The 51649-nt window shown below is 31.8% G+C and overlaps 1 protein-coding gene across 1 annotated transcript; it reads right to left on the reverse strand.

The window, feature by feature from the left end:
• Positions 1–6930: 6930 nt before the first annotated feature.
• On the reverse strand, positions 6931–32661 carry LOC148273167 (uncharacterized; the record flags this gene model as incomplete). The annotated part of the gene is made up of 3 exons (XM_088239067.1): positions 32650–32661; positions 30549–30665; positions 6931–7170 (listed from the first exon to the last, which is right to left on the reverse strand). Coding segments are annotated over exons 1-3 (369 nt in total), but the record flags the coding sequence as incomplete, so codon positions are not given.
• Positions 32662–51649: the final 18988 nt, after the last annotated feature.

Genomic DNA, 51649 nt, shown 5'->3' on the forward strand with positions numbered 1-51649 from the left:
TTGTAAAGTGGCCACTTAAACCAGCCATTGACAGGTCATTAGCCGTGTAGATGCATTGACTTCCATATAACCTTCGCTTAAATGTTGTTTATCTCTGTTGTAATTTTTTAATAATAATAAAGAATAATAGCAATCTCTTCCCGATAGTAATTAGTAACATCAAAATGTTGCTAGTTGCGTGTTTTCGTAATCCATTTTCAATGTGTTGTCTTGGCGAAAGCCGAAGCCTTAATTTCAGTATCTGGAAACATTTCTTCATCCGCTGAAAAGGGTCTTAGCAATCAAGCGTTTTCCTAAAGATTTTTTCAATAATTTTGTTTTGCGACTGAGCGATGATTCAATATTTTTATTTACCCCGCAGAAAATTTCATTTTACCTCTTAATTACTCCCAGATTGGCAATCATTGGCGTAGGACGAAGGTAAAAGGTTATAAAGTAGCTGAATTTGTATCTCTGCCACCGTAAAAATTCACACGACGCGGTAGAATTAGGGCCGAATTATTTTTACTATATTATTCTTACTTATTTACTGGCAACTCTCCAGTAAAAATACTGTAAAAGGAAATCGAATGAAGATTAGTCGACCGCATTGTGTATAATATTAGAAAATAACAAGCAACTGCACCAAAAATATAACAAAAAATTTAATGTATCAAATAATATTTCAACCAAAAATGTTTAATTATCACGGTATTGTTAAAAATATAGCCGATTATTAACTTTTATTGAAAATTTTTGAATCAACTTAAATAATGTTTTTAAAAATACTTATGTTACTTTACCTTAGTTATATGTGATAATAATTTAAGGATCTTTTTAAAATGATGTTTAGTGAATGCAATTGAAACATTAATGATACATAGGTACACAAGTTATTTTGTCCATGAGTTATTTTGTTGGTTTGAATTAGCAAATATTAGTATCAGTTTATATTGCTATTGTCAATTTACAGTGAATCCAGAATGCTAATGATGTTGATTGCAAGATAAGGAAATTAATATTTCGGTGACTTGTATGAAGGGTCTCGGTAGAGTTAAGTAATCTTTCAAAATAATGATGGTAATAATCTAAATTGATGTTGTCAAATCTATATTATCAATGGTGATACGTATTCAAAAGGCCTATTTAATATGATTTATTCTAGTATTAGCTTTTATTTGCTGATTCCGGGCTTATTACTTTCTCCGTAATTTGACCCCGGCAAGTTTAAAGCAACTTTAATACGAGTGAAGTTGGAACGTTGTTAAAATATTCTTTAGAGACTTCTTGACCCTTTTCACTGATTAGTCATTTTACTATTTTATGTACCTACCTATCACGCAGATGTTTAATGTCCGAATCATAAAAATAATAATATTATCGCTCGGAGCTTTGCTGACAAAATTCAAAGTTACTCGGTTATCGCAATTTTTTTTAAAATATTTTATTTTAAAAGTCAAACCGATAGGATGACTTGTGGTAAAATGGTTTTTGGTTATGTGGATGGAGTGCAATAGACCTTCACAGGTCGCAGTGACGTCAAGAGGTCGTGTAGCACTAGCCCCCATCTAAGAGTGCTTTCACTGTTAATGCTATTTATAGTATATCATCACTCGTCCTTACTATCTGAGGGCGCAGCGTGCAAATTCTCCCGCTGGGAAATTGTCCCTTGCTTTTATCGTCATCGCCTCACGAAAACTTTATCCATTCCCTGCGGCCAAACTTTGTAAAAAGCTGTTTCGCTCAGTGGATAGCGAACAATAAAACTTGGCTTGTTAGAAATTTCACGGATTGTTTCGTAAAATGACGTCATGCAGATGAAGACTTGCGCACACGCGGTAACGTCAATATTATGGTAATATTATGTACTATGCCACTTCTAGTATATCTTAATCTTGAACAACTTAAACTTTCTTGTCTTAGGGCATCAAATTTCCTAATTTCTTGGGACCGAAAGTAAAGCATCGCAATAGACGCACACATATACACGCATACACATTTACACCTATACGCATGTACGCACACGCATAGTAGCATGTACATTTTTAACGGAGAATTTCCTAAAAAGACAACATTTCCTGCTTAACCAAACTTAATTTTCATGGATTATAAAGATATTCATAAAATAATATCCACTCATGGAATAAGAATTTCGTAGATTTGTATTTGCATATGACAGGTTATAAGCCCTTTAAACTCCTAAAGATATTTATATATTATGTTTATCTCTTTTTCGCCATAGATCTCCCATCCACAATCAAAGATGTTTCTACAGTATCAAATCACGCTTGAAGAAACCTCTTTTCTCTTTCGTAATCTATCCCCCTTTTCTCTTTCCTTTTTTCCCTTTTTCCCATCGAGTAATAGTATTGATTTAAAGTAATTTACATACAGATACAGTTATTTCTATTTTTGTATATGTTTAGTTTTTTATTTTATTTTCTATTAAATACGTTTTGTAACTTCTTTTTATCTTTCTTCTCCCGATACAGGATGGAAATCATCTCAGCAATTCTTACTTTGTAGGCAGCTGCTCTGAATAAGGACCGAGTGCTGCAATGGAACCAGTCACGCAAATTCATTAGCCAAGAGATGCGCTTTCCTCCCTGTGGAATGACTTCTAAAAGGTTTTTTTTATCTGTCGGAGAAAATCATCGTTTCGTACTCTGTCCACCTAAGAGATTTTTAATATCCTCCTGTAGCACCACATTTCAAAGACTTCGATCTTTTTCGAAGTGGCTCAGGTGGGCGTCCACGTTTCGGCGCCATAAAAAAGAACTGTGAAGTCGTAATGTGAAGAATGCGTATTCGGAGGTCTAAATTAAAGTCTACGCTGCAAAGAAGGTTACGCATCCTGAAAAAAGCAGTCTCGCTTCATCTCTATTCTGACTTTGATCTCTTGTGAGTGATCTTATTTATCATTGCATGTTGGTTTGATCGGTGCCCTGACAAAGAGACAGGTATGTCTCGAAACCGGTAGACATAGAACAGTCGTTAATTGGTTATATTCAAATATTTAATAACATTTGTAAAATGTTTGACGACAAAGTTAATACTTTAAATACGAATAATATTTTATCAGCGAGTATGGTCTTAAAAGCAAAACATTATAAAAAACTAACGATTATGCATAAAATCACAACACTCAATATTTATTTATATCAAACCTGTCTTTAAAATATTCTCATTTCTAAATTTATAGAATCTAAATTTGTCACATTTAAAAAGTCCTGACGAAGAGACGGGTACGTCTCGAAACCAGTAGACATAGGAAAATCGGTAAGTGGTTATACATAAATATTTAATAACGTTTAGTAAAATGTTTGACCATAAAGTTAATGCTGTAAATATTAATAGTATCCATACATACGCTCTTGGAATTATTCATTTCTAGCCCTCTATTCAAACTAGCCGTGTGTACTTTGTCCAATAAAACTGCAAGCTTTCTATACTGTCTGCTAGAACAGTATCATCCGAGAACCGGATATTGTTTATAATTTGTCCATCAGTTGGTTCACTTAGTTCATCTCTAAAAATGGCTTCTGAGTACATATTAAAAAGGAGAGGACACAGAATGCATCCTTGCCGGACCTTGCCGGACATCACCCTCTTTCTCTGCAGCCTTTTGATGCCAGCAGAGATTACCGATTATTCTTATATCTCTAGAATCCAAGTTGTTCCTTTTTAAAATTTCTATTCTTTCTTAGTGGTACTTTATCAAAGTCTATGAAACTCGCGCACACATCCATATCATGTCGCGGCATTTTCCAACAAGCAATTTAATACAGCAGAGAACTTCTCTTCTACCATGTTCATTTCTAATACCAAACTGTGTTTCGCTAATATTTTTCTCACATTTTTTATATGTTCTTCCATCTATGATTTTCAGGAAAATTTTCAGAATATAGCCCGTAGGGGTGGGTTATTGTGCTTTATTTACCACATCCTTTTGTATTTTATTTATGTGTACAAAAAGTAAAATGAATAAAAGCAGTAAACAAATAAATCCCCTTTTTATTTAACGAGTTTAAAAACCATTTGTCTATTTCCAGACTCGATATGAGTACCAGGATTAGGCCGATATATTTGGTTTCGGATTTGCTAATTTTAAATCGAGTTTAATCTATTTTTTTCATGATCATTATCATCATTACCTTTCTGCACCTAATAGTGCATAGGACACTGCATTGGTACACCAATTGCAGTGTTTCTTGATCATTTCCACGAATATAAAATGATCAGGTTTAGGCTTCAGGTGCCAGTCCAGGGACTATGAAATATTTTAGTTCAAAAACACCGTTTCGAAAAAATATTTCAAGTCAACCATGTCAGGAATCGAGCCCGAAAACTTTTATTTTATTTTTTTAAATTAAATTTTGTATGCATTTTGTGGACTTTATGTTATGTTAAAGACGATTTATGCCGTTAGTGTGAATTTAATATATTTTCTTCTCAAAAAACTTCTCCATCTCTATTGTAATTAATTATATGTCAAACATTGGTATGTTGAATATTGTATAATTCTAGAGTATTTAACTTGATAATAACATAACTTTTATCATTATAACTTTACCCGTATTTTGAAATAGAACGAGTTAATCATCCTTTCACCTTTCGCTAAGCCTTTGCAAAGCTGTTTAGAAAACTAATTAAACGAAACTGATATTTTCGATACGAAGTAAACGAGAAAACTTACGCACCATACAAAATCATACAATGGAGTTCTCAAAATGAAGTAATAAATCCGACTCGCAATCTTAAACATCACACGAACAATGAGTTCTCACTGCTCTCATATTGGATTTTCGATAAATCCTCTCGACAAAAGAATAAAGAGCACATCATCTTCAGAAAGCAGAGAGTTAGAGTTAAAGCCTATGCTGGAGCTATAGGCACAAAGGTATAACATCCCTTCAATAATAACCATAGACACCAACGACCAGTTGCAAAATTTTGAAGGGTTGGGTCTTAAAACCCGTTTTGTCCATTTTTATGAAAACTTAAGTTTGTCAGCACAGTACATGGAACACCATTTGGAGTGTTACCTTGATCACTAAAAGACATCAAAGTAATGATGAGGATGAAATATCACAGTAAAAAGAGTCGGGTTTAGTCGGGTTGTGGTCCCGTAGCTAGCGTTGTGGACTCACGGATCAGAGGTCCGAAGTTCGAGACCCACTCTACCCCAAATTAATTTCCATTTCCTAATAGTGAGTTATTTACAACTCTTTGAAAATGGCCCCCAAAATTGAAATATTTGGGCAAATTATAAGAGCCCAAATATTTCTTTATTAAAAAAAAAAAATGTAAAACATATCTGCTTACAAACAGTATACTCGTACTTATTATTTATGTTTAAAGCATTAACTTTGTGGTATTTAAAAAATTACCGCTTTTTTTATTTGAAAGATAACCAATCGTGTAACGTTCAACCTATTAGCCTCTCACCTGCCTAACCCCCACCCCCACACTTTCTGCGATATATCGCTAAATATTATTAATCTAATTTAAGTGCATAGTAAAGGTGAAAGTGTACATGGTAGTATTTGCATTTCATTTAAATCCGCATATAATTTATGTATTTTTTCATAAATACTATGTATACTGCGGTGATAGTAAAGGTGAAAGTGTATTTTAGTATTTGCATGTTGGTGTAGTGAGTGTTCTGACGAAGAGACGGGTACGTTTCTAAACCGGTAGACATAAAAAGTGGGCAAGTGGTTAAATGCTAATATTTACTAACATTAATTAGTATACTTATTATTGTAAAAAAAAATTAATTGTACTTGACATTGTAGATGTGAAGAAATATTCCAATTTTCTTAAAGGATCAGTATCATAAAAATCTCTCGCTTTTATTGTACCTATTTGAGGTCCTCCCGAAGCATGAAGATGTTCTTTATATTGATGTAATAATTTTATTTTGTCAAATTTATTCTATTTCGATTTGCTTAAATGCCAATGTTCAGTATAAAGGACGTCAAGTAAACATATACGAATTTTTAAACAATACTTGAATATATACAGTTAAAATGTTATGGTAAAGTGTTGCAGTGTGGTCTTTTAAACCGGTAATCGTGGGGTTGGTTTTTTGAAACAATAATATAAATGCAAAATAAACAGTGCAATATCACATATTAAACACAAAAAGTATATATCATATTGGAGCCCATAAAATTATATGCACGTAGCAAATACCTACAGACCGTTTGTTTTTCCTGAATGCAGGACCAATTTACCGTTGTCAATGCCTTTGAGGATTGCCAAAGAGGATGATTGGTCTGTTGAACATCCTACGAAGAGAGGTGGATCTTTTATATGCTAAGATTACCAGTTTTACTCTTTCTTTTCTAACGATGTAAAGTAATGTGTATTAGTGATATTTTTGATTTTGTTTTTTGTTGTTTTTATAGACTAAAACATATTTATACGTCTGCACCTTTAAATTTTCTATCATACACTTTTTTAAATGTTTAAAAAAAATATGTCTACTGTAATTGGCAGGTGTGCTGTAATGGTAATGTACATGTAAATTTGAAATAAATTAATAACAATAGATGTCCATGCAAAAATTAAATAAAAACGAAAAAATGTAAACGGAAGCTAGATTTTTAACCACCCATTTGCTCTGTAGCTGCAAGGCGCGTGGTGATCTAGTTCTTAAATTGACTTGAATTTCAACTGCCCATGCGCTCGATAGTTTCATGACGTGTTAAGATATTGATTGTACAGCGCTCTTGAGGTGATTTGATTAAAAATTGCACTATAAATATTATCCAGAATAATAAATACAATAACCATAAAAAAATACATCAAATTATGAATATGATTTATTTGAGATACTCGTCTTGTGCGTAGTCTATTATGCAACCTGCTTCTATCACAAAAAAAATATAATAAAGATTAGTTAACAGGGACGTCTAGATTTCTAAATTAATTCTATTGTAATACCTTGGTAAGATCCCGGTGGAGTTTCCGCAGGTGGAAGAGTGTCAGCATGACGCAGATGAGGTTGATAGCGATCCACAGCACGTTGAGCACGTAGTGGCGGTAGGGACCGTGGACGAGCGGGCACGACGGAGCGCGCGGCCCGCTGTCAGCGCTCGCAGCCAGCGCGCCGGACAGGAATGTCGGACCCAGGTTTATAGTGATGGAAGCGAACCAAATGATGAAGGTTCCAAACAGCACGCACTGGGAAGAGACAATCACACATGGAAATTAGCGTATTGGTAAATTATTATCATTATATATATAATTCTTCTGTATGTATGATGTCACTGAACTTCTAAACGGCTTAACCGATTTACTTGCGGTTTTTAGTGAAATGTAGATAATTGCGCTGTGCGTGTTCGTAGTTATTAAAACTTTAAATTGAATTTGTTAAAACAAAGTTAAAAGCATAAATATGTTTTTCATTGATCTACCAGGGTTGCATTCGACGAGAATGCAGATTAAAAGAAGGAAGGATGTTGTTTTTTTGTGTTTAAAAAAGTGTGTTTTTGCACTTTTTATGGATCCCAATCAGGTTCTTTCCTTTCATTCCTTGTAATTTCTTCTCATTTATTTCTTTTTACTGGATTTCTGATAATACTAAAAAAATATAAACTGACATACAATATTTTTTAAAAAATTGCATTTGTGAATAAAGTGCACCCATGTTGGTAAAAAAAGCTGAGCTTGACAGTTGCAAAAAAAATTCTATATTTGATAATTAATTGTTTTATGTTTTGGAATGTACCATAAACAGCCTAAGTGAGTACCGACTTAAATTCAATATTTAAATATTTATAATTTTTAATTCTGGAATTCAATCATAAATAAGTACCTAGGTACCTACATATCAATGAAAAGATATTTTTTAAATGTAGCTAATACTATGTTTAGCATCCTTGTTTAGCAGAATTAATATCTAAATTAAAAGTAAATTTAAATAAATCCCTATTTAATAAATTTGACTTACTACAATAGAGATGGAGAACATTTTAGAGAAGAAAATATAAAAGTCTAAGGATCTACAGGGCTTATGACCTGTCATTGGCTGGTTTAATTGGCCACTTTGCACCTTTACCATTCTGCCTATTTGAATATCTATATTCCTTTAGTCAACTTAAATCAAGAATGATAGGCCATAAGCCCTGTAAATGCCTAGGCTTCTAAATTTCCTTCTCTAAAATGTTCTCCATCTCTGTTGTAGTATGTTAATATTGACAGTTCCCTAGGGGGTTAAATTCAATTCATGTCTACAAAAATTTAGACGAACTTAAAACATTGTTAGTAAATTTAAGACCGTAATTTTTCAATTTGTTGATGCCGACAATATAGAACGCGATGAAAATAAACAACTTTGTTTGATAATTTTAAATTTCCTAAAATCTGATTTTAAGATATTTCATACTTAAATTATTTTATACCACTTGGGAAAAATAATTGGGTTTAGGAATGGCTAATTCTCTAAAAAAGGTTTTTAGTTAGCAACGGTTTTAAATAGGATGGATTGGCTCCAGTTGAACGGCGATGAGGGTGAACCAGATGATGAAGGTGCTAAACAACACAACCTTGAAACTGTTGACTGAATTACTGTTTCCCTAGAAATATTAAAAATAATAATTTAGAAACGCAAATGTATTGATTTACCATACCAGACCAGGCATTTTCGGTTATAATTACGATCAAATCTTACAATTAATGCGACTAGTGTATAAAAGGTTAGGTTAGGTTAGGACCTGTGAGAGGTTAGGTTAAGTACAATATAGTAAGCACAGAGTAAGTTGTTTAGAAGGATTACAATTATTTATCTGATGGATGACATTAAAAAAATCATACTTTCAACTTCTGCTAGATACTGCTTTTTTGTTTGGAGCGGTCGTGTAGCGAATCTAACACTTCGCCTGTTTTCTGACCTATCCAAAGCAACACTGTACCTATTTACAATCATTTATTATATTGGTACTGTCTCAGTTTCACTGACGCTACGGACGCTTTTCTTGATACACGACCTTTATTCTTCTTTCTGAAAATACTTAGAATATATCCATTGGGTCGTATTCAACTACGCATTTGACCCTTAATATTTCAACCCACTAAGCCAAAAATTTGTAAACAATATATTATGTGAATTTCATCTGCCATTACACACGCCATCAGATATTTCATGAACAAGGGCGTAAGGGCGAGGCTGTGGAATTATGTTGGGTGGTTTGACGCCACAGATAAATGTTTCATTACCGTATTTAAATGTATTGAAATTCTCACATTTCGTCAACCAGTGGCGGTGCACTATTTAAAAAAAAAAAAGAATATTTGCATTCTTTTGATTTATATTTATAATATTTAGATTTTGGGGGCATTTTCAACGTGTTGTAAATAACTCACATCTAGAAAATGGGAATCAAGTTGCGGTAGAGTGGGATTTAAACCTCGGACCTCTGATCCATATGTCCGCGATACTAGCTACAGGACCACAACCCGGTTTAAAGGTTTGAGACACGATCTTAAAAGCTTTAAGTATCAAATTTACATTGTTATTAAATATATACTCACGGTAAAAGGGGAAATAAAAGCAGTAGGGCTTAAAGTTAAATTAAATTAAAATTGCGACTTTCAAAATTGATATTTAAAAGTGTAACTCGATTTTGATAAGAAAAATATTTGAGTGAAACCGATGGAAATATCCTCGGCTTTTTAAACAGATGTATGTGAAGGTAGTGCTTTCATACCGGTTTATTGTCACCGTCTAGATTATTTTCTTTCAGCACAAATATGCTAATGCAACTAGATAACAGGAGCTCCCTCAGGTAGCTTTTTTTCCTGTATGCGAATACTGCTAAGGAAATTTAAGTCCTCAGATGCGGTGTGCGGTATGTGGCGAGGAAGCTGTTTATTGTCATGATGTTATCTATTAATTACTATAAAATTCTTAGCCGAAAGTCTTAAATATACTTTTGATATTAAAATTCAGTGTCTTTTTTAAAAAAAATGCATTGTTTTATAAAATTGCAAAGCGGGTTTTCTAGAACGGGCATTTATTATGCTTATGTGAGAGCCTGCTATAATTTCATATTACTGTTTCGGAATGATAATATGTAAATGAATATATAACCAATTTGAATATGAATTTGCAATTAAATTATGAATTAAAAATTCAAAATCGGTGTATCAAGGCAGTGCTCTAAGCATCGTAATGCACGGATTTGGAAATTATAACGATGATTAATGCCAAACATCAAATTTCCTAACTATAAACTTCTAATCCTACCTGAATATGAAGATTAGTGTTATAAGTTATTGGCTTATTGTAAGTAGTCGCCTTGTACTTAAGGCACGCCTCTGATGTGTACATAACCCAGCCAACGTATGTTTAATGTCTACAGTTAGATCCTCTATCTTGTAGAATGTGTATTTTACGTCGACGAAACCTACGTCATATTTATATGTTTACAAAAGCTTGGTGTATCCTATATTTTATTTCGTACCTTCTAAAAATGTAGTACACGAAACTAATATCTTTGCAGAGACTTCAAAAAGCGTCCGCTAGCCAATAGTCCAATGGTCAATAATCGAAAAAAAAACTGAATTAATAAAATGACTTAAAATGTCTAGTGTGAAAATTATCATTTCAGAAAAATAATCGTTGTTCCATTCCAGAAGCTACACTATCGGTTGAAGTAATAATATTACATTTCCGCGAAAACGGTGCAAGCCAAACCCCTAATACGTCACGATTCGGTTAAATTTTGAACTTTGTCTGTGACCGTTTAGTTATAAATAGAACGTCGTCATGAATCTTGACGTCAAGGTAAAACATGTCATGTTTAACTAAAGATATATTTGATTTATATTATAAACTCAATGAAAAGAGTCCAAAGATCAATTAGAAAAGTGATTAAAAACACCATCAACATTTCCAACACAACACCTTTTTGAAATTTTTAATGTACCATCAATTGATCTATAAAAAAATTCAATTCTATCAATTTATGATAAAAAACAAAAAAACAGCGTTGCATAAAACTTTCCAAGATACCAAAATAACATTTAAATGCCAAATTTCAACACGAATGCAGAGACAAAACTTAAGGTGAGGAAAGTACATTCTAATTTCAAATGCAAAGAATAACCCGAAGGTGAAGACAATAATATGTACTTTCCTCACCTTAAGGTTTGTCTCTGCATACGGGTATTAATATTTTGAAAATAGTTACGTATACCAAGGGATAATTTCTTTGACAACTAACCTGATAAAATAAAAAATATCAGTTTCTTTCCAAAATTCAAACTAAAGGTAAAATAGTTTGTGTACCAATTACCTTGATTAAATGTTACTTTAAGTCATATTTAAATGTTGCGTCTAAAAATCATAAAAATATATTTTTATAATATTTGATTACACATATGTACCCTCCTTTTGTTTAGCAGCTTCAAACTTTATTTTATAATTGTTAATACCGTGTTTATATATAATTTTTACTTAATGTGTGTGTGTGTGTGTGTAGGTGAGGGAGGGTAGGTGCATGTGCGTTTGATTATTTTTATATACATACACATGCGATGGCACATGTCAATTTTTTTATATATATTCATTCAGTAAAAAAAAATGTTCTTTTACTATTAATCCCACACCAAGTACAAGAAGTTTCCTATTTTTTGATGTGGTATTGGTTACGTTTTCTTCATGTGTACTTTCGCCTTACGTATTTTTGTGCAAAAAAAAAATTGTAATTTACTTAATTATATTTATTTATTTAATTGCAAAAGTACACAAAATTAAGGTGCATAAAAAAGAAATAAATCTAATGAATACAAAAACCTCACCAAGCCACTTTTTGTGGCTTATTAGTGAAGTTTCCCTATATAAATATGAATCCTACATAACAATAAGTATTTTTACACATACAATTACAGTCTAAATAAGGAACAGTAGTTAGACTGTATCCACCCAATCAAAAAAAGAAAAAAAAGAAAAGGAAAAACAAACACTCTTGCATGGTGAGCAAGTGCGCTGACCATTACACCACGAAGCGTAATCTGCTTGTCAAAAGTAGTTATATTTTAGTTACTTACGTCAAACCCTTAAATATGTTTTTTAGAGTGAAGGTACTAAAAATTGTTTTTCTGTAATGTTTATTTACTTTTTTTTATTGGCGCAATTTTAAAAGAAGAGCTATTTAAAATGCCAAAACAGTGTGATTTCTTACTTTTTATCGGCATGATAAACTATGATTTGGTATGGCATCAAATTTTAATTGATTTGACGGTTGTTTTTTATTAAGACCTATTTTTAACGTCATTAACATAAACCAATCTTTAATATTTGCTTATCAACATAGGAAGGATGGGAGAAGTTTTCTCCCAAAAACTACAATAGTGTGATTTAAATATAATAAAATTATATAACAAAGAGTTATTTAATATGAAATGAACTAATGTGGTAAAAACATTACTAGACAGACCAATCACTGATGATTGAGAAAAAAACTAAGTCCATTGGAACTTATAACAAACTAACTGCTAAAATTCATAACGCAATTTTAGCAGCGAGTTTTGTTAATTACTCAATAGTAATTCAAATCAGTGGAGATACGTTTGTAATAAATATTAATCTCTAGAAAAACTGAAGGTAATGGAGAAACTTTTCCATATTCAGCTGTACTCTCACACAAAACAAATCTAGGCGCTGTATTACAAAGGCACGTTAACATTTGACGCTGTTTGTCGATAAACGTCGACGACTATAGCAATCTCCGTGTGTAATGGCTAAAATACATACTCGACCTATGCACAAAAGGTTTCGGCTTCGATTCCCGGTGAGTACAGAAAAAATAATGCGATTTTTCTCAACCCTGAGTGTTCTGTGCTGTAATTCACCATTGTAATTGGGCCTCCTCGTGGTGGTAAAAAAAAAGCTAAATGACTAACATAAACCTTCCATTTTTTTACAAACAATATGGCACATTTTAACTCTCTTGCAAGAATGTTAAGACTCTACAACAAAATAAAAAAAAGTTAACATTGACATTTATCATGATGAGCAAATTGATTATAAAAAAAATGTGTCTTAAATTAAATGCCTAATCTTTATTTTTGTGTATGTAAATTAATTTTAGTTTATTTTATTACATCTTATATGTTCTTATTTTCTCTTTTCTTTTCTTTTAAAAAAAATAAAAGAATTAAGTAGTTTCTGATGTTTAACTCAATTTTATTTCTTTAACTCAATCTTTATTTTTATCTTTCACTAAACTTAATCTTTATTATTTCCTACTTAAATGGATTTAATTAAGCTACACACTTATTTTATATAATTTATGAAAGATGGGGAAGTTCTATAATTGAGGATATGTATAAAGAATATTAGCAACGCTTACTTAAAAATTGTATGTATCTTATATAACCTTGTTAAACTTCCAAATAAATAAAAAAAAAAAAATAAGCATTATGTCTGGAATAACCTTTGCTTATTACCTTTTAGGATTTTTTAATGCCAGTCTACCCGTTTTCCCAAATGCAAATGTTTCATTAAAGCACGCTAAAGAATGGAAGAGTTAAGGAAATATGGATGTTTAAACATGTGGCAACTTAAACCAGATAATAATAGATCATAAGCCCTGTAAATGCTTAGACTTCCATATTCCCTAATCAACAAACTGCTGCCACTGTTGCACATAATTTAGAGTTAACCTGGCCGTTCCTGTAATGTAAGCAGCGCGGCGCGGCGTTGCTAATTGCATTTAATTAATGAATATCTCGGCAACTACAATCAATTTTACCAGGATCTTTAGATTCCATGTTACAACTGAAATTATTTGGCGCACTGTTCTTTGGGAAACGCCATTATGAAGTAACCTTTCCTAACTCTTCATACACTATTCTTTTTATGTGAAGAAATGTGCTCAACGAGACCGTTCTCAATGTCAAACAGCAAAGCCTTTTTTTCTTAAATTAAAGAAAAAAAGTCAGCCGCACGTGGTTACAACATTTTTCCATTTATTTTACTAAAAAAATGTCACATATGGGACATTTTATCTTAAATTTAAATTTCATGCTCTAAATATTTTTCACGTATTTTTTTACATGGACTACTATACTTTATCATAAAATAAAAATTGTCCAAAAATGTCTAGGCTCAAACATATAAAAAATAAAACTCAACCGATGTTTTGTGTACTCATCGAAATTTTTTGTTTTCTTTTATATTCTGTTTTCTAGATAATGTTTCTATCATTGTAGGTATAATATGTATTTTTTTGTAATGTATTTGTCATGAAAAAAGAATGGTGATGAAATGTGAAGTTATAAAACTTTTCGAAATGTACAATTTGATTCAATAAGCAGAATGATTTGTGCCTAATTAATAACGATTCACCAAGTTGATTATGTAAATAATCTTCCAAAATGTTTATTAATAGTTAAAATAATAAGAATCTTAAAATAAATAATGCTTTTTGTTATTTCGACATTTTTCTTAAAAATATATTCCTTGTCGGTAGAATAACATAACTAATAACAATTAACATATTGCAACAGAGATGAAGAATATTTATGAGAAAGTAATATAGAAGTAATATCTACAGGGATTATGACCTGTCATTGGCTAGTTTAAGTGGTCGCTTTACACACTTTGTAACATTCGACATTCTGCCCATATTTGAACATCTATATTCGTTCAGTTCTTTCATCTGCTGATGTTTATGAAGTTAAAGAGCTGAAACCTTTATTTATGCGGGTAAGATTCCTCTGATTGAATTATATCACCTGCATACTAGACAACGCCTGAAATTTATATTTTTCAATTTTTATACTTCTTCATGGACCAGGTGGATTTATCAACAATATTTTGAGTTTATCCATTTTTTTAGACAAGTACTTAATTCAACTCCCTAGGACGCGGTTAATATTAATATATTGCAACAGAGGTGAAGAACAAACGTTTAAAAAAATTGGACAAACTCAGAATATTGTTAACATTTAATTATTATATAACATTAAAAAAATGTTATATTTTAAAATTTATTTATTAGAATAGATACATGTAAATAAAAGAAAAAGGTCTCTTGGTGTAAGGGTCGGCGCATTTGCCTACCATTCAAGAGGTCTCAAGTTTGATTCCCGACAGTGTTAATACAAAATATTTATTTATTAAATAGGGTTTTTTCCCTGGACTAGTACCTGAAGCGTAAGACTGATCATCTTACCTTTATGTAACAAAAATGATCAAGATACGCTGCGATTGGTATACCGACGCAGTGCCCTATGCACCATTAGGTGCGGATAGGGAACGATGATGATGATGAAATAAATAAAAATATTTTTTTCCGAAAAAGAGATGACACAAACATTATTGAAACATGGACATCAGTATTCAGGATACTTAATCCTCACTGAACCCTAGCATAACCCAATTAAAATATATTGATTATTTGGGTTTTCATTTGGTTGGTATGATTTAATGTGAAATATAAAAATGTAAAAATAAACCAAATTAACGCTACGTTTGAGTCAATATTTTACGGTTTGATATAAATAGATTAACACCTGCTGGCTGAAAAATCAAACAAGTTTAATATTAATGGTATTTTGAGTTTGTCCAAATTTTTGTAGACAAGGACTGGATTCAACTCCCTGGGGAGCTTTTCATATAAACATATTACAACAGAGATGAAGAACATTTTAGAGAAGGTAATATAGTTGTCTAGGCATCTACAGAGCTTATGATCTGTCATTCGCTGGTTTAAGTGGCCACTTTACACCTTGTGTAACATTCACCATTCTGCCCATATTTGAAGATCTATATTCCTTCAATTCTTTCATCTGTTGATGTTTGCGAAGTTAAAGAGCTGAAATCTTTTTTATGCGGGTGAGATTCATCTAATTAAATTATTTCACCCACATACTAGGCAACGCCTGAAAATGTTATTTTTTCAATATCTATACTTCTTCGTATACCAGGTGAATTTATCAACAATATTTTGATTATGTCTAAATTTTTGTAGACAAGGACTGGATTCAGCTCCCTGGGGAGCTTTTTATATTAACATATTACAACAGAGATGAAGAACATTTTAGGGAAGGTAATATAGTTGTCTAGTCATCTACAGGGCTTATGACCTGTCATTCGCTGGTTTAAGTGGCCACTTTACAACTGTGTAACATTCACCATTCTGCCAACATTTAAACATCTATATTCTTTCAATTCTTTCATCCTCTTTCATTATCCTCTTTCATCATTTCAAAGTGGCTACTTAAACCATCCATGGACAGTCTATAAGCTCTGTAGACGCCTAGACTTCTATATTACCTTCTCTTAAATGTTCTTCATCTTTGTTGTAATACGTTAAGTTTAATATTGGTGGTTTATAAATGTCTAACCAGACTTTTCATACCCACACATATATTGTCTGTAATTATTTATCGGCTATAAAAACTCCCAAGATAAGCTGAATTGCAGTCCCTTTATTTGTCAAATGTAAAGTTAATTGTACTAACATGTCCCTATTTTTATATTTAAATATACATCTACACCATAACTTTCATGATGTATTCTAGATTTAGTATACCCGCGCACAGGCCATGCCTATGTGGAATTTTTTCGATTCAATAAATAAAGTGATATTTGTAATCTAAAAATGTTCCGAAGATAAAGTAAATAAAATAAAATATAAAATAAATTTATTTATCTAGAGTTAAAGAAAGTTTATTAAACTGTACAAAAAAACAAAGTTCAATCTCAAGCTTTATGATTTTCGCGTAAAATAATTTACAGAGCACGGCATGACATACCAGAATTTTCGAATTGTTGAATTGTATTTCATTTGTAAACCCTAGTTTTTATTTTTCACTTTCACGTGTATTTTTACACTATTTTTTACATTTACGGTTTTACACGATTTCGTATTTTCTTCTTCTTTTTACTTAAAACTTTTTACATTGCTCGTATACTTTGTTACGAAATTATTTTTTGTAAGAACTTGCATATTTTATTCGAAATTAGCAGGTAACATGACAGTTTTTAAAACTATTATTTGACATATTAATTTTAAAGAAGCCGTTTACACGCTGGCTTCTTATACCTTCACATAGTTTTTGTATACCATATTTGTTCAATTTTTGTAATTAAGTGTAAGTACTATTTGACATGTTAGGGTATAAGAGCAAACTTAGAAATCTCCACCAAAAACGGAAAATTAGTGATTGTTGCCAAAATAAACTGTACATAAAAACCTACCTACCTAAATAATAGCGTTATTTAAAACTGTCTCTAAATCTGGCAAAAACAGATTTCAATTATACTTCTTGACACCGCAAACTTAGCATTCTTCATTGAGTTGGTGAAGCATAATTAGAAATCTCCCAAATCTTTTTTTAAACTTTTTCGCATATATTTCAGTAACTCCTTAAATGGAGATTTCTAAGTTTGCTTTTAATACCCCCAAGTATTTAAATAGAAATAACATCTCATGTTCTTAGACCATATCATCACACATATTTAAAAATAAATAAAACATTTGATGTTTTAAGTCAAATGCAATATTAATAAGAACAACCAGTTTCAAGTATTCAGAATTACCCTTTACCGGGTAGCCAAAATAATTACGCAGAATAGTACTTAGGTAGTGATAATGGTGTCTGAAGGGCGCAGGGCAAGGTGGGATTTTTAATTAGTTTAATTTATGCTTTATTTAGTTTGTTCATAACACCTTACATTTTATTTATAAATTTATCATGAACATACAGGAGTCACCCGGAAATCAATTCTCAGTGTCAGCTGACCTACTATCGTTTAAAAGACAGTCCAAAAACGAAATCACACATTTTCCCAGGCGCAAATCCTACAAACATATTTTTTCAAATTGATTTGAAATGTTTTGTGCTTTTCAATTTCTTTCTTTTTTCAGATAATTCATTGTACAATTTTAAAGCCTTGCACAATGAGTTTTAAGACTGTATTTTTCCTCATTAGTTAATATCATCGTATTTTGTAACGTTTCGGCATTGCTGATTAAATTTCGTTTTTTTTAAATGCGATTTTATTGTTTTTTTAATGAAAATTGTAGCATTATATTTTATTTGTTGCTTAACTGTGAAAAAACCGATTTCTTAATGCATGCTTTCTACATTTGAATATATATATATATATATTTAACGTATTATCCCCATTGCTCTACATTTTACAATGTTGATTTCCCTTTTCTTGGAAATATTGAAAACTGGGGTGAGGAATGGAAAACAATACTAATTATAAAAGTTTTTCATGAATTTATTATTTATCTTTTTCTTAATTATACACTGTCTTGGCATCATACGGAAAGAATATTGGTTAGTATCTTTATTTAAAATGAATTTTCTCCATAATATTTGTATCGTTCTTGATGCAAATAACGTTGTGAAAACAATCGATACTTTCTCTGTTATCGTCGACGTCACAGGAGAAATATGTTTTCGCTTTTGGGATGGGGTGGTGCGGGCGGTAAGAGTTACGGAGCGATAGAGCTGTTAATCAATCATTGCGGGGATATTGTAATCCGCGCCTCCTCGCACGGGCGAGGAGTAGGTACAATATTGCCACACCACGGCACTGGAGAGAGATGTAACCCGTATATTTACATGTTTATCCATCCCCGAAATATAATGTTCGTGGATTTATAAATACCCCGAATATTTCAGTGCTCCCGTTCAATTAGGCCTGTTTTGGATTGATTTGTTCTCATTAATTAAATGGCTTATCTATCGTTCGTTAAGCAAGCGTTTTTGGAGGACATCGTTTTATAAAAATTAAAAACATACCACGTTTTGACTACGCCAACGTCTAAGCTTTAGTATATTTATATTCAGGATTTTAACCCTAGAAGGATTTTTACGAGGTAGGTACATTATATTGTTTAAAATGTTTTCGAACATTTTTTACTGCATTTATGAACCTACAAAAAAATCCCTACGAATTTTTTTTTACAGAAAAGGCGTTTGGGAAAAAAAAAATAATCTCTTAGCTTATTTCAAATTCCACTAAAGCAGAAATAAATAATTTTGTAAAACAATTTTCCACATAATTTGAATTTAATATTTAACTTGTACTTGACCTTTGAAGGGTATTTTTTATTTTCTTTTATTTAAGAAACATACAGTACAGTTACATAGTTTTATATTTTACACAGTTAGACTTAACTCTAATGGACCAGTGAAGTTTCCATATTATAAGGTAATTATATGTAAGATTATATATTAAAGTACAAAAAAGAGAAGGAAAAAAACATAAATAGAAGTTGTTTAAATTTTTTAATTAAAGTAAAAAATAAAGAAAATTTTCAAAACTTAAGAATTAAAATAAAGAATGAAAAACATGCTCAGATGTAAAAATAAAATAATAACAACATTTTTTTAAAAAGGAAAAACATAAATGTACACATACATATTTGTATATTATTTCGTATATTACAAATGTACTACGTACACAGTTGTTTTAGTTTAAAAAATATTACGCAAAATAATGTTTCACAGTTGCATTAAAAATACGTGTATACACATTTACATAAATATTTTTTTTTTAATTAAAAAATATATATGGTATTATTCTCTTCATTGTGCTAATAACGAGATTAATGTCAATTTTTACTATCTGTACAGAAAGCGAGCTTCTGGGCATAGGTAATTTGACAGGTAGAAACGACTTGCGTCCCGTCGGGTTTACGGTCTGAAAAGACACATATTTCGATCCCTCGGATCAATTTAAGTCACCTCCTAACCAGAGCGAATTGGAATTGACTTACGGTAGGGAGCACTTTCGTTCGGATTTTAGGTGGGTAGGTATTAAGTAGGTAAATGACGTATGGAATGGTAGGAATCTCTGTGAAAAGGTAACTTATAGTGTATGCCACGGCTACGGTATTTTGGTTTAAATGCTTTTTTTATGTTAGTTCGAACGCTACAATAACTAAAAAAAGTTTAAACAAAATAATGTTGTATCTGAAAACATCTAAAAAATTAAAAATAAAAACTTAATTTTTGTTTTTTTGTTAGGTATACGTACACAATACACAGTATGTCTTTAAATGATTCGGTTTAAAGAGTGGTTACGTTAACTAAACGTAAACTACCTTAACTACTTAATTAAAGTTTTTTTTAACCCGAATCATTTATACCATCGTTGTTATGACATGTGTTGAAGTGATTGACGCGTGTGACTAAAGATGCTAAAAATCTCCTTCCGGTTTCTGAAATACGGAGATAGTAAAATATAATATTTATTGTAACAACCCACAAATTATAATAACAATCAAAAGTTTTTACACACGCCCATTGAAATGAAAATTTTTTAATAATATTTCTTTGTGTTTTCCGATCATCTCCATAAACGCCTAATTAGAATTCTGCGAACACCACCTGCGGCTGATTTCATGCTAAACCACAGATAAACATGGCGGCTTAGCGAAATCGCTCGAACGATGTAATCCTGCGAGAGCCGATTATACGTAACGCGGAGTGTATCTACGGTTTATACTCGTATTTCTGTGGCAAGAAGGGATCTTCTTCTGCTCATATTTTCTCTAGTCACTGCGATGTTAATTCTAAAGGAGGCGCCCTTGTCTGCCGCGGCTAGAAGAAAAAGCGGCATAACACTATAAGATTGGGGGTAAAAGGAATGCTAATTCTGTGAAGACGCCATTTTGACGATAAAATATCAAATTAATAGGTTACTTATAAACTGATATACACATTATGTTTTATGTCTGCTCAGCGAACGTTTGTTATATTCGTATATATTAATTTCGTTGAGGTATTTTACCAAAATCAGCAAAAACACATTTTTTCAAAATGTTTTTTGTTCTTTTAAATTATCTGTCAATTTCAACTTAACCCTCGAAAGGTTAAATGTGGTGTGTGATATAAATGTTATATTTGAAGCTAACTAACTTCGTGGTTATAACAACAAAACAGAAACGCAAACTCAAATAAAACGCAAACACAAACTTATAAATACATTTAAGTTTGTTAGTGAAAATTCTTGATGGAAGTTCATTGAAATGATGATGTCGCAAAAGCGACGAACCCGGTCACTAGATATTTTAAATTTGTAAATTAAAGTACCACTCGTCTTTAATTTATATAATAAATTACAAATGCATATTTATATTCTACTCACACAATAAATAAAGCAAACCCATCTTAACAGTGGGGGCGCATTCTTTTTATGAATGTCATGTTTTCTAAACAATTATCTAATTACCTACCATCAAATATTAAACCCGCATCCTACACAACTTATAATATAGGAACATTGTTAAAAAATCACAAAAATATAGTTCATAAATCTGGCATATACCAATTAAATTGTAATGATAGCGATTCAATCTACATTAAAACTAGAAGAAACTTTAATGTTAAGAGTAAAAGAGCACATAAGGTGCCTAAATAATAATATTTTTTCTGAATTCGCAAACCGTCTGATAGAAAATAATTATTATTTCAATAAAGACACCGGATTAAAAGTACTTACTTCATGTTGAAAATAAAATATTAAAATTAAGCAACTTGGAATTTAAAAAAGCTATTCATAATAACAAATAAATAATTAATTACCAATTTTTATTTTAGTCCACTCCTGTCTAGTTTCGAACGTATCCATCTCATTACCAACATTTCAAGAAAAAAAAAGATTTATTTGTTTCATCGGCAGCAAACTGATAACATAAAATAAAATATGTAAGAATTTATTAGTTGAGTAAACCTTGACAAAGAAGCTTGTTTAGCTTTGAAAAAAAATAGTGGTGAAAAACAAAGTTCTTTTATTTATTTAACTAAGTAGTATGTGATGTTTACAAATATTGGGATACCCTCAAAATATTTTTCGGTGCTGTGTAAACGGTTATCGTAAAAAAATAGGAGAATCAGGAATATATCAATTATAAGCAGGTACATTTTTATGTAATATTTATCTACAAACTTTAATATAGGGAATACTCAGGTATATTATTATATTTATATTATGGTTTTTGTTGCGTTTATCTAAGTTCCTAAGTGTACCCGCTCCAAAGTATAAAAATAATAAAAATCTAATAAAAAATAAACAAGTCAACGAGTCTCCAAAGAAATCAATGTCCGGGCAATTTTTTAAAAGTACTATTTACACAATATGCAAAATAAGGAATCACAATATTCTGTATTGGAGGAGAAATTATAGACTCTGAATAATATATTAGATTACGTAGTCGTAGGTTCAGAATCACTAAATATGGAAAATTTAAAATCCACACGGCATGGTAAAATAACGTAAGCGGGTCGATATTGAGTATTATATACATATTTTTTATTATATTAATGCCTGGCATACGCAATAACCGGTACACCATGAGGCCGACTAATCTCCACTTGGTTTCCTGTTCCGGGACTTTTACCTGAGAGTCACCGCTGAATACATTTTAAATAAATAGTAAATTAGATAATAAATGTCAGTTTACCCTCATTTTTCCGTACCTTACGAATTTGGACGGTACATGTAAAATTGGCCATTCTTTGTCAGATGACACGAGGCTTGATAGTTTATTTGGAATTCTAGTAATAATGAACTGACAGTACGGACGTATCAAGGCAAGATTCACATTTAATAATACACCGTGACGTATTCCTATTTGATAATATACCGTGACGTATAACATAATATGTCCAATCTTCACATCCTTAAAACTTTTTGAAATTTGGTCTAATTGAAAAGGAAGAGCAATTCTCGGTAAAATTATCAAAGTTATTTTCTTATGATTTTGAACTCATAAATATAATATAATATACTCGTATAAATATAATAATATATCATATTACAACAAATCTCTCAAACTTCTCGGTTTTATCAATAGAGTGACAACGGACTTTAAAAATATTAATACCATCAAAACTCTTTATTGCTCACGTTCGACCCCATCTAGAATACGCTTCTCCTATTTGGTCTCCATTCTACAGGACTCATATTTACCATTTTGAGTCTGTCCAGCACCGTTTTATAAGAAAAGTGGCATGGTTGCTCGGATTACAAAGGGGTAATTATTCCTATTTTGAAATAGAGCAATCTCTTAATCTGTCTTCATTGGAGAGACGTAGAACTGAGATGGACCTTATATGCATTTTCAAAATACTTAATGCTATAAGTGATGTCCCATCTCTGTTGCAATCAATTTCTTGTCATGTTCCTAACCATGTCACCAGAAGTCAAAATCTGCTATTTATTAAATCTTCTAAGAGCAACTTTTGTTTTTATGCCCCAATGTCCAGAATGTGTAGATTAGTCAATTCATCTCACGACTTGGAATTCTTTGGGATAGATCTTCCGGCTTTTCGTAGATCTCTTCGCGACTAAACAGTGTGGGATGAAGTTGGATTGGCATGGTTTAGTTCGAAGTCTTATGTCTTTCGTTTTAATTAATATATTGTATACCATTATTGTTTTGCCCTTGTTTGCCTTTGCTACATAGTTTTATGTTATTTTTGTTCAGTTTCTTGCATTTATGTTTCTTCATGAAACTGTTGTAATTGGCGTAGGCCGTATAATAAATAAATAAATAAATAAATAAATAAATAAATAAATAAATAAATAAATAAATAAATAAATAAATAAATAAATAAATAAATAAATAAATAAATAAATAAATAAATAAATAAATAAATAAATAAATAAATAAATAAATAAATAAATAAATAAATAAATAAATAAATAAATAAATAAATAAATAAATAAATAAATAAATAAATAAATAAATAAATAAATAAATAAATAAATAAATAAATAAATAAATAAATAAATAAATAAATAAATAAATAAATAAATAAATAAATAAATAAATAAATAAATAAATAAATAAATAAATAAATAAATAAATAAATAAATAAATAAATAAATACATAAATAAATAAATACATAAATAAATAAATAAATAAACAAATAAATAAATAAAATAATAATCATTATTCCCTTTCCGCATCTAATGGTGCATAGGACACTGCATTGGTATACCAATTGCGGGGTATCTTGATCATTTTTGTTGCATAAAGGTTAGAAGGTTTAAGGGTATACGAACTATTTATTTATGCTTTATTAAGTTAGTTCATAACATCTTTAGAACGAATATAAACTTTTAATAACATAACATTTTTTATCAAAATTTGTCAATAACATATTAATTCAAATTCATTTTAAATATTTCGATCTTTTCTTTCTCCTTTATTTCTTTAGGTAACTCGTTGTACAGCTTCAATCCCTTGTACAACTGTGAAATATTTCAGTGTAAAAACACCCTTGTAAATAAATATTTCACATCAATCATGTCGGGAATCGAACCCGAGGTATCTTGCACGGTAGGTAAACGCATTGACCATTACACCACGAGGCTGACTAAAAATAAATTTAATTACGACGAACAAAAAGAATAAACATGATAAAATATAACTGGTATTTTTGTATAGTTTCTTGTCCGCAGGTGGTCAAACCTGTCTCTAACGTTCCGTGTTCCCGTTTCCTGGCAAGTCAACTCTCTCGAGAAGGATTTATATTCTCCCCGCTTTCAACAAAGGCTCTCACCCGATTACGGATTCTCGACATGTGAGATAAAAAGGCAGACGCGGACGTAGAGAAAGAGGGTAAATTTTATCTTAAGGCTATAAAAATAGTGATTTATCTAATATGTTTACAGATAACTGCGATCTACGGCAAAAAATAACACATTCTCGTATAGTTTGCTTTTTACAAAAACAATACTAGAGCCATGTAATTTTATGTATTTAGTACACATTTATTTCTAATTAACCAATTGAATTGGATTGGATTCTGTAGGACTCATCCGGAAATCAATGCCCCCTGTTATCTGCCACACTGGACAGTGCAAAAATTGAATCAAACAATACATGATTAAAACATTCAAATTGTTGATTCGCAGTGATATCAAATTGCTGACAGCCGGGAAAATAGTATACGACCTTAATTCCACACTAGGAAATAAAGTATGGACGACAGTATATCGGCAGATACTCAGCAGGTACTCAATCAGTTAGTTAGTCAAGTAAAACGTTTACGCGGTTACGCTATTTATTCATTTATGCAATAAATACACCGTTGAAGCCCAACTTTGTTTTCTTCTGTCACCTCCAACTGGGTCGGAGCTTCCATGCTTTTTACACGCATAATTCCTACAATGACTTAATTCAATAATTACTATGGTGAACGATCATTAGCAGTCGCTATCCCCAGAATCTTATCTACCTAAGAACATAATTAACATTACTAAAATATATAAGAAAGCTGCACTGAAATACGCCACAGACATAATATGGTGTTGTATTAGCGATTTTACACCGGGCAATGCTGTAACCAACAACATAATGAATCTGAAATTTTAGGCTTGAAATGACAGTAATGGGCACTTGCAACACCAGGTGCCAGGCCTGCCAATGTAACAACGCAGGAACGCAACATGTCACCAATAACTGAAAAACAAAATTCAGACTCTCTTCGCCCGGCGCTAATTTTGGTTATTTCGACGTGCACGACTTTTAATATTTAACGTAAATTAATTTCATATACCATGGTTAGGTTCAGCCAATATTGTGGGCATCCATTTTCTAATATTTTTCCTTTATTATAGACAATTAGGTAGTAATAAATTCCACATAAATATGTTAGTGAAATCTTTAATTTAAACATGCTCATTCTCACTCAAAAAAACTTTTGGGTAAGTTAAAACTCCATTTAATCATTCTTCACACCATAACGCTTACACTACAACAGTATCTGTTATTCCGCCAAAGTGTAAACAACATATATTTTCGTAGCGTTAAACATGTTGAATTTCGTTACAATAAAAGAGTATGGGCAGGAAATTTTGCTGCATTACTTTTCAAAAAAAAATTTCAACTGAAACATACAGAATTACGGTGTCCATGCTCTGTCGGAACATAACCAAACATCATTATTATCTCTGCTCTGCACTATGATCAGCTGGGTGTAGTGTATTTTGAGCTCCTTAAACCCAATGAAACCACCTCAAGAGTTCGCTATCGACTAGAATTGATGCGTTATAACCGAGCATTGAAGTAGAACTGACCGCAATTCTGGGAGAGACACGACAGAGAAATTTTGCAGCATAACTCGGCCACGTGTTGCAAGGCCAGTCAAAACATACTCAAACGCTCAAACGGGAATCCTACTCCACCCGTCATATTCACCGGGCATTGTCCCTCTCGATTACCACTTATTCCGATCGATGACTCATGGCATGGCTGAACAGCACTTCCATTCTTATGATGATGCAAATAAATGGCGCGATTTGTGGATAACCTCAAAAGATGAGTCGTTTTTTCGAGATGGTAATTGTATGCTGCCAGACAGAAAGTAGTCGCTAGTGATGGACAACACTTTCAATGGCACGTGCTTTACTGAATTTTAAAAGCAAAGCATTAATTTTCACGAAAAAATAGCGAGAACTTATTCTATCGTGAGTTATTTATATTAACATATTGCAATCGTAAAGGCATAGTGAAATGTTTTTTTTTTTATTTAGGTATTTCTGCGCTTGGTGATTTAGTTAGTTAAGTTACTGTTTTATAACGGTAGTTACATTTTTTTACCACCTCTAGCACACATGCTTGTACGACGCGAATACAATTATTTTAAGAAACGCGCCAGGTAGCGTGTGGAAGTAACATTCTCCTAATGTACGCATGCGCAGGTTTAAAGGCGTTGCGTTCACCCTCTGAATTTTGAAAATCGGAAGTATGGAGACGTGTGACTAGTGCTATGTCGACGCGAGTTAAACAGCGGGCTGTTATCAAATTTTTAGCTGCTAAAAAAACCGACCCCTACTGAGATTCAGTGTATTTTTAAGGCGGTTAATAGTGACAATACTGTTGAAAGGTCTACTGTTAATCGATGGGAAGTAAAATTTCGTGGTTGCGAGCCCGAAAAAGCTATAATTGTTGATGAATAACGCAACGGACGTCCGATCACTGCCGCAAACTTGTCGGCAATTTGATTCAAAATGACGGGCAACAGTAAATTCTTCTCAGTACAGACAGATTCTAAAACACCGCCGATGACGAGTTTGTCGTATTAGAGGCAGCCTGGTGCCAATAATCTTGCAACATGACGGCGCTAGTCCGCACACCTCGCGCGCTACTGAAAGAAAACTGCAAAACCTGAAGTTCCGATTACCCGATCTTGCGTCTTGCGATTAGATCTCAAGAATAATCATTACACCTCGGACGGTGAGGTGAAGGCAGCTATCAACTCCTGGATTCGAGAAAAGTCGTCAGAAATTTTCAGTGACAGAATAAAAAATTGTTACACGTTGGGAGAAATGTGTTAGGCTTAACGGTGATTATGTCGAAAAATAAAAAAATGATTTTGAAGCTTAAGAATCGTACTTTAATGATCCTTTTTCCTGATCTTGCTATTGGTTTTTGTTCATGTTCTAAAAACATGTGTGCATTACTTTTTAGCCTACCCTAGTTTTATGTATGCTCTGGTAATTGTAAAGGTGGCGTTGTATTTTAGTATTTAGATGTTCATGTAGTTAGAGTCCCGACGAAGAGACGGGTACGTCATGTAACCGGTAGATATTAAGGAGCCGATAAATGATTTTGTACGTATATTTTTTTTGTTTTTGATGTGTATTATTATTATCTTATCTCTTTCTGAAATTAATTTAGCAAATATTTTTGTGTACCATATATTATATTATTATCTACTTATATTATTATATATTATGTTATTATATTTTTATTATATTTTTATTATATTTTTTAATATTTATTATATTTTATTATTATATACTTACTGTTAACTGATTTTTACTATTTGTTTTTAACATTCATTTGTTAAAACCATTTTTTTGCTTAAATTCTTTACAAGTTATTTACAATTTGCTTTTTAATTCTAAAATTTTTCTTATATCCATATTTTTCTTTTTTTTTTTTACTATGCAAAGTTTCACCTTTTATTTTGCATTGCAGCATCCTTTCTTAATTCTACATGTATACAAAAAAAACGTGTTGTTTATTTTTAAAATTATTACTTACTGTGTTTGTACTTATCTGCATAAGTTTTGTAAATGCCTCTTGGGCGTATTGTAAAATTAAACAAATAAAAATAATAAAAATAAATATAAAAAAATATTAGTAGAAATGTTTTACAATAAAGTTAATGCTTTAAAAACAAATATGATCTACATTTTCAACACAGAAAAATCTCGAAAAACTTTTTTCCGGTTCACGGATAATCCTGATTTGCTTTTCGATGTTTCAAGGGGAAATTAAAATGACAAGGATTAGTGTGACGTCAAAGACAGCAGCAGGGATTGGTGCGGAAAGGGGAGATCAGGACGACAGAGAGTAATGCGAGAGTGGTTAGTTAAGTATAGTGAAGCGCATAACTGAATGATGAAATTAATCGAATGATTCCTAACTTTATCTAATGATAATAAGTTATGTTAAAAATAATTGGTTGAAGAAGAAACATGTTCGGTTGGAAATGGAACCAATAACGAAGTTCAATGGTATTTTCAAATAGACTATAAAACTAATCCAAAATTTAAAAAAATATTTTCTACATGTATTATCTGCGCTCTGAATTGTGGAAGTTTTATAATTTTGAAATTACTCCGTGTGCAATGTCACAAGTCTTCTTCAGTGAGGTTTTCTGATTGGTGAATTGGCTTCCCGTAAACTGAAAATCTATCACAAAACTCTATCATTGGTTAATTCGGAAGTACGAGTGATGTCGTTCAAAGTAGGTAGTTTTAATTAAAATAATATTTACAATATTTTGAGTTTGTTCAAATTATTGTAGACAAAATACTTGATTTCACCCTTTAGGGAGTCATTGAGATTAACTAATTACAATAGGGATAGTGTGTAAAGTGGCCACTCAAACAAGCGAATCGACAGGTCATAAGCCCTGTGAATGCCTAGACTTCTATATTTCATTCTCTAAAATGTTTTCCATCCCTGTTGTAATGTGTTAAAATCATTTAAAAAAAAATCGTATATTTTAAATTAACAGCGTCGTACAATTTAATGCTTTAATTTTTAACCCGCGTAAAAAAACGTCTGTTATATCAAATTTCCCGTAGCGCTGAACATCCTCATTGGTGAAAATATGAATAAAATAATCACTCGGGTTGTGATCCCTTGATAGTACCACTTTATTAGAGATTAGAGGTCTGACTAGAGGTTTTGTTCTCACTCTGTTTCAACCCATCGAATCACAATGAAGAAGTTCAATGCTACGAGAAATTGGCTATAGTATAATTGTACGGCAAAGTTTCTCTACAATTGACAGGAAAGTAAGGTGATCAGTCTTATGCGTCAGGTACCAGTCCAAGGACTGTAAATTATGGTATTAAGGGGATCCAAAAGCCCACCATCCACCCGCAGCTTTTGTAAAGTCCTACACTGCTATTCTGAACGCTTTTATAGCGCCGTATATACCGCGCTATAAAAGCGTTTAGAATACCAGTCCTGGGGGACTCCGTGCAAAGAGGAAAGTGAACTACATTATTCCTAGGTAACACAAACTCGGAAGATGTATGGATAGCGGTCAAAAAGTCGTCCTAACCCCTCGGATCACCTCAATCTCTCTGTTTTTATTTATTCAAAAAAACATAAAAAAACTTTGAAACAATTAATTTGAAAAAAAAGTGTATTTACATAAAATAAATAAAGACTTTAGTAAAACTGAACAATACACAATAAAAAAATCAGGTATTGTACAAAAATAAGTACAGGTATTTCTTTTTACTGAAACATTGGTAGGTCATATAAAAAAAACACATTTCGTATTTCCAAAGAAAATCAGAAGAATGCATATACATAAAACAGAATTATGGACAAATATGTTTACAATAAGTCGGAATAGTCGGCACGCGTGCATGATACTATGTATGAATGTAGAGGAAGCGAGGTTTGTGTGCAAAGACATAGTGGTATAGCGTTCTATCGTCTCTGCTTACCCTTACGGAAACAGCGTAATGGTTTGTTGTTGTTGGTATTTACAAAATGAAAATGGCCTAGAATAAAGAAGGACACCCTGGATGAACAGATCCGAAGACCACCAGCTTAAGGAGGGACAGAACAAGAGAAGAAAGCACAGGCCCAACTGTATCAGCATCCCACAGGAACAGCTGCCCGTCTCATCAAATTTAAACTACCTAGTTAACGAAAAGTTCATTTGGGGTGAGAAAAAAAGGGAAAGTAAATAGATGATGAGATTTTTTTGGGAATCACATTCTTATTTCTCTGCCTTTATTTTAATTTTGAATTCTCATGCAATTTTAGGGATCAGTTAGTTAGTTTTATGGTTTTTTTCATGGTTTTCCAAACCACAACAGGTTACACAGTGTGTAAACTAATCACTTTTATCAGCCAATGACAGGTGAAAACCCATACAAGTACATAGATTTCCGTATTTCCTTTTAATTTCTTCCTCTATTTTTGATATCTGTTTTTTTTTTTACAAAACAGATCACCCTAATAATTCAGTTATGACAGTAATCTAATTATTCGACTATGGTAATACGCATCACTAGTATAATAAATAGTACCTGCGGACTGTCCATAAGGAGCGGCCCTGTGAGGTCAGCTTGGTCCTCCTCACGTTCCGGGAAGACTGGGCTGTCGTTCAGGACTGTAGTCAGCATATTGACTGTGGAAACAGTCACCTGAAAACAATAAAAATATTTAGTTCTGGAACGTTTGATACAATATTTATCTTACAGTAAGTACTGAGAGCCAAAAGAAATTAACCGACATTTGTGAAAACTTTCGTGAACGAGGTCTTAATTTTAAAATCACTCGCGGCATGGCGCAGTTGGTTAAACGGGCAATTGTGAAACTGGCGTTGCGGGTTTGATTCCCACCAGTTGCAAGAAAGAAAAAAACAAGAAATATTATTTTCTCAATTGGTCTGGGTGTTGTAATGTATTTTTATTGCGTTCTTCCATATCTCCTCTTTCCTACCTGTTGACAAACCTCTAAAATAGAGGCTTAGCGGGTTATTTCTTTAAAAAAATGATAAAAAACGTGTGGAGGCGTATATAAAACGGCATACTATTTATGTTAAATTTGTGATACGATGAAAAGCATCAAACATGTTTTGAGTGTGTACAAATGTTTGTAAACAGGCTGGATTTCTTCCTTTGGGAGTTATTTAGATCTATATTGGTTGCAAGAAAGAGGGGAAACACTCTTGAGAAGGAAATATAGAGGTGTAGGCATTTACAGGGCTTATGACCTGTCAAGTTATCTTAAAAAATATTTCAAATTGTCAAATTGTGTTGCATGAAAAAAGTAAGTGTAGTGTTTATAAACATTGCGCACAAAAAATATCTCTAGGTCAAGTTCTATAGAACATACGAGTTATGATAAATACAATGTTATTGTTGTAATGAAATGGGTCATATAAAATCGAACTGTAGATTTTTAAAGAAAAAATGTTGAATTTGTGGGTTAGAAGGTCATTTAAAAATTGTTTTTAAAATACGGAAAAAATCAGTAGGCTTGATACAAACGGTAAATACCTTAAAACCATTTCTTATTAAAATTTATGTAAACCATAAAAAGTTTACAGAAATAATAAGATTCTGGAGCATCGGTTTCTGTAATTCCATTTAATATTTTTGTACAAAAGATGCCTTCAACACAGTTAATCATTAGTGGTATAATATTGTCATCATACTTGTTTAAAAGTTAAAAAAGGAATGGTTCACGCCAGACGCTGTAGTCTTTGTGGGCATTTTTTCCAATTTATGTTATAGCTTAATTTTAAGATGTATTTTTCTAAAGTGTATTTTTGTAATTATATTTCTATGTAAATAATATATGTATGGAAAAATACACAAATAAAAAATAAATGTTTCCGTGGAGTAAAAAAATGTTTGAATTTTTTTTTGTTCAAAATGGTTCAAAGATTGGTAGGGATTTTATGGACATTTTTTGAATATCGTTAAGGGGATTGACTTCGATTAAGGAAAATATGAAATAAAAAAAATAAAAAAATCAAGATTACCGGTTTCAGAACCAGTAAATTAATATAAAAGGTGAAGGTGTAGGTGATTTGAAATTGATAAGCCTAATACGAATTAAATATACCAACAACTCTGTAATTAATAATTCCGCTCAAGCTGACTTTGGAATGAGCTACCTCTTCATATAAAAAAGAAACGCCTGAAACATTAGTATATATTATCAGAATCATGAACTCCCTGAATTTTATTGTTTTTTTTTATATGTATATTTTCACCCCTTTTTCTTTCCTTGGTTCCTTTTCTGATTCCACATTCCTCATCATTTTATATGAATAACATAATGTAAAGTTAAAATATGCAAGCCTTATTTCCCAATTAAAAAACAGACTTCTCTTTGTGAATTGGGAATTATTTTATTTTATTTGGAATTCATACAGATGTACAGCTTAAAATGCTTGTACTTCTACTACTACTACTACCATCACGCCATTTCTCCGTGAGGGTAGCCAGGGAGAATAGACCGCCACACAAGTCTATCCTGGCATACATTTCTAGCTTCTTCCACATTCATACATCTTGTCATACATGCTTTTCGGTTCTGCCTGCTTTTGACATGACCAGACTTAAGATTTTGGTTTATCTGATCATACCACGTCTTCCTTGGTCATCCGCGTCTTACGTTGCGGTTCATTTTCGCCATATGTACTTGTTTTACCATTCTTTCGTCGTCCATTCGTTCTACATAACCAAACCATCTCAGAGAATCTTTCTTAATCTTATTTTACCCGACTCAGATTTACACTCTCGCCTGATTTCATTATTCGTAACCCTGTCATACATTGATTTCTCACAGATTCGTCTAAGAGATCGCATTTCAACCGCGTTCACTCGGCAATTCATCCATCGTCTGCCAGTTCCATGTTTCAGTTTCACACATAAGTGTTGGGACTAAAACTTCGTTGTGCACTGCCAGTTTAGCTTCGATTGTCATATTTTTACTAGCAATTACTCTGCTTGGTGCGCCGTTCATTTTGTTGCCCGCATTCACTCTCCTTTGAACATCTTTTTCTATTCTTCCATCTCTTGAAAACGTGTTTTCCAGATACACAAATTCTTTTACTTGTTCGAGACATTCGTTGTTTTTATTTATTATGCAGTCAGTAACTTCACTTCCCCTTTCAAATACTATCACCTTTGACTTACTTTCGTTCATCATCAATTTGCTCTTTAGGCATACATCAAACATTCTAGAGACTATTTGTTGCAAATCCTCGTTGCTGCTTGCTAACAGAACTGCGTCATCAGCATACAACAAGCAGCTTACTAAAAAATGAACCATTTTTGCTCTCAATACCCATACATTCTATCTCTTTCATACAGTTGTCCATGTACAGATTAAACTACCATGGCGACATTACACATCTTTGTTTCACGCCTTTTGAGATCGCAAACCATAATGAGAATCGCCCATTAACTTATACACACTCTGAACTCTCCTCATAGAGAGATGAAACTGCAAATATTATCTTTTTCATAAAATGTATTTAGAACATAGGAATATTAGAAATTTAAATTGTGAAAAAAGTTAATATACACTTTCTACAGTGGACTGAGATGAGGAAGTTATTAATTATACATACCCAATCATATGATGAAAATAGGATTTAAAAAAACTAAATTAATATATCTAATAACGAATATATTTAATGACATATTTGAATATTTCGTATAATGAATACAGATTTGGTGATTTTTTTTTCTTTTTTTTTTATTTATTAAGAAAAAAGAGCAGTTTTTATATAAGAATACAAAATATAAAAAATAGTACATACATTCAGTTAAAGTTTTTCACAAATATAATGAGAGAACATGTTACACAGTAAAGAGAAAAATAATATATTATATAAGACATAAGAAAAAAAAAAGAGCCTCTAAGAAGGTTAAGGGATGAGGAAATAGAGTGGAAGAGTGGAGGAGAGGGATTTTCATAATGTAGTTGACGATTTCAAAATTTTGATATCATAATAAAATTAACATATTTAAAGGAACATAAACTTATTACGCACTGACAAATGTTTCATTTTACAGTGTTTCAAAAAGTTTTTTTTTGAAGTCACAAAATGTTGTATTAAAAATATGTAAATGGTGACAAAGTAAATTAAATTTGGAGCAGCTACGATAAATAAACGAGTTTTGAACATTTTTTTTTTTGGGCAATGAATTATAAAAAAATGAACTTGTCGTGTTGACTGTACGGGACAATTGATTGAAATACGCTCCAAGAGATATGGACTATCGATAAAATTGTTTAAAATTTTGAAGAGGAAAGACAGATCAGAAATGCTTCTACGTTTAATAAGGGAAGTTAAACTATAAAAGGAAGAAGAGTCTTCATACGAGTCAAAATATGTAAGAGATTTACGATCCAGAAGTTTGAGGAATGTATTCTGTATTCTATCTAGTTGTGATATATAAATTATGTAAATATATACATATAATTGTTATGCCGAAGTATTGTTGGATAGTTTTTATTTGTTATTAAAAAGGCTACGTCGTAAGAGGTAGTAAATCTAATGAATTCAAGTACACCTCTCTTACCTCCAATTGCAGAAGATTTTGAAAATGAAGAAGAAGACAAAGAAGTAGAAGAAGAAGTGGACAACGAACAGTTTGAGTCTGATTAAAGGTAGTTTTTAATATCATTTAACATTGATTTCCCAATTCTACATGAAAAATCTTCAAATTGAAGAAAAAGAAGAAGATTACTTTAGAAACTTTTAATTAATTTTAACTAACATCAGATTATGATCAAATATTGTATTTAATATGGTTTAATTGCCACAAAACGCATAAAATAATTGTGACGGTTTTTCTATAGAAATACTTGTATGTGCACCGCGAGGTTAACTGCAGCTTCTTTTAAAATATCTATATAATATAAAATGAAATTTCTGAAGCCTTTTGAATAAGCTGTTATGTCATGAAATCTGAAAAGTTTTCCTTTCAATAGTTTGAAATTTCGTTTACCAGTACTGGTATGTGGAACTGGACCACCCTCTTTAGAAATCCTCGCCGTAAAAGCAAATGGAAATTCCATCTAAATGGCGAAATACCCGATAACTTGGCAAGGCAATCACTGCATCTTCTGCTTTGTATGCGGCGTAGTAATGGAAATATTTCATTATATTTTTAAAATATTTCGAATATTTGTAATATAATGCATATACAATATGTTGTTTTGATAACGTGTTTATTATTTGCGGGCTTATTGCTAAAAGAACTATCTTTCAGAAACCTAAAAACAGACTTGTCAAAATAAAAATTTGTGCTTGAAAACAAATATATACATAAACAGGTACTGATATATGTATTTTATCTCTTCGTTCTTATTCTCAAAGCACTATCTTAATTCGAATTGTCGAATTGTGTGTGAAACAAATTTATCGATAACTTGAATATTGAGATATTTTTGCGCGTCACTAATGTGGGAAGTAGATGTTCCCGCGGCCTCAAGTACTAGTTTTCCCAAGATCTTCAATAAAATATGAAGAAGTCTACAATATAAAATGCAAAATACAAGAGTTGAATAATTCACGTATCTTTGTATGCGAATACTCGAGGGAAAACTAGAAACTACGATACTTTTGTCGGTGAATGAATAAATCGAATGTCGTAGGGTAAAACTGCTTAAATCGTATTACCTCCCACACATACGGACATGAATGATTCAATACACGTGAAAGATACGCAAGCGTACTGGTACTTCACTAAACATTGTTTTTTCAACTGTGCTAAATGTTATTTTCAGATTTTATTTCCCAACATGTTTTTGGAAAAATTCAGCTGCATAAATCGTGATAAACAAAAAACATGAAAACGGTTCATTTTTTAATAGACATAGAAATAAATTAGGTAATTATGCATACAACCGGGAAAAAGTCTGTTTACCCCTTTGCTCTCTGACGGTGCAAATTTGTCCCGAACTCATATATCTCTTATATGATAATGCATTTTACGTAATTCATCACTGTTGATACACATTTAAACATTTTTGAGTAGTTTTCGCCATTTTGAAGTAATATCATTCATTCATTCCTTTTCCGCACCTAATGGTGCATAGGGCACCGCATTGGTACACCAATTGCAGCGTATCTTGATCATTTTTGTTACATGAAGGAAAGATGATCTGTCTTACGCTTCAGGTGCCAGTTCAGGGACTATGAAATATTCCAGTGATAAAACACCGTTTTAAATCCATATTTCACATCAACCATGCCGGGAATTGAACCCGAGACCTCTTACATGGGAGGCAAACGCGCTAACTACTACACCACGAGGCGCACCTGAATATTATAATTATGATAAAAAAGTAAGTTTTTTTTCGAAAGTTTTTGTGGTTTTATTATAATGCGAATTTTTTATTTATTTTCGTAAATGTATCGTATCGGAAAAATAACAACCTCATCAAAATTTATACCTCTATTTTTTATTTGAAGAGTTAAATAAAAAACAGAAAAAGTATATAATCGTTTTCACGAAAGTAATTTAAAAAGAAAAAGTTCAAAAACTCTACTAAATCTTTGTTCAGGATCAAAAGGTTAAACTAGGTCAACATTTTTGGGAAGGACATATGGAAGTGTAGGCATTTACAGTATGACCTGTCATTGCCTGTTAAATCAATCATTTTACCATTCTGCCTATGTTTCAAAATTTAAAGTTGGATTAAAATCGACATAAAACATAAATTGTTTTCCATGAAAATTTTTCTGTTTTAAATGAGTATATAATATATATAATAGAATATGTATTATCTTACTCTAACTGTAATTAAAATTTGAAAAGTAAATTTTAAAATCATGTTATTTTGGTTCTTTACAATTTGCTTTTTATTTTGTACATCAACATATTTTTTAATTGTTTTTTAAAAAATTAAACACAGATTTAAAAAAAACTATTGTAACTAGTTCGTATATAACTAATATAGTTAACTCAAGGATTTTTTTCTGTTTTTTGTGCTGTTGAATTTTACTTTTTATTTAAGTTATGACCTGCTTTTTTGGTTCCAACAAAAAAAAACAAATATATTTACTACGTTACTACTTTGCAATTTTTGTAAACGCCCTTTGGGTGTAAAATAATATGTGAAATAAAATAAATTGTATCTACCCTGTTGTTAAAAGCGGTACTTATAAGGCTACCTTACCATATATAAACATAATAGTTTTTTATATTTTTTTGTAAAGGTCGGCCTTTTCCTTTTTAAATTATAAGTAATTAGTCTAATATTCCGTATTCAATGATGTTATCGTAGTTGTAAAACATGTAGACGCAGATATTCAAATGAGGACATTACGGAGTCTGCTCACGGGGAGTGGCGGGGGTGGCGCCGGAGGCGGGGGTGATAACCAGCTGGGTATAAATTTACCCTACTCTGGCGAGGAAAGCGATAAAAGTTCTCTATTTTCTGCGTGATACGAAATTAGAAAATCGACAAGCCGATGATGCAGATATAATAAATAAAATGTTGCAAGAAAGTAAAATAAAACGTAAAATTTAACAAATTTATTATAAAAGAGATGGATAGAATTTAAAAGCCTAGGCATTCACAGGGCTAATCATTTGAGTTTGTCTAAATGTTTGTCGACAAATACTGGATTTCACCCCCTAGGGCAGGGTTTTCCAAAGTTTTGCAGCAACGGAACATTTCCCAAATACTTAATCTTATTAAATATTTGTATAAAACCACTTACCAACTTTCCTATGTCTCCAGGTTTCAAGACGTACTCGTCTCTTCGTCAGGACACCAATCAAACTAACATGAAACATCCGCTATACACTTTCACCATAGTTGTTGCCGGTTTGAAACTACATATTTTTAGAAGGCAACTCTTACACGCACTGATTAGTTTATAAAAATTTGGATGTCGTGGAAGAAATAGGAGTAAAAAAAGGAAGGGGATGAAAGAAGGGCGTGAGTTTAATAGGGATAGGGTGCCCAATACAATAGCACACCGTGTAATGGGCTATATTGAAAGGTTGTTTGATTATTTATTGTTGAAAGGTTGACGTTATTTTTTAAGCTTTCCTGATGTAAAATATTTCCATATTATTTATTTTGAATCCTTTATTATTTGTATGTAAGATTTGACTCCTGTACTTCTGTATATTTATCAAAGTCATGATTAAAATTAATTAGGTGATTTGCGAATTCTTGGTACGTCTTAGGCGGTAAAATTGCCCCTGTATTTTACGGTATTTTTACCAGATTTTGTTTAAATACGGTATTATACGGTATTTTACGGTAATTTTCGGTAAAAACCGAACATGACGTACTAATTTTGATAATCCACCAAGCGGTTGTCAAGATTTATTATAAACATGGGACGTTCGAGGTATGTACTTTTTTACTTTTTTCGATAAAAAAGGTTATAATGTTCTGAAACTTATTAGGATCGGTGGAATTTATTCAAATGGATATTTCGCCTCTAAGCATGGAAGATAATACTTGTAAGATTTTTGCTTGTTGTTGGGGGTTGGAGCTGCTACCTCTGTTGGAGATGAACAGAAGAAACGAGGTTGAGGTTCAACGCGTATTTATTACATGTTGAATGAAATACATGTCAAGAAGTAATTGTCGACATTTCGTTAAAAAAAGGAACACAGCTCGTGCAATCCCTGAACTTTTGGAGTTGCCTATTCCTATTTCTTACATCGTGTGAGACTATTTTTAACTAAACTAGCCACGTCTTTCATGTCGACCTATCCCCAAGTGTATTTATCTGTAGTAGTGTACATGGAATCATTCCTTCCAGAAAGATCTACATTTTGTATAAAGGCACGTCAGTGATCATGCTTATCTGCATAAGTATGCGTGCGGTCTAGGAAAAGAAATGGTACCCGCGAATTCCGGGCGAAGGACAACAGACAACGGACAACTGTCATTTCGGGAAGATCACACACGTGATTGGACGTCACGTGGCACCTTTATTTCGCAAACATAATCGCCATGTTTTTTCTTGTGTCCACTGTTGGCCCGTGGCTTTATTAAATACAAGTGTTAATCTTGTAATCACCTGAATACCGTGTTAATAGTAAATTAAATCGTAACAGGTATGTTATTATGGAGAATGCAGAAAGCTGGCTACGAGTTCACCCAGATTCTCACGGGTCACGGTGGGTTCATGAGCTACCTGCATCGCTTCAAGCTCTCCAAGATCGACAGCTGCTCATGCAACGAAGAAACTTCTCAAGATATCCCTCACCTGTTGATGCATTGCCCCTTTTTCAGCTTTCAAAGACAACAGCTGGAGGCGCAGACATAAATATAGTGCAGGCAATTGGTAAAATAAACCATAATACCGAACACTCTTCTAGTGGAACGGAAGGCCGGTTGACAACTGTCAACAGGCCGGCTTCTCCTGAAGAGTTTTAAGTGGTTTTCTCTCCACATGAGCAAATGCTGAGAAGTAATGCTGAGAAGTACCTCTTTTTGAAATATAAACCTTGTATATTATAAGCAACGTAAAAAACAATGCAACTCCAATATATAAAAAAATATGTTATTACGGATGAACTTGCGGCTCTTTTTAGAACCTAACCAGAGACACGTCGTTATAAGGTGTTACCGCCGGTCATGTTCCGACTGGTTTGCATCACCAAGAAGCTTTCGCCTTTGCTGCAGCCCCGTCCCTTTGATCCGTCCGATTGCTGCACCATCTCTCGTACTCTGCCTGGCCCCTATCGCTCGTCGTGGACTCAGGTATTTCCAGCCCTCGACTCCGGTTCGCCTTACCCAAACTGGCATATGTTTCCTTAGGAGCCTCCGCCCTTACGCCGACCAAGCACGCGGAGACGCGCGTTTGTTTCCGTAGAGCTGACTACTTCGGACCGATCCAGCATCAGGAAATTGGACACGGAGATGCACTGAACATATCAAAACATTATAACTCTTTTGTTACCGTATCGTTCTCAACTGTTTAATTGCTTAAGGTCGGAGTGAGTCGATAAGTTCATAATTTGATTTATCGCATATTTGTATGTCCTAGGTTTGTACAGCCGGTATGGTACAGTACAGTTCTGGTACGTTTACGGGTAAAAAACCGGCCTTAGACCATCCGGATATATTTCATATATCTGTAAAATAACCGCAAAACTGTGTATTATCAATGTACTTTGAAGCGATTATTGTGGGAAATTAGTAGTTTCAATACCTCCGTTTAGAGCGAGGAATACAGGAGAGTTCCCTGGACACGCCAACAAGTAAAAGATTCCAGCCCTGATGTTGTTTCATGCTCGAAGTAAATTTTCAAAGATAACAGGTACCATATTCATAGTTAAAGTTTAAAGGTAAAAATAGCTTATCTTTCATACAGAACTTGATTATGAAGCGCTTGAATAATGACGATAACTTAATGAGGATGTTCAGTGGTTTTTTATTATTTTGTAATGTGTTAATAGACCATAAAACTGCAAAACTGACTGACTGGACCAGTCTGACGATGTCACGACGAAACCCGGTCACTGGTAAATTTTTAAATATAAAAGTGGAATAAAACTATATACGTATTTTTATAATTATAATTTAAATGCAGTTCCACCGAGAAATGTCAGTAGAAAAACTCAATCTATTAAATCATTTTTATTATTAAATTCATAAATTTTTAAGAAACTTCACCGTACAATTAAATGCTCTAATTTTAACCGCGCGCAATTTCCCGTAGCACTGAACTTCCTCATTGAACTGACTGAATTTGACTCACAGGACGATTTTATCAAACCTAGTGGTCCTTTTGTAAGTCATGTTTTTTTTGTTCTTCGTTATTGAGTTAACGTCCCGTGTGTAATAATGTTGGTCATGCACAATATAATGTATTGTGTTTGATGGAAAATGCTAAGTTGCTTCTTCGGTTGACGGTCTAGATTTATGGTAAAATCATTTGGCGTGCGCGTGTTTCGTCGATGTATGGACGTTGTACCTGCAGACTAATGTATTTATTTGTATATGTATGTATGTATGTAGGGGTTGTACCGAAAAATGTTCATGTTAACTGAACTGTAGGCGTTACCGATTAAACTAATATAGCTTCGGGACAATAGCGCAAAGCGCAACTACATACGTGGGTAAAGGGTGTTTTTTTTTGTCATGAAAGAACTTTCGATTGGTAAAACTAACTGACGTAAATAAATATAAAGGTTACTTCTGTACTAGCTATATCTAAATTCAAGCAAATTAAATATTTCGTTGCACTCAACAATATAAAATATATATATGGAAACTCCCGATGCACGTTAATCATTTATGTATGCAAGAGATAAATATATTTCCTTGGTTCATATTTATTTGTATTTACATATATTCTAGATACGACACTAGGTAACTGTCGAAAATAAGAAAAATGCACTTAAAAATGAAACTAATTACTTACTTATTCCATAAATAGGACTCTATGTACGAATTAAACGATATATCTGTTTTGTTTTTTACATTTGCCGTACAATAATGCATTTTTTCATCACACATTACGATATTTTTCTGCGTAGCATCACGTTTGATTACGATGAAAGTCCGTTAGAAAATGAAGGCAAGGAAGGAAATTGCTGGCAAAATATGTTACTTTTTGGTTTTTTGTACAAAAATATTAATATTGTGTATGCGTATATGTGTGTATGCAAGTATGTGTATCTAAACAAGGGTGGATATATGTGTGTGCATAATAATAATAATGTTTGGATAATTTATATAGCGCCATTTTTGTGAAAATCATCTCAAGGTTCATGTATGTATCAGTATGTATGTATGTGTAATTTTTGTCATAAATTTGTGCTGTCAAGTTTAACTGATTAAACCAGTATATCCCACGCACAGGCTATGCCTAAGTTGATTTTTTTTCTTCCCGTTTTGTTCTTTTATTATTCACATGTACTGTAAACCTATGTATGTAATCATAAGAGAAAATTTTCAATAAGTATAACAATGAAAAAAAGGGAACCTACGAATTAAAATGGCATTTTCTTCGCGCTAGTAACTTGTCTATTAAATTATAACTCATTAGTAATATTTTTCTCTTGTCAAACATATGATGACAGTGTTTATTAATATTTGTGCCCTGCAACAATACATTTGATAATGGAACGGCTTACACTCGAACGACGCTTGCAAGTTGTTGAATTTTACATTAAACATCAATGTTCAGTTCACCAAGCGTATAAGGCTCTTCGTGAAACCATGTATTTATTTACTGACAAGACAAGTTTGACGATAACGTCATTTCAATAAACAGTCTTGTTAATTAGCCCCAACGATCCTATGATTCGATGGCATTGGATTATATCCTATAGGCCTACGTTAAGTCCGTAGTTCATGGAAACAAATCATCAACTCTTAAAGCATTGGAAGCACGCACCATTTTGGATATGAGGCCGGATTTCCGGAAAAAGTGGCCAAAAATTGGACCGACAGAATGCGCTACAGAGCAAATATTGTTCCAAGGAAAAATTCCCCTCTTTTTATGAAAAAGTGTGTTTTTTGATGCCTTATGATCGAGAATTAGAATTCTTTAAAACAATTTGCTCTAATAAACATATTTGAAATAAAAAAAATGTTTTGATAAATATATGGTAAAAAAATATAAAATATATAAAACTTTAATTTCCTTAAGACTTTGTAATGTTGGTTGCTGCCTTTTTGCCTAGAACGGCAGATATTCATCAAGTGTTTTTTAGAAAAATAATTATTTCTATCGAACAAAATAAAAACAGACTCTTTTCCAATAAGTATTTGCTTATTTCATTTTAATTTAAAGTTGCATCATACTAAAAAAAAACACCCGATGTATGCTTTTACGCTACAATACTTCCTTTCATAGATCTACATAGTCTACTATTTATCTGTAGGCTGACCAAATAATATGAACATAATAAAGGATCTGATCCTAGAGTAATTAGATTGATTTATTTTGTTTTATTTATGAATTATTTTAAGGGACCAAACAGTGAACGTGAATAATATTAACAATAGTATCTTAAATTAAAAAGAAGTTTTTTCAGACTTAATTTTAGAGTAATCTCACCAGGAAACCTGTTCTAAGGAGGACTGTCTTAGAACAGGCTGAATTACATAATATGATTCCGCTATTGAAATGTTTATACAAAATAAGGTAGATATATTTGTTTGGATTAAAGCTGTGTTCTAAAAACAGAGTATGAAAGTCTGGACAACATTTTTGTAAGAATATATAAACCTATTTTTTAAAAAACTAATATGTTGAGAAAAGAATATAAGCCAGTTAAATAGTTATCAACGTTTGTTCTAATAGAAATCAAAAACTCGGTTGGGTAACCGATGGTTTTAAATAGGGCTGAAAATTTACCATTGACTGGTTTAAGTAATTTTAAATTATGTTTTACATTCATTATTGTGCCTGTATTGAATATCCGCATTTGTGCAATTTCAGAATCGGTGTAGGATTTGTAGTTTTAATTATTATTTTTTTGTACCGGTTTAGTTTTAAGGAATAATGGACAGTCTAATTTAGGGTCCAAATTTGTGGAAGAACTTACGCGAAATATGTCACGCCTTTTGACTGTCAATCCAACAATGTTCACCGAATACCTCAAACATTTCGTGTTTTTATAAATCTCACTATTTTTCATCACGTTTGCAGTCTACGTAATGTTATATAGGAATAAAAAGTTGGCGTTATTATTATTTATTTAAACCAATGTTTTACCACAAGGCGATGCAATAGACTGAGGACAAGCTGTACCAAAAAAAAGTTTGTTAATTTTTTGTTAAAATTGGCAAATATATTGTTTTATCCTACTTTTTTCACGCCACACATAAATTTATTATTAAAAGTTGTCAATTGAATATTTGTAAATAATTATATATAAGCACTGGGTGCGGATAGGAACATGATGAAAATGAATTTACAGCCATAGGACAGAAAATCCTACTCTAGGACTAATCGTTTGAACTAATAAGGGGATAACAATTGTTAAAAAAATATATGGTCAAATGTGCCGTGGAAATTATTCACTTTTTTATATTTTGGTATGTTTATTTATTTATTTTATATTGGGTGTTAGGAGTTGGAGCTCTAACCTCATTTAGAGATTGACAGCAGAAGCGAGATGGGGTTCAATGCGTATTTATGGCATGTCGAATAAGATACAGCACTCGTGAAGCAAGAGAGTAACGGCAATGAAAACTGACTTGACTTTACTACATGCTGGAACTGACTTGATCTGACTCGAGCTGACTCGCTGCGCGACTAGGTTGAGCTGACTTGTTGAGCTGACTGACGTAACCACGCCCTATGGTATCTTTATAGGCCACGTTCCTTTGTTCTTCATGTTTTCATGGCGGTAATAAAGATAATGTACTCCAGGACATTGCTTTTACGTAGATGGATGCCTTATGTGGAAAGATGTCGGTCTCGTAGAATGTTATGTATAGTATTCAGTATAAAACGCTGAGTTGCTTTTTCGGTCGTTGCTCTATATTTCAGGAAAAATCGTTTGGCACGTGGTCTTTTACCTCCACATGTATGATTACTAAATTCTACTGCATAACCACCAGCACTGTGAAAAAATGTTAAATATTCTTAGAAGCTATTAAAAATTTAAGTCAACTATGTATTCTAAACATGACACAGTCAAAAATATAGTCAATATTTTTTTTTGTTTAAGAACGCGAGTTATTCAAAAAAATTTATAACAAAACAGATTATTACCAAAACTTTTAAGAGAAATAAGCATACAATTAATCATGAATACAATAAACATGTATTTTAGATGAATAAACATGTATTGAAACTAAAATCTTTGCCCTGCCTGTTAACAAAAAGCGGACTGTATAATGTAAAACCGAATATCATTCAATTTTGTATAAAAGTGGAGTATTTCAATAAAAGAAAGGAGCACGGGAATGGACCTACCTTTGATGCGATGAGGATATTCTTCAATATTGGTGCACTGGATGATGATCACTATGATAATGATGTTTAACGATTTATGATTAACAACTTTCGCAACCCGCGCGACGATTGCAAGAATTCTTATGCGTGATGTAATGTCAAAATTTTGTTTATTTTGTTCCAACCCAATTGTTATATTTTTATAAATCTTCTATTTTGATGTTAGGTAGGTACCATAAGGATGGGAAAGAAAGGTAATCGGCCAGGAATAATAACTATAAATGCTGTTTTATGCCTAACACTGCCCGCTTTTTCATTAAAATTAATTTCAAAACAAAGCGAGAGGAAGAGAAAGATTGTTTCTGCAACATCTGGAAGAATTTTATGTAAATTCAGTATGAATTAAATATGAAGATCCTTACTTAATACTTGCCTGGGGCTTAGTATAGCAACTCGACCTTACTAAGATCAAAGAGAACGAAATCAAAATGAATAATTAATATTTAACCGACCTTAAATTTTCAGTAATTATCTTCAACCTGACTTAAACTTAACCCATTTACACAACCTAACGAGACATTTGTTTTTGCGAAAATTTCGTGTTCTTTATATACATACGAGTACATTTTAAAAGTATAATAACAGAATCGTTTTAATCAACTCGTAAGAATCTAGGAAAATTTACAGGCTAGATCCCAGTTGCTCTAAAAACGGTTTGAAATTATATAATAATAATTATTAATATTAAAAGCATTCACTTTGTGACCAAACATTTTTTCAACCTTTCCCTCAATGTCCCAAAAACATCCGCGCATTACAGTGCTGTGTAATCATTACACATGCAAAAAATGAGAGATTTCAAATAGGAAAAATATAATATTCACGTGCAACTGATTAAATTATTTATACTTAAAGTCAAACGGGATAATATTTTTAATTTTATTGCTAAAAACGTAAAACAATTATTAGTTAATAATGTAAATAATTGTTCATAACCAATTACCGACTTTTCTATGTCTACCGGTTTCGAGACGTACCCGTCACTTCGTCAGGACAGTAATGACACTTGCATGCAAATCCCACTATTTATTATTATTTCATGTCCATTATTTCCCTATCTGCGGATATCTTCGCGCTCGCACCTGGTTGCGGCTAACAGTGCATAGGGCACTAAATTGGTAATCCTATTACATGGTATCTGGATCATTTTTGTTACATGGAACGTAAGGCGAACAGATTGTATCGTAGAAAAACCTTTAAAACCAATGTTTAAGATACATAAATGTATTCTTCATTCCCCTGGATACATATTTTTTTTTTGTCAAAACGGCAATTTTTAAAATTTTATTTTTAAGTTATTTCTAGGAAAGAATTAAAGAAATGTGAAAGTTTAAACATAGGCAGAATCGTGAATATCACTGTTATAAATATAAATTTGATTCAGAAGAATTTTTAATTTTGAGATGAATGAGACTTTAGTTTTCATTCAGCGAAAGTAATGACCTATATTTTAAATATTTATTTATTTATATACGGCATTTCTGCCATTTAAATATATATGGTATAAAGGTGCTTAAAAATAAAAATATAAAAAATCGAGTATGATATATTAATATACTCGTACTATACACATTGTAAATTACTTGAAATACATACGTATTTTAAAGAAATTATACAATAACAAAATACATAAATCTATCATATTATAACTATTCCAACCCAATCTCCTGAAGTTGATTTGCTCTTTTTGATAAAAATATGTTGGTCACTTTATTTTTTAAGTAAGGCAGAGATAAACTAAATATATCAAAATATAATGCATATTCATTCCCGGTATTCTGTAATCTAAAAATAGGTGAGTTATATTGAGCTACCGTTCGAAAATTTTGACAATAAAATATTGTAGATGTTCTGCTTAACCTAGGTAGTACATAGAATGAAATCAACTTCAGTAGATCAGGGGTATTAAACATTGGTTTTATTATTTTATATAAAGTCGTGAGATCGGTCAACGTTCTTCGTTCTTCGTTCTTCGTTCTTGCAATTTAGTTAATTTAAGAAAGTCTAGAATTTTGTTAAAATTTAATGATTACTAGAAAAACCCATCTTAAAATTAATACATCTAAGAAACTTATTCTGAATTCTCTCAATAGAATCTGAGAAAGTGATTTGATAAGGTGACCATATTGGAGAATAATAATCTAGCTGGCTGGCTTCTAACTAGAGATGTGGAAAGATAATTTAATGTGTTTATATTATTAAAATCTTTTCCGGTTTTATACAAATCCTAATAATTTTACAGCTTTGTTAGATATTTTAATAATGTGCTCTTTAAATAATAATTTCGAATCGAACAAAACACCCAGATCGCTCACGATAGAAACATCAATAATTTTAATTTGATTTAACATATAATTGAATAGAATAGTATTTTTTATTCACAGAATACGAGAAGAGAAATGTGCCCTCAATAAATAAAAAAGTCAAGGTTTTTCTTCCTTTGATTCGATTTACTTTTTCTTTTATTTTTTAGTGTGGTCAGCAGTTAAAAAGGGGTAAAAATAATAAAGCCACAAAATATCTGGAAAAATACTCTCCCGTGTTATTGTGATTTGCGACATTAGCCCTTATAATTCCAAGTTACAGAAATATATATATTGTTTAAAAATCCAATGTTTCGTAGGATCGCATAACAGCGTCCATCGTTGTGGATATTTATAATATTAGTAGAATTTAATTAAACTTGTTAATTTAAAAATTAATTTCGATGCATTTTTAAAAAACTTATTTGAACATATTTTGTTCACATATAAGTGATGAATAATATCTAAACGTGACGAATTGTGACTGTTATACCAATGTCGTATACATTGTTTGTAAATCATAAAAAATAAAACTAATAAAGGTAAGGTGGTCAGTCTTACGCTTCAGGTTACCAGTCCTGGGACAGTGAAATATTGCGGTGCACCTTAGAAACAAATATTTCACGTCGAGCCTGTCAGGAATTCAAGCATGGTATGAGAACACGCTAACGACTACATTACGAGGTCGACTTATTCCCACTCGATTTCCCTTTTCAGGATTTTCACCCGAAAAAATCTGTCGAGTTAAAAACACTCATCCAGGGTTCTGGATCTATTTTAATCACAGAACTGTATTATTTTTGAAAAGTAAGAAAACTCGTAGCAAAACAATTTTACTTCCCATTCTTTTCTCTTATGAAATGTTTCTTCGCCTTTCTACAGACGATATGTAGATTATATTACTGTTTTCAAAGTTTTCTTCGCTCTTTCAAGGAAAACATGGCGTATTAACGTAAGGTTTTTGAATACTCGTAACTCAAATTTTAGTTTGAAAATTACGATCTATTTGTAACATATTCTAACAGTTTTTAATAATAATACGAAAACAATAATTGCCATTTGAAAAAAGTCAGCAGTAAAAAATATGCGGTATCGATGCATAAATTTGTGTCCGGGCAGATGAAAAATTAGGCTTTGGATGTGAAATATAACCGAAATCGGGTTGTGGTCCTGTGGCTAGTGTCTTGGACTCACGTACCAAAGGTCCGTGGTTCGAATCCCACTCTACCCGCAATTCGATTCCATTTCCTAATAGTGAGTTATCTACAACTCGTTGAAAATGACCCTCAAAATGAAATATTCGGGTAAATCATAAGAACGAAAATATTTCTTTAAAAAAAAAAAACCCTGGATTAGTGTTTCCGACTTCTTTGTATTGTATTTTTTGTATTAGGCAATACAAAAAATATACTACAAAGATTTACAAATTAATGAATATATTGAAACATTCAAGTTGGTTTGTACAAATTCTTGGTGGGAGTTGATTGTAAGTAATTTATTATAGAAATAAAACAAAATTTTGAGTTTGTCCAAATTTTTGTAGACAAGGATTGGATTCAACTTTAATTTTTAATAAAGGTTTCAGCTCTTTAACTTCACAAACATCAACAGATGAAAGAATAGAAGGAATATAGATGTTCAAATATAGGCAGAATGGTGAATGTTACACAGTGTGTAAAGTGGCCACTTAAACTAGCCATTGACAGGTCATAAGCCCTGTAGATGCCTAGACTTCTATATTACCTTATCTTAAATGTTCTTCATCTCTGTTGTAAAATGTTAATAGAAATAAAAGACGAGAGGTGGTTACTTAAACCCACAAGTTTTGGAATAACGAGTGAACACCAGAGAGATCTATCGGAAAAAATAATTAAAGTTTTTTTATTTTAATGATGTAATAACACACATTATTTCATTTAAATTATTTATTGACAATTCTTGATGGAATTCCATTGTAATGATGTAATAACTTATATTTACATATAAGCTATTAATTTAAAAAATACTTGGTACCCTTCCACTTATTTATTTTAGCCAATTTTTTTTAATTTTTTATTTTTATTTATACTTTTAATTTTATAATGAAGGTGTCTCGAGAAGTCGGGAAAGCGATAAAACCAGCGACTGGTTATTCAAAAATTTCTGGATATATGATAAATATCATCATCTTCATCATTATTCCCTTCCCGTACCTAATGGTGCATAGGGGGCTGTATTGGTATGCCAATCGCAGCGTAACTTGATCATTTTTGTTATACGAAGGTAAGATTATCAGTCTTATGCTTCAGGAACCAGTCTAGGGAATAGTTTTTTTTTATTTTATTGAAATAAACGGCACTTAGTGCCTTTTACATATTAGTTACAAATACAATTAAATATACATATATGTAAGCTTAATTTAAGTAATACAGAGCATTTAAAACAATATTATTAATTTAGAAAGTCTAAGAAATATAAACTACATAAAATATTACCAGTTATAGAATTATCGATAAAAAAAAAGATAATTTTGTATCAGAAATACTTTGAACCAGTTAAAAAAATAACAAAGACGACAATTTTGAATAACATTAAAAAAATATATATATATATATGTATTATTATTGAAAACTAATATTTAGGTAAATAGTATATCTTTATGTAGAAAAATATACAATGATGTAAAAAAAATAATAAAGAGAAATATTTTTTACTTATAAATTAATTAGGAAAAGAAACGAAAAAAGAAAAAAAAACACTAATAAAGAAGTTTAAAACAAATTTTTAACAAAAGTAACAAATATTTAACCTAGAACTATTACCAATAAAATAAAGAAGAAGAGCCGTTCTATATGTAATAAATTTCATGTGAAATGAGTCACCAATGTCCTGGTACTTATTGCCTAGAGAGTGAAGTCTATTGATGATTGCATTTTTACCATATGATGTCGAAGTATTGTTGCCACAGTATTGGTAGGTTTGTCGAGTTGTCCTTTTCGGTACATTAAAACTAATTAGTGATAAAAGTGCAGGGGTGTCAAACATGGAATGGTTATTTTATATAAATTTAATAAATCAGTTATAACTCTCCTGTCACTTAGTCTTTTTAATTTCAAAATAAACAGTAACAAATCATATGAAATATTCTAGAATAAAAACACCTTCTTAAATAAATATTTCATGTTAATCATGCCGGAAATCGAACCCGAGACCTCTTGCATGCTGGGAAAATGCGCTGACCACTACACCGCGAGACCGACAGACAGACAGGCCGATCACTCGTATTTTATTTACAATACATTAGTTTTTACACTTGTGATATGTGTCTTACAGATATTGTGGCTTTTACTATCCACTCTAAATGTCAAAAGTGCAAACAAAACAGAAAAAATGGACGTTTGGGAAAGTGCTCGCTCATCTCAGGTCTAAAACCTGATAGGGTTGGGTCAAGTGACAGAGTGATATATTTTTTGTACAGTATAATATAAATACAAGGGTTGACTTTCCTTAAGTTCGTGTTCAAACGGAGATCCATTAAGTTATTGTCAAATAACATTTGGCATGACTCACAAATTAAGCTTATTTGATATGTGTAAATTACTTTGTTTTCAAATACAAAAATAACATAGTATTAAAGAATTTAGGTCTCAAATCTTAACAGATACTTTTTGAAGAAGTTGTGTTATAATTAGAAAGAGAATAAATTTTGAGACAGCAATATGTAGACATCATTGTTTATTCATACACGCGTATTTTAATATACCTATGGAGTGAATCGCAGTTAAGGGGTGATTTTGAGCAAAATTCTTAATTTTGATTTTGGTTACTCACGTGAAAATTATTGCCGATTTTTTTGTCAGTACGAAGAAGCATATGAAATTTTTCCTGCGGACTGCCAACATTAAAACAATACTTCTACAGCAAATTCCTGATCTTTTCGCTATCATTGTGAACCTCAAGAAGTCTATGGTTTTATGTTAGTGAATTAAAAAAATAAATTAACAGGGGTAACCCAAAGTAATGTTACAAATTATAACTTGAATCGATTAATCCACCTAGTCCACGGAGAAGTTTAAAAATTAAAAAAATTTCAGGCGTTGCCTAAAATGTAAGTGAAATAATTCAATTAGATTAATCTCACCCGTATAAAAAAAAGTTTTAGTTCTTTAACTTCACAAATATCAACAGATGGAAGAATTGAAGGAATATAGATGTTCAAATATAGGCAGAATGGTGAATGTTACACAGTGTGTAAAGTGGCCAGTTAAACTAGTAAATGGCAGGTTATAAGTCCTGTAGATGCCTAAAATTCTATATGACCATCTCTAAAATATTCTCCATCTTTGTTGTAGTATGTAAAATTGATTTATTAGTCTATAAACCTTTCTTAATCTTATCAATTATACCCGTATCAAATGCA

This window comes from Micrasema longulum, unplaced genomic scaffold (genome assembly GCF_059751315.1).
Source record: "Micrasema longulum isolate JH-2025_06_02 unplaced genomic scaffold, ASM5975131v1 h1tg002058l, whole genome shotgun sequence".
NCBI lineage: Eukaryota > Metazoa > Arthropoda > Insecta > Trichoptera > Brachycentridae > Micrasema > Micrasema longulum.